Below are 72,089 nucleotides of genomic sequence, written 5' to 3' on the forward strand. Positions count from 1 at the left end.
TTGTTGCTGTCTTGTATTCTGATTTATTACTATTGTTGCTACTGCTTTATAATCTCGTCTTTTATTGAGTTTTATTGGATTTTCACCTTGTTCTTTGCCTTGAGTCTTTTGTTACAGAAGGGGTGAGGTGAGATACAAGTGTTTTAAAATAAAATTTAAAAACCTCAGATGGGGCTGATTTCTAACATTACATAGAGATGCCCAGGATCAGTGGCGTAGCTAGAGGGGATGCAAAGCACTAAGTTTTGCAGGGAGCCCCTCCCCTTTGGAGCCATTCCGGATAGTGGGGGCAAAATGCCTCCTCTTTCTAGTCCCTAAGCAAGTCTCCCCTTGTTGTGCCTGTGCTTCTGGTTTTCTGGCTTAAAAGGAATTACTTCTACTTGAAAGGACATTTGCTTATTTTGCCTGGGTTTTCTTGTTTGCTTTTTGTATCTGGAACCTTGAACACTGCTGGGCACATAGTGCCATGAAGCTCTGTAGTGTTTCAGAGCCCTCTAGGGAGTTTATTGGCCCAGAATTTACAATGCCAAAGCACGAACATTGAGCTCAGCCTAGAGGCATGACTATAGTTCACGCCTGATTTCATAGGCAGGTGGAGATAGTTTACAAAAACATAAGTGGGTGTAATAAGCTTTATGGATTCCAGTGAGGGTTTTTTTTTTCCCCTTGGGGGGGGGGGGTAACCTGTTACATCCAGTATGAGGAGAAAAGAGAAGGAACTTACCAAGACCAGCAGATCAACACCCTGGTTTGTTTCATAGCTTAAATACTCAGGTCAAGGTTGCATATAACATTAAGGCTGCAATCCTAACCACACTTTCCTGAGAGTAAGCCCCACTGAACAAAATAGGACTTACCTCTGAGTAGACCTGGCTAGGATTCTGCCCTAAATCAGTAGTTTGGTTCTACTTTTTTTTTTTTTAAAGGGCTCAATCCTATCTAACTTTCCAGCGCTGATGTAGCCGCAATGCAGCCCCAATGCAGTTCTCTTACCTTGAGGAGGCCTCCATGATTGCTCTCCCATAGAAGGATGCAGCGTACAGCCTATTGGCATGGCTGCATCAGCACTGGAAAGTTGGATAGGATTGGGCACTTAGTTAAATAGCAACTATGGTGGGGGGGATCAGGACTGTGAAGTGGTGCATGGGGAGGAGATATTTAACACTATCCTCTTGCACCAAAGCCCTGATGAAAATCCCACTTCTCCATCCCAAAGCTGTTCTTAGCTCAAGGAGGGAAACTTTCATTGGTGCCAATGGAAGCTTCCATACTGGGGACAAGAACAGCTTTGGAGGCATAGTGTTATTCGGGACTATATTGTGGAAAGAAAAACGTAAATAGCCTCTTCACACATGCCACAATCCTAATCCTGACTTTTTACGGGGCTCTTTAATTTAAAAACATAATTACAGTGTGTAGTCTAGCCCAGTAGTTCTCAATGTTTTAGTAACAGGACCCTCTTTTTAGAATGACAATCTGTCAGGCCACCACCCACCCACCCCCTGGAAGTGATGTCATTAACCTGAAAGTGATGTCATGGCCAGAAGTGACATAATCAATTTAGGCTTCAAACCTAAGCTGCGGGTCCCATTACACATCACACTCGTACTGTTATTTTGCATAGCTTAAAGTTCAAACATTCCAGTTTGGAAGTCAAAGCAGAATGTGTTCTGGACTTGAATCCTTCTTCAACCACACAACCACCCTCCCTTTCCAGCATCCTGTCTTAGAATCATAGAATCATAGAGTTGGAAGGTACCTAATAGGTCATCTAGTCCAACCCAGGAGGGCACCAGGGCACCAGGACGAGATCGCTTGTTATCTGGTGTGCTCCCTGGGGCATTTGGTGGGCTGCTGTGAGATACAGGAAGCTGGACTAGATGGGCCTATGGCCTGATCCAGTGGGGCTGTTCTTATGTTCTTAACCCCCAATACGCAGCTCCCAATACGATTCATGGCCAAATCTAATGGGGCCTGTTTGCTACATGTGAGTTGAAGAGCTCAGGACGTCCAAGGACAGTTGACCCACAACTTAAGTATGACAGACTTGACAAACCACCATGCCTTTCTCCCAGTAGGAGCCCACACTGCCCAGAAGCTCTGTACCCTGTATTTTCAGCTCTGTATTTTCAATAGCCCCTGAGCTAGGTGCTACGCAAACCACCTGAAATTGACTTGCAACCCAGCTAGTGGATCCTGACCCACAGTTTGAAAAACACTGGTCTAGACCAAAGAATGGGCTGGGAAAGCAGAAGGACATATGGTGTAGAATTTACTTATGATAGGTAGATATGCACTTGGGTCTTACAGTATAGATTTTTACACAATAGGTTTTTATCTGCATTAGTGACCATAGAGCAGGAGTTGGCTAGGTTGGGTACTGGCCATGCCCACCAGAGGGTCCTCCCGGCCAGGCCAACCTCTGAACCTTCTGTACATGTGATGGTGATAGCATCCAATGCACTATCAGGAGATAGATAAGGTATCATGGGCCTTGTCCCAGAGCACCCAGGAATGTGGTGATTTGCTGCATAAGTATATACAAAGAGAAGTACAAAGAGGAAAACTCTGTCAGTGTTGGCCAGAGGAAGGTTGTGGCATCAGGGAAGGAATTATGAGAACAGTATGCGCGGGGAAATTGATGAAGATGTCGAAGGAACCACCCTGAAAAGAAGCACATCATTTTGCAAATTACAGATAATTGCAAATTAAGGTGTGAAGAACTTGATTAGCTGGGTCCAGTTCAATGTTGTTTATGAGTTCCAAGTGAGAGAGCCACAAAGACTCTCCGTTAACCCATCCTTGACCACAAAAGGACCCTCTGTGCTTGTTTTCCTCGGTATGGATAGTTTTTATTTGTCGTACGCCACCTTGGAGACCTATATTTGGCAGAAAGACAGAGTATAAATGTTTTAAATAAAAATAAACAGATGCATCCACCTTACAATTGGAATGCTTAGAAACAGCGCCCAATACGATTCATGGCCAAATCTAACGGGGCCTGTTTGCTACATGTGATTTGAAGTGCTCAGGATGTCCAAGGACAGTTGACCCACAACTTAAGCATGACAAACTTGCACAAATTCCAGTATACACTCCAGTATATGCACACACACACCCAAAAAAACATAAAAGAACAGCAGTTTAAACACTGCTGCAGGTTCAACCCCATCTTACTCTGTTTATGCCCTGGAGTGAGCCTGAAATGAGAGAATGAAGCTGCTGTTCCCTTAATCAGCTCAGTTCCCATGTATCTCATACAGTGATTTTAGTTTTTAAAGAAACAGTGAGTATTTGTTGGATTTAAAGCAGTTTCTCCTGTATGCAACTTTGGCTTCACACCCCAAACTCAGAACGTAACGCTGGCATAAGATGCAGGCCGACTGTGCCACTAGAGTTGGACTGTGTGACAAAGATGGTGATGGAGGGCCATTACTCATTCCTGGCTCTTTCCTCCATCTACACCTGCTCCAGAGAACTAGTCCAATGGAGTGGCTGTGAAACTGAGTTGTAAGCTAAGAGGAAGACTCTGGTTTGACTCTCCCCTTGGCCATGAACTCACTACGTGGTTTGACGTAAGCTGCTATGTGTGTTCCCAGCTAAAAGTACAATCGTAATTGTTTAAAGGGCTGTTATAAGAATGATGGAGTGCCTTAAACACACTAAAGCTAGATATTATTAACTCCTTACATACCAGCATCTTTGTTTAGAAAAGTGGAGGCTTCTGAGTTGGAACAGAAAGCCTTCATTTAACCTTGTCTCCAGTTCATCAGTTCACTGTTTGCTTGAGGTGTCTATGAGGTCATAACGCAGCTGGACATCCTGTGGGACAAATCACAACGCTGTGTTGCTATTTAAACATTGTTATCATCCATCTGAGGTGTAAGATCCCAGGTTCAATTCAATCCCTGGCACTTCCAGTAAAATGATTTTCAGCCCAGTTCTAATAAACTTTTTGAGTGCTGATGCAGCCGTGCCAACAGGGCACAGGGTGCATTCTGTGGGGGGGGGGGGCAATGCATAAGGGAACTTGTGTTCCCTTTCCTCGAGGCTGCACTCTGGCTGCATTGGAGCTGGAAAGTTGGATAGGATTTGGGCCTTAATCACCAGGGATGGGAAGGTCCAGCACAGTTTGATTCAAGTCGAGTCTAGAGTCAACCCCCTCCTGCAACTTGATTCAGAAAAGAGCCATAAAGGGGGCAAGTTGCTGAGTTGCCTTTTTGCAACTTGATAGGACTTGAGTCACCTCACCCCCATTAAAAACCCAGCTGTGGAAAAGAACAGGACTGCTGCCAGGGGCGAGTGTGCATTGGAGTTCCATTTTAATACTCCCCTGCTGCCCCATCCCATCTGTAAACAGGACAGGAGTGGGGCAGACTGCGAGAGAGCAGGGACAGAAGTGGCAAGACGGAGGAGGGTCACAAGCAGCAGCTGGGAGGCTTACCAGGACAACCCAAGCTCTACGTAGAAGCAGTCCCACTGTGACCGGTCATTCAGTGGGGCTTCCTCCTCCCCACCAGCCATGCAGTGGAAAGCATGATCGCTATGAACTGCCTCCCCCCCTTCCCTGCCTCCTCCTCCTCCCTGGACTTCTGCAACCAATCACAAGACAAGAACCCCCTGAGCTACTTCTTCTGCCCTCCCTCAGCCAAAGAAAATACCAAACCTCCCATCCTTTGTCCAATGATCATTAGCTCCTTCCTTCCTATCAGAGACAGGCAAAAAGCCCACTCCTGCCTCCTGCCCTCCCACTCAGCTGCAAAAGGAAGCATTAACCTTTCTCTGCTCCCTGCTGGAACTTCCCTGCTGCTTGCCCGGTTTGAATGATGGCCCCAGGAGGCTTTTCACACCGCGAAAACAGTAAGTAACACCCCCAGATGCAGGCAGACTTGAGTCTGCATGCGTGGGGACCGAGTGCTGAGTCAGGGGCCCCTGGTGCAAGTGCTTTTCCGAGTCTTCCATGTGGGCGACTTGTGAGTCAACGAGTCAGCAAAAAACACGCATTTTCGTGACTCAAGTCCAAGTCATGTGTCCCAACCCTGTTAATCATATATCTTAATCCGGAGAAGGTTCCTGCACAATTGCCATTTTACTTAAACTTGAAAATTTTGGGGTTCTCAGCCCTGGGAGGGAGGGAGGTTTTTCACAAGTACCCTTTTTCTGTCTGTCTCCCCAGTTTGGGTAGTGACAGTGCTCTGCTTTTCCCAGTCATTCTCAGTTTGTCCCCCTTGAAAAGGTGGTACAGGAGCAGAGAGGTGGGTGGCAGGCCTAACTGCTAGTCATCGCACTTGGTCTACCCTCCATATTCCTTTGCACTTCCAAATTTCATTTTGTCCTTTCTGTTCCCCTCCTCTCTCCTCCCCCCCCGTATCAAGAGAACGGAGAGGTTCTCAGGGACTGATTGCTTGAAATGATAGGCTAGAGTTTTGCATGTTGTATTTTAAACCCTGTTGGAAGATTTTAGGTACTCTTGATACTGGATCTCACAATCTGCTAGGCCTCACTGACTTTAGACCATATTTGAATTGATTTTGGCACTGGAGCAGCACTTTGGAAAATATGGTGATATTAGACAAATATGACAAAAAAATGTGCGGAGGGGTATGCCAAGAGAAACAAATGCAGGGGGAGGGAGGGAAAATGAATGGGGAAAAGGAGTAATGTTACAAACAAGGCTGGATCCAGGCCCCGTCTTTATCACTCATGAGATAAATGCAGGGATAAATGCAAAGTTCTGCACTTGGGCAAAAACAACCAAAGATGCAGGTATAAAATGGGAGATACCTGACTTGGCAGCACTACATGTGAGTGGGACCCTGAGTTGCAGTGGATCACAGGATGAACATGAGTCAACATAACACACGGTAGCCCTTGTCCCCAAACTGTAGCCCATATCTGAAAGCCTGCACTGCTAAAGCATAGCAACACACAAATGTAAAAGCTGCTTGGCTTTAATAAAGAATCCTTTTTACTAGTCTGACTAAAGCTGCTTGAGCTTCAAAGGATGTGGCTCAAGAGATAGCAGGTATCAGTTTCGGGCAGCTACTGGAGAGATGGGCCTCATCTTGGCAGAGATACACGCGTCTTGGCAAGGACATTCACTGTGCCTGCCTGTATTCACTTGTAGCCTTTATATTCTGTACTTTCATGCTTTTAGAGCAAAAGCATACATATGTAATATGGAATCCAAGTGAGCCCTTGATGCCAAACTGTACCCAAGGTAAAAGGGTCACCATAGTTATATCAAATTAAGCCATAGAAACCAAAATGCTTGTTTTTAGTAAAGCTTTTAAAAACCGCTTTAATAAAAGGAACCAAAAGCTGCTTTGCTGTGTTACAGAAAACCTTGGCTTTGCAAACTGGGCCCCACGGTGTTTACGTTAAGCAACAGGTGTAAAGATAACACTAGGCGACTGTATCAGGCCACCCTAATTAGGATGAGTCTGAAGGGGATGCATGCCAAGAATGTATCTTGCTCTCTACCTAAGCTTAAATATTTTGTGTTATACTGCTCTCTGTTGGTTTTTGGAAATTGTGTACTTTTCTAGGTTTTAAGGTGAAACCCCACCTGTATGTAAATCAGAGCCAGTCAATTCTTTTGCCCACCTATTTCCCATCTTTTATGTAAATGGTACCTTATCTGTATCCTATTAGGAGTTAGCCCCATTTCTGATGTCAAATTTCAGCAAATGGGAAGTCTAGATTTTGGGAGAAAGGGCCAAAATTGTATAAAAAGTTGGAATCCATATTGGGAATTGCTCTCACGCTTTGGACGCTAGTCCCGTGAGATGCCCATTGCTTGCAATGAAATAAAAATGCCTGCAAACCTTCACTCTTGAGTACCGAGTTATTCTTGAGTTGCCTTATCAACCTCGCAACAAACAGTGCGATGCGGCTGCTAAGAAGGCGAATGCAATTTTAGCCTGCATTAACAGAACCGTGGCTTCCAAGTCACGAGAAGTTGTGGTTCCGTTTTAATACTGCACTGGAGTATTGTGTCCAATTCTGGGCACCCCACTTTAAGAAAGATGCAGCCAAACTGGAACAGGTTCAGAGGAGAGCGATGAGGATGATGAGGGGGCTGGAGGACAGGCCCTATGAGGAAAGGTTGAGGGAACTTGCCATGTTCAGCCTGGAGAAGAGAAGGCTGAGAGGGGATATGGCAGCTGTCTTCAAATACCTAAAGGGCTGCCATATGGAAGAAGGGAATAATTTTTTCTCAGCTGTCTCTGAAAGTAGAAGTAGACCAAATGGGTACAAACTGCAAGAGAGGAGATTTTGATTAGACATCAGGAAAAAATTCCTGATGGTCAGGGCAGTTCGGCGGTGGAACAGATTGCCGAGAGAGGTGGTGGACTCTCCCTCACTAGAGATATTCAAGTAGAGGCTTGACAAGCACCTGTTGGAGATGCTCTAAGAGGATTTCCTGCCTAAGGCAGGGGGTTGAACTAGATGACTTATTACGTCCCTTCCAACTCTATGATTCTATGAGTTGCTGTGCCCACTTTGAGTGGTGGGCTTCGGGGGGGGGGGGTCGGGACTGCACCACTGCCTTCTGCCTCCTCCAGCTGCTGCCCCCAGGACTGGTTGCTCACTCTGCTGCTGCCCCCAACATGCTCTTCCTGCTTTGCTCTCCTAGCTACAAGGAAAGGTAAGCAAGCAGGAAGTGAATCCTAGCATCATGGTTGGAAGAAGAGGTAGGTAATAGTTTTTACATGCTGGTATTTTAGCATTTAAAAAAACACACACCAGAGTTATAACATTGCTTCCAACATCATGCATGGTTTGACCCTGGGGCCAGGGAGATCTGGATTCAAATTCTCACCCAGTTATGGAGCTTATTTGATGATCCTGGGCTGATCACCCTAGCATCATTTGGACATTTTCTGAATGCATTTACCAGGCTGCTGCTTTGAAGTCCCTGTTCTTGGACCCATCCTATAAGAATTTCTGAAGGAGCCTTTTAGACAGTGAAGGCTCCAGGCATGCAGCTGGAGACCTTCCCTATGCAAATGTTTCTGAACATGCAGTTAGAGCTCTCACCTATGCGGGATATATTTCTGGGATATCAACTGGGGATTTGCAGTTCATAAACACATGCTCATCCTCTACACCAGCCATTCTCAACCTTTTTTTTTTTTTATTACAGCCCCTTAGGAACTCAGGTTCCAGGGTCCCCTGTCAAACAAGGATACACCACAAACAGATAAACATAAAATCCCCTTCTCACAGTTTTCAGCCTCCCCCCCCCTTTCAAATTTGCCAGGGCTCCCCAGGTGTCCATATGGCTATCTTGAGAATGGTTGCTCTCTACTACACCAGCTCCTCATGATTTTAGGAGAGGTCATCACCATATAGCCCAAAATCAAACAAGCTCAAACTTTCTCTGACCATGTGTCAAGTATATTTCTGACCAATAAACCATTAACTGAGTCTGGGGTGTACAGTCTGCTTCACTGTGCAGTAACCAAAACCAGTGCACATTAACTTGGGCAGAATACACGCCTGTTCAGGCATTCACTCTTCCAACACTAAACACATGAGGGACATCTCAGGAATGCACACCCTAGCCATGCCCACATCTTCTCTCCATTCAGTGTTTGTAGAAGAAAATGCCACCCTGGAACATTCTAGGACTAATGTCAGCTTCGGGTGGCAGTCTTCATTGGGACCATGGTACTAAAGGAAATGGTGGCTTACCCCCTGCCTGTACACCATGGTCACAATCCTGATCAGCCCTCCAGTGCTATTTTAGTTTAAAAAAACAAAAAACAAAAATGAAGTTGTAATAACACTTTCAGTGTCACAAGTGGTCTGACCCATTATCTAGGATTCCTTACATCCTACTGGCAATCTACTTCACAGTCTCACCCTAAAAGAAAATGTTTTGTGGGTTTGTGTAAGAGTGGGTTGCAAAAGTCCAGTTTCAATGCAGAAAAATAATGTTAACCCTGTTACTGGAAGTTTGATAAACTCTGCTCTAAGTTATCATTTAGCTGGAGAAAAACTTTGCTTTGCCTGAATCAAACCGACAGTCTAGTGCAGGGGTGTCAAACTCGTTTCATACAGAGGGCCCGAGTTAGCATTCAGGGCTCCTGCTGAGGGCCGGAAGTGATGTCATTAAGCAGAAAGTGACATCATTAAGCAGCTAATGGCCAGAAGCCAGACCTTGTTCTCATATAGAAACTCATTAGCTTCATATGATAGAAGAGAAAATACGCAAAACTTGATCATATTTCAAGATTTGGGAAAGCCCAATTTTCATGTGGGCTGCCATTTCAGTGGTAACACCTCAGCAGCTGAGAGCCTGAGGGCCGGATGAAAAGCTTCTGGGGGCCACATCCAGCCCCCAGGCCTTATGTTTCACACCCCTGGTCTAGTGCTTTGGGTGGACTTTAACCATTGTCCAGCATCCTTTGCTAAAAGGGGAGAAACTTTAGGTTTTTCTTGGCAGCGTCCAAGAAAATAATTTCTATATGACGCTGAGTGGCACCTCAAAGCAGAAAACAGCCATAAAGCAGTTGGATACGATAATTATTTAGAACATTGACAATGGATTGGGTAACATTTCATTCAAAAAGATTGCTCGGTGGGGGAGCGGGCAAGATTTATTTGCTGACTAGAACATAGCCCTAAATGCTACAAAGGAATAGTGATGTTTTAGATTGCCCTTTTAAGGCAATTTGTTGTTTAGTTCAAAATATTAAACTCCCCCCCCCCCCAAACAGCAGATACTGGAGATTCAGCGCACAATCCTATGCTTGTCTACTCAAAAGTAAGTCCCATTGCATTCAATAGAGCTTACTCCCAGGAGAGTGTGGATAGGATTAGGCTCGCAAGCTTTAGCAGATCCTCTTTCCCCTCCTACCCTGTTTCATGGTTTATCAAACTTTAATAGGGCCTCCTTCCTTACCATCCCACAGGTGATTTAGGTCAACCTCCCACACCGAACTCATTTCTGTTTCCTAGGTCCAAAATTGGATACCAGTGAGGACTTTTCCTGTGCACAAATGCCTGTATAGTTAAGGTGGAGAGGACAAATAAAATTCTGCTGATATACTCATGAACAATATCCAGACCAATATTAACACTGTTTGGGATGATATGGCATGGTCAGAAAGATCCTGCTCTACTTTTATTTTAATCCTTGATCCTATTTTTCTTTTCATATTTTCCTGATGTTTCTCCCACTACTGTGATGGGCAATTTCAAAGGCTGAAATAGAGCAAACAGCCCTCCTAGAGCAGGGGTCTCCAAACTTTTTGGCCGAAGGGCCACATCAAACATGTGGAGGGTCGGAAAAAAAATGTAAATATGAAATTTAAATAAATAAATTAGAGATGGAACTTAGGTGAGTGAATAAATGAATGAATGGGCTCATTCATTCAACCTCTCTGGCCCTCAGAACACCCTCCAGACACAATCAGAGCACAGTTCTGGTCATGTTCAGCTGAGTGGGCCAGAGGCTTTCAGGTGACAAGAGGTTGGCCACGGGTCAGAAAGAGGCTTGCTGCAGGCCGTATCTGGCCCCTGTGCCGGGGTTTGAAGACTGCTGTCCTAGAGCAGCGTTTCTCAACCAGTGGCACTCGTATCACTGGTCGTACTTGAGGTGGTGTCTGGTGGTACGTGCGGGAACCCCAGACCCCTGCCGCCTGGCAGCGAGACCAGCAATGCAACTCAACAAGCAGCAGTAGGAGGCTCAGCTCGGTGGGCAGAGCTCTTGTGTGCACTTTGTGCATGCTCAAGAAAGCCCTCCATCCTCCCTGACCTCTTACCAGTGTTTGTCACGTTGCATCTGGCCTCTTAATCTGGAAGTAACTGGTGATGATATTATCACCAGTTACTCCCAATGGTACTTCTAATAGGTGGACCATGTGATACGACATGGTACGACGGTGAACAAATGTTAAAAAATCACTGTCCTAGAGTAACCGGCAAACTGACCAAACTGCCAAGAAACTGAGCTAACAATTCCATATATATATAAGCTGGAAAGGAGAGAAGGAACTGCTCTCTGATTGGCTACATAGTGGTCGACTGCTGACCTCTGATTGGTTCAGAGCCTTAGATCTTCCTGTAATTGCATTCTTAAGGACTGGTTGACACGCATCATCTCTTTTTTCCTGTTCCTGTTGTTTTGGTGTTTGAAAATCTCAATGGCTGCTCTATTTAAACGTGTATAATAATGGACGGTAGAACCTAACATCTGTGTCAGCTTAAAGTCCACTTTATGCCCAATTGCCACTACACGTCCCACAATAGTTGACTTCATTGTTTGCGGTATATGAGAGTATCTCTTGTGTTCTGTTATTTGAGCACCATACTCTTAGTGGTGCCAATAGATTCTTGTCCATAGCTGCGTGGGATGCGATTTACACCTGCCATAGATAGAAGATGCCTTGTGTCCTTAGGTGATAATAGAATCTGCTGTAATTTCATCATTGGGTTTATAAATTGGCTTGATATTAACTTTCTCCAGTAACCTCCCAATAGGATCAGTGGCATTCCTGATGGAAGGGAGAAAGGCCTTGGCTCTTAGTGCATCTTGTTCCATATCTAGAGGTCTATCAATTTGTTGGGGCCTCCTAATTTTCTGAATAGAATATCTAATGGACAAAAAAACTTGCTCCAAATTGAGTAGCTCATCGTATAAGTCATTTGGCTCAGAAATCTGTCTAGCCTGGTCAATCAGTGTTTTGATTACTCCTGTCTCCGATGATGGTTAGACTCCTTATTGAGATATCTGTTCATATGAGTGGTCCTTCTCTCCTTTCGAGCTTATATATGAACTTGGTTGTTTCTTGGCAGTTTTGTCAGGACTGCATCCCCCCACTGCAGGTGGGAGCTGGTGTGCTCTATTCCAGCCTTTGAGAATGCCTACCCAGTAGTGGGTAAAATGTCAGGAAAAACATGAAAGGAAAAATAGGATCAAAAATCAAATAGAACTGGATCTTTCCCACCACGGCCTATATTCCCTCATAGTGTTAATCTTGCTATCGATGCTGGCCGTGAAAACATTAGTATATGCAATATCCAGATCCTTTTGTTCAAACGTTCTGAAATTTGACACGGAGCATCTACATCACATCTTCAGCACCATAATCTGGCCAAATTACAAACTGTTCAATTGAGAAGTGACTGAGATGCAGCTATTTAAACAATGTCTGCTTTGGTAAATGGGTGAAAATGAGCAACTGTTTTTACCCACCTATATTATAAAATGTGTCTCTCCACCCCCCCCCCACCCACATCTCATTAGTTTAAATGTGTAAAAAAAAAAATTCAAGGCCACATTGGCAGTGGCGAGCCTTCCCAGCCCAGGGCCCCGGGGCAAAGGTCCGCGATGACACCCCCCCATGGGATGTCACAGCCCCCTTCCGTGCAAACTGGGCCCCCCACCACTTACCTGGAGCGCGATGGAGCCTTGTGCGAGTCCAGGACACGTCGGGGAAGCCTCTCTGAGGTTCCCCAATGCTTTAAAATGTGCTTCCGGAAAAACTTCCATTTGCTCTTTTGGTTACAATCTCATGTGTATTTTTCAAGTTACTATACTTTTAAAAGTCATTGTAGGTAACAGCACAATCCTAATCAACTTTGCAGTGTTGATGCAGCCCCGAGGTAAGGGAACAAACGTTCCCTTACCTTGAAGAGGCCTCCTTGTCTGCCTTTCCCCCACTGCAGGATGTAGCGTATACCTCATTGGAAAGTTAGTTAGGATTAGGCTGTCGTTATTTTTAGCACTGGCAAGTAGTGAAACCCAAGCTTGGTATCTAATTTGGCTTTTCCTGGATGAAGTCCTTCCCCTAAACAAAGATGGCTGTTGCAAGACTGATGCGGAGGGCAGAGACTTGTAGCTGATAAGCAAATTGGGGAAGGTTTTTGGTGTGTGTGAGAGAGACGCATTTGTGGGTTTCTGAATGGGAATGAAAAGGCTGTGTTCTGATCACTCTGAACTTTATCTTCTCTGAATTGATCTTTTTGGCTGACCTACAAGCAAGCTAGGATTATAACTACACTTTGACAATCTGCTCACTTGGTGTGTTCTTATTGATTGATTTGTTGTTAAGAGGAGAGAAAAAAATTGTCCAGTATCTGATAAAAAGTCTGTTACCTGTTCCAGTGAGAGGTTTCAGCTGGCCAACCCAAAGCTGCAATGCTCCTCTGTATCGGTATAAATAGTGGAATCTTGCTGACATTCATCAGAAACATTGACAAACTTTTTATATCCAGTGGAACTTTGTGTTTTGAAGATATCTCTCAGTTTAAAATAATAATAGTAACTTTATTTTTATCCCGCCTTTCTCACCGAAGGGACTCAAGGCGGCTTACAACCGGTTAAAACAGATTAAAATCATAATTTAAAACAGATAAAAGCATATTAACACATATCATAAAAACAGCAGTCAGATAAAAAGTAGTCAAGTAAAAAGAGCATAGAGCAGCAAATCATAAAAGAATCAGGCCTGTAAAAAATATTAAAAGATGTTGAAAAGATGTTAAAAAGGCCGAGAACTCAGAAGGCTTGTTTAAACAGAAGCGTCTTCTGTTTAAGCGTCTTCAAGCCTCGCCGAAAGGTCTCAAGAGAGGGAGCCATTCTTAAGTCAAGGGGAAGGGAGTTCCACAGCGTTGGTGCCACTACTGAGAAGGCCCTATTTCTTGCCGCCGCCCCATGTACCTCCCTAGGCGGCAGCACTTGTAAAAAGGCCTTCTCTGATTACCTAAGAGGACGAGCCGGATTGTACGAAAGTAGGCGATCTCTAAGATACCCTGGCCCAGAGCAGTATAGGGCTTTAAAGGTCAAAACCAGCACCTTGAATTGGGCCCGGAAATGAATGGGCAACCAATGCAGCCGCTGGAGAAGCGAACTGACAGAGTCAAACCGCCTATCTCCAGTAACTACACAGGCCGCCGCATTCTGCACTAGTTGCAGTTTCCAAACCGTCTTCAAGGACAGCCCCACATAGAGCACATTACAATAATCTAACCTCGATGTCACCGTGGCATGGATCACCGTGGCCAGGTCTGCATGATCCAAGTACAGCCACAGCTGGCGCACCAGCCGAAGCTGAGCGAAGGCCCCCCTAGCCACAGCTGCCACCTGGGAAGCCAGGAGCAGCTGCGAGTCCAGGTGGACCCCCAAGCTGCGGACCTGCTCCTTCAGAGGGAGTGCAGCCCCATTCAGCGCAAGCCGATAGTCCAGCACCTGCATCGAGGATTTCCGAACCAGGAGAGCCTCTGTCTTATCCGGATTTAATTTCAGCTTGTTAGCCCCCATCCAGATCCTCACTGCCTCCAGACAGCGCTCCAGGCCCTCAACCGCCACCCTGGAGTCTGGAGGAAAGGAGAGATAGAGCTGGGTGTCATCAGCATATTGATGGCACCCCACTCCAAACCCCCGGATGATCTCTCCCAGCGGTTTCATGTAGATGTTAAATAGCATGGGGGACAGAATTGAGCCCTGTGGCACCCCGCACCTCAAGGGCCAGGGTGTCGAACAGGCATCCCCCAGCACCACCATCTGGGACTGACCCTCCAAGTAGGAGCGGAACCAACGCAAAACAGTGCCTCCAACTCCCAACTTGGCCAATCGGCCCAGAAGGATACCATGGTCAATGGTATCGAAAGCCGCTGAGAGCCGCTGAAAGCCGAAAGCCGCTGAGAGGTCCACACACCCCCGTCCAGTCCCCGGCATAGGTCATCCACCAAGGCGACCAAGGCAGTTTCCGTCCCAAAGCCCGGCCTGAAACCAGATTGAAAAGGATCCAGATAATCCGCTTCATCCAAGACCCTCTGGAGTTGAGACACCACCACCCGCTCAATTACCTTGCCCAGAAACTGGATGTTGGAGACTGGCCAGTAGTTGTCTAACACAGTGGAATCCAGGGAGGGCTTCTTCAGGAGGGGGCGAACCACCGCGCGTTTCAAAGCACATGGCAACATCCCCTCCGTCAAGGAAGAGTTGAACACCCTCCCTGTCCACTCAGCCAGTCCACCCCGGGCAGCTCTTATCAGCCAAGCTGGGCAAGGGTCAAGCAGGCAGGCAGATGGCCTCACACTCCAAAGGAGTCTGTCCACATCCTCAGGCTGTACAAGCTGAACAGAATCCCACAACACAGGACAAGCAGTTGCCAAGGGGACATCGTCAGACATTGTCAATGTGGCATCCAAGTCGTGACAAATACGATCGGTTTAATAAATGCAAGGCAATAAAGTAGTTAACTGTATTGTCACCTTCAAGTATTTCTGAAAGGATTAGCAGCAGACACCAGTAGACTATTCTGGGACTTAGAAATATTCAGGTTTAGAAATCCACCAAACTCATGGGTTGTTTTTTGTTTTGTTTTGTTTTTTGCTTTTCACATAATCTGAGCCTCATTTTTACAAAATGGTGATAATAGATTACTGTAATGGCATTGGTGAAGTGTTCAACCTCCATCTCTGAGTCCCTAACTGTCATTTTCACTTAGTCTGAGCCCCCATTTGAAAAACTGTAATAATAGTTGTGATCTACGTTGTAGGGTAACACCGCTCTCTTCAAATGTCCTCAGTCCCAGAATCTGATACTGAGAGGTCAATTGCTTCTGTTCAGCTCAATAGCTGTTGCTTGACCTATGTTCCATAAATTTCTCTTATCCATAAGAGAATCTGTGGTTTGACCTGCATTCTTCACTTGTTTTAAGCAGAAAATGACATTTTGTGTTCAGTGACGTGAGGCCCCATCAGCAATCTGAAATGGTACAGCTCAGTCCCTGATTTTCCACCTAGTGACAACCAAGGACCCATTTACGTGAGACGTAAGAGTCCTGTGATTAGTCTCCCAACACTGAAATATGTCAGCCAGTATTTAAGACCTGTGATTAGTCTCCCAACATCTCTCTCTCTCTCTCTCTCCCCCCTCTCTGACCCCCCCTCTGTGTGTGTGTGTGTGTGTGTGTGTGTGTGTGTGTGTGTGTGTGTGTGTAAATTTGAACGCCTCCTTACGAGCTGGTTTTCTGCATTCTCACCCCACAGGCAACTATGGACTCTTTTGCCCCACAATTGAGAAAACAGTTGTAGGGAGAGGGTGATTTTGATCTAAAAACAGCAAGCGGGGAAAGGATTAAGCATCCTGTCGCCCCACACCACCGCTCTCATCAGGTTCAAAGCTCCTAGCAGCTACATTTTAAAAAAGACTAGTCTCACACATTATGACCCAATCCTAACCAACTTTCCAGTGCTGATGCAGCCCCAAAATAAGGGGACAAATGTTCCCTTTCCATGAGGAAGTCTCCATGACTACCCCTCCCCCCACTGCAGGATGCAGCGCACGCCCCATTGGCATGGCTACATCAACGCCAGGTAGTTGGATAGGATTGAAAATTATATTTATTTTGGCTTTTAGCCATAAACTTTTGCCTTCCAGACTGTTAGGCGTAAAACAAACAATGTAGAGATGTTTCCGCCTCTCGTGTGGGTGCCAAACCCAGTTCTGGCATGACAAGCGCAAGCCAACTCACAAAGAAGTGCTTTTAACATACCCCTTCAGGTCTTTGTTTGCATAAGAGTTTTGCTTAAGGGTGCAGTAGTACCTGTTTGACAGGTGACAGCGAAGAGAGATTATCAGTAACAGAACATTTAAAAGGCTAAATTCCGCCTTCTACCTTATTTGCTTATTTAGTACCTGTGCACTGCACCCTTCAGAACAATGCTCCCAGGGTGGCATATGTACGAAAAACAAATACAATAAAATGCAATAAAACGTTGCAGAGAGCAATGGAAAATTGGGCAGAACAGCCAAACAGGTTAGACCAGGGGTGCCCAAACCCCGGCCCTGGGGCCACTTGCGGTCCTCGAGGACTCTCAATGCAGCCCTCAGGGACCCCCAATGAGCCTCTGGCCCTCTGGAGATTTGTTGGAGCCCCCACTAGCCCGACACAGCTGCTCTTAGCGTGAGGGCAACTGTTTGACCTCTTTCTTGAGCTGTGGGATGAGGGCTCCTGCCACTGCTTGCAGTTTCACGTCTGTGATGCAGCAGAGGCAGCAAAGGAAAGGCCGGCCTTGCTTTGTACAAGGCCTTTTATAGGCCTTGAGCTATTGCAAGAACTTCATTCATTCATATAAGTTCATCTCTGATATATTCATTCCTTGAAAGCTAAGTGAAATAGATGTGCTTATAAATTGAGTGGGATGAAGCTCACAGAAGTTAACTTTCCTGGCCCTCCTCATCACAGTACTCCTCTACATCACAGGACTCCAAGGACCTCCAGAAGAGAATGGGATGGGACGGAGGGGTCAGGGAGAATGGGGGATTGGCAAAAATAACTCATCATTTCTGCAGGCAATATCCATAAGAATATAGGAATTGCTATAATGGACCAGACCGAGGGCTATAATGCCCTCCTAATCTAAGAATCTGTTTGTCACGAGGCTAGCGAGATGCTTGATGCCCACAGCGAGGGCATGAAGGAGCAGGTGTCTCCTTCATGATGATGGCAAATGCCGGCATTTTTATTTATTTATTTATTTATTTATTTATTTATTTATTTATTTATGGTAAAGGCAAAAATATATGCTTTCTATAACTTTTTACTGTCATTCCAATGTTTTGTTTAACATTGGCCTTTTTGCTTTCAGTCGGTTGTCCAGTGAACTTTCTTTCCCTACGTTGGACCAAAAGGATGAGGCTGACAGGTAAGAAAAGAGGCCCTGATTAAAGAAGTCAAAAACTGCTTTTTCTTCATCCTGATTCCAGTCGCTTGTCCCCTACACTTGCTCAAAGATGAGAACTCAAAAACTCTGAAGTTCAAGCGTAGTGAGTTTTATTTATAAAAAGGGTTTCATACATAAGGCTTAAATCACCTTTGAGTCTTTCCGATGCTGTTTATGTTAGCAACTGATCTTTTCTTCTCGGCTGATGTAATACAAAGGAGCATTTGGGACACAGAAGGTTTTACGTTCACCTTATAAAACAATAGACCTAAGGGGCCACTTTAAGCCCCATGCGTGAAAATCCCCAAAAAGCGTTTCTAAGTCCTCGTCTTTGGCCTTTCGAGATGAGCAGATTATAACTTCCTTGAAGCAGCTGTTTTCAATTGTCTTTGAACATGCGATCAATAAGCAGAATAAGAGACCTGCTGCGGTGAGAAGCCCGTCTTGTCTCTCTTTCCAGCAGTGGGTGTTAGTTGGTTATGCATTACCGAGAAGTCACACATTAGTGGGGTTCCACTGCTGTAGGCTGTTTGGCAACTGAAGTCACTCTCCTTCATTTCCAATTTAGGAAGAGCAATGATGCCACAAGGTAGAGTGCATTAATTGCCAGGTGTCAGAAGAACCCCAACCTTTGGAGCAGCCAATCAACCAACAGGGAGCAAGACACAAAGGCAGTGGCATTTTCAAATGCAGGAAGCACCTGCTGCTTCTCTGTTTCCTCTCCTGCCATGGTTCATTTTGGGGCTTCTCACATTTAGGGGGGAAGCAGCCTTCTAGCTGCCTCGAGGAGGGATAACACATAGCCCAGGAACTGGCTCTAAGGAGCTCGGACTGGCCCAGCCAGCACTGATTCGGTAGAGACATCAGCCAATCTAATCTTATTAGCAATCATTCCTGTGAGGAACCATCACTTCATTTAAGAAAACATTGAATGCCTCAGCCCTTGCTAAAATAAAGCCTGAATTGGTTCTTGCAGATTAAGGATCCTAGGATATGAAAACTCACTGCATCAGCTCTCTCCCCATAGCCTGGCTGGTCCTCCCTTAGGCCTCCAAAAATCTTTGCTGAACTTTTTTTTTTTTTTCACATCTCCCCATATTTGTTGGGGGGAAAATTGTTGTTGGCAACCTTCAGTCTCGAAAGACTATGGTATCGCGCTCTGAAAGGTGGTTCTGGAACAGCGTCTAGTGTGGCTGAAAAGGCCAATTCGGGAGTGACAATCCCTTCTACACTGGGAGCAAGTGCAGTCTGTCCCTGGTCTGTCTCCCTGGCTATGGGCCTTCCTTCTTTGCCTCAGACTGTTGGCCAAATTTCTCTTCGAACTGGGAAAGGCCATGCTGCACAGCCTGCCTCCAAGCGGGCCACTCAGAGGCCAGGGTTTCCCACTTGTTGAGGTCCACTCCTAAGGCCTTCAGATTACTCTTGCAGATGTCCTTGTATCGCAGCTGTGGTCTAACCTGCTTAATGTGAGAACTACTGGTGGCATCACCATTTTTTGTTTCTGGCTTCTAAACAAAATGGGGAGGGTGGGTCCCCCTTTGCGGACTCACTGGCTAATTTATTTCAGAGATTTACATCTTGCTTTATCAAAATTGCTGACAAGAAAAACACATCAAAATAATAAACCATAACGAAACGGACCATTTTATGCTCCTTTATTTGGAGTAAGTCCCTCTGAGTTGAGTGGGGCTCTTCCCAAATAAATATGCATAGGTCTGCCATCTTAGCTTAAAAAGTGACTTCACCTTTTCATTTTGGGTTTGTTTTTTTTTTTAGCTTAAGGGTGATTTTTTTCCCTTTTCTTTTCTGCTTTGTCTGGCTACAGCTTTGTTTTCTTTAAAAAGCTGTTCTTGGCAGGGAGAATTCAAGGAGCTTTGGAAGTTCTCTCTGCAAGAAGAATCTTTCTCGGCCCACATACACACATTACCTTTTTGCCAGATTTCAACAGGCACGGCCAACACCCCAAGCAAAACTTTGCCGCCCTGAGAAACTTCATGCGTTTCACCAAGTTTCTTATGAAGCTGAATCCTGCACCAGTTGTGCACATTTTTGAAACCCCATGGAATCACAGTGCCCTGATCTCCTTCATCCATTCATATGATGTTCCCTTGTGTGGCAAATCATTATTTTGGTTCTGGGATGGATATAAATGCCCACTGTTTCCCAAGCTCCATTTTGACTGCCCCTGTTAATTCAAGAATGATGCCCTCATGCTCAGTGAATTGCTTCATGCTTAGATAGGGAGAGGTCCTTTTATGTTTCTACAATAAGTAGGCATAAATCTTTGTTTAAAGCAGACTGCCTTTAAGGAACAATGTGCCCAAACAAGCCCTGCTGCTTGAACTGGTAGCTTCTCCTCATTTGCTCATTCATTTGGATCAACTGACCGCACAGGGTTAGCTTTTGAGACCTACCCAGAGTGCGGGAACTAACTATTCAACAGGCAATAGCTTAGGAATTGTGATTATCAGATAGGGGCCTACTATTTAATTCCCCTTTACATGCAAATAAATACAAAGCAAACTTCTGTTGTTTATTTGGATCACATATTTTGTGCTTCGTAGCAGCATAGCTGACGGACCAAATTTAGGAAGAGACAGGTGGTGGTTTTATGCTGGAGTGAACTTTATTGTTAGATCATCTGCTGAATTAGGAGCTGAGTCAACTTCAGCTTCTCCCACCAATTTTTCCACTGCTCCCTTTACCTGTACACGCTTGGAATTGAACTGCCTCTAGTAGGTAGGGAAAGAGAACCAAAGGATTGTTAGAGAAATGGACAGGAGAAGCCACAGCTGCCTTATCTTGCCACGAGATTTAAGGTAAATGGAGTAATCTCATGTGTATTGCTAAAGAGGTGATTTGCCCCTAAAGCAGATATTTTACTTCTGGAGTAGGTTGCTATTTCTGGTTTAAAATATCTCATGGTGTCAGAATGAATTTTCCTCTCACCTTTTCCATACTCCTGTTATGCTTCACCTTTGAGAATGAAAAGATTCGGCCTACCACCAAGGCAAAAAGCTTTTCCATGCATTGCTAAGCATTGGAGACATCTCTTAGTTCTTGAATTATGGGAGTCAATGAAATCCACAAGCCCAGCTCTTAAGTGCCTTGACTTTTAACCATATCACAAGGGTAGTCTTGACATAGCAACTAAGCAGACTATTTCAGTTTGAGCTCTGACCTCTTCCATTCTCCAACTCATACAATGTTCAAATCTGCCCAGTGCACTTTGGTAGGGTTTGATTTCAACTAGATGAAGTTCGAGACCCTGTTTAAAATGTCACTGCCCAACTCAGGGATATGCCGAATCATGATGAAGACAGTGCTTTTGGAGAACTTTCCTCTCCTTGCTGTTAGAGCTAAGACAGCCAAAGAGAATACCCTTGATCATTTTTAATGTATATACCCTACACTTGGGGTTGGCAACCCACATAGGGGCTGGACATCAGGTCTGTCAATAGATGAGCATTTGATATGCATGTGTGACCATCCCAATTAGGCCAAAGGAAAAAAGAAATGGGCGTGGCATGCATGCCCAGACAGAGAAGGAAGCTTCTGCCCTTGGTCAGCTTAAGCCTTGCAGAGATAGAATTACAAACTTGAATTCTTTTTTGGGGCCACCGCGGACTGAATGGATAATATATTTTTTAGAAGGGGGGGCAAGATGGTTTTGGGTGGTTGGCTGGATCCGGCCTGCAGGCCGTAGGTTGCCTACGCCTGCCCTGGTTGGCAACCTTCAGTCTCAAAAGACTATGGTATAAGGCTACAGCACCCAGGATTCCCAGGCGGTCTCCCATCCAAGTACTAACCAGGCCTGATCCTGCTTAGCTTCCAAGATCAGATGAGATCTGGCATGCGCAGGGTAACAGTTGCTGTATGCCCCACACCTTTCAAAAAAAGATTTTTTTCTTTCTGATTGCTAATAGTAACATCAAGGTAATCCATATAATGGCTTTTTATTTGTTTTGGCATCCTCAAAATCTCATGCCAAATGTGTTCATCACCATTTTATCAATTACACTGTGGATGCCATTGTATAGCACAATTGTATAGCATAATCAAAAATAATTTGGTGGTTTCAAGTAAGTGATCAGCTGGCAAATGTTGTGTGCTGCACTGTGTGTTGTTATGGGTGCAACAGGAACACTGAACTGAGAAAAGGTAGGGCTCCTAAGCCTTCGCTCAGATTCTTTCCCTCACGTCTGAGTAACCACAGCAAATCTTCAGGCATATGCAAAGGTTTTGCTGGACTAACACCAAATTACACATGACACTTGATTACACATTACACGTGATGCCAAATTACACATGACACCAAATTACAAATGACACATGACACCAGAACAAGGGGACATCCACTAAAATTGAGTGTTGGGAGAGTTAGGAAAGACAAAATAAAATATTTCTTTACTCAGCATGTGGTTGGTCTGTGGAACTCCTTGCCACAGGATGTGGTGATGGCATCTGGCCTGGACGCCTTTAAAAGGTTTGGACAAATTTCTGGAGGAAAAATCCATTACGGGTTACAAGCCATAATGGGTATGTGCAACCTCCTGATTTTAGAAATGGGCTATGCTAGAATGCCAGATGCACGGGAGGGCACCAGGATGCAGGTCTGTTGTTATCAGGTGTGCTCCCTGGGGCATTTGGTGGGCCGCTGTGAGATACAGGAAGCTGAACTAGATGAACTATGGCCTGATCCAGCGGGGCTGTTCTTATGACACTAGAAATATTGGGGCATTTCTGTCTTCTTTTTTTAAGTCCTGCCTCTTCCCTTTCTACGCCAAAGCTGCATTTCTGAGCTATTTTTGTTGTAAGAAAAAAGGCTTTTAGAAAGAAAATAAAAGTTGAAAGGACAGTTATAGAGTTGCATGGCATGTAGTGCTAACAGAATGCATCTTAGCCCAAACCTTGGTTGCTGTTTGAGTCCAGAGCCAGGGTGGTAGTTATGGGCAATAGATGACCTTGTCTAGAGTGGTCAGATGCAAAGCATCTGTGTCTTGAACAGTTGGATGGAAGAGAACACTTCTGCAGATTCAGCTTGTCGTGGAGGAAGTAGGGGTGGCGAAAGAACTGCCACCACTGGAAAATCCTCTTTTAGGCAACTATTAAACTAAGGAACAGGGTCCCTTGTTCTTCTTCCCAACTGGTCTCCCTATATCTGTATCCCCTGAATGCGTAGTTTGCAGGCAGAGGAGAATTTAACAGTAAAATAAAATCCATCTCCTTCTTTCCCTACTAAGCTGATAATTCTAGGGGCTGTCCAACAATCAGTTCAGTTGTTGAGTCGGGTTGAGTCCTTGCTTCATTTTATAGAGTTGTGCACTCGGTGTTGTCCCACTGCATAGCTGTTTGCAATCATTTCCTCTCGCCCACTCTTGCCTCGAAGCTGACCCCTCCCCCCCACTGTCTCCCTTATGTCACAGGTGTGCTGCGGATCCTGGCTGTCGCATTCACTCTAGTCACAACTTGGCTTTTTGCCAATGCCTATTTCAACTATGCAACTGTGAGATCTGTTAACTTAAGGAGCTGGCTGGGTAAGTTGTGGTTCATTCTTTTTTTTCTTTTCTTTTTCTTTTTCTTTCTTCCATTTTCATTTGCCTCCTAGGCTTTCCTGGCTTGACACATGAAAAAAGTAAAGATCTCCCTCAGGTTCCTACACTCCCAGTGTAGAGCTATGCCTGGAAGCACAGAAAGTATGCTCAGGAGATACCTGCATAGGGTGCTTCCCTTGTAGCGTAGCTCACTCACAGTCTGGAGGACTGTCCTGTCTTTTTTATTAACAGCCGTAAAACAAAATTCAACTGAAGCTTCTCTCATTGCCCCCTTTTCTCCGCAACAAACTACACATGTGTCACTAGCCCTGCTGATGGACTTCAATTTTGGGTGGTTAATGGCAAGTAGCTCTCCACCCCTCCCCCCCACGCACACACATGCTCGCAGATTGGGACCTTTGGGAGTGGCATATGGAGATTGAATCCTACCCCGCTGCCATAGTCCTCATCCAAATCCCACCTGCTTCTGCCATGGTTGCCATTTGCCGAGGATAAAAAATAACCCGCAACAGGAAGTTTTATCCCTTAGGAAATAGTGCTGGAAGTTGGGAGAGCTGACTAGGACTATGCTAGAGAATGGGGTTAAAGCCTTCTGCCCACCCCATGGTCTCAGTCCATGATGGGGGTACAATCCCTCTCTGCTGTTTGCCAACGAAATTTGAAGCGCATCAAGGCCAGTAAAGTTCTCTAGTCAACCCCCCTGTGGAGCAAATGAGTCATCCCCGCAATGAAAAAGTAAGACAGGAGGACACATTCTCCAACAGGACTGGAGAACTGTTAAAGAAGCATGAGAAGCATCTGGGTTATGAACTGGCAACCTTGCCTTCTCTCCTTCACCTGCTGCATCCATGGAACGCTGGTGTCCCTGGAATCATCAGTCAACAATGCAGTGAGAGAAACACAGAGACACTGGCTGGCTTGGGTGTTGCAGCCCAAAACTCCCACTGGAGCCATTCCTCGTGCTCCAATACCCTTCTTCGCTTCCCGATCCATGATCATTGTGTTTGGCCATTACATCTGAACTGGGTAGGCTTGGGTTACAGCAAATCACACCTTGTCCCCAGATCAGAATTTGACCCCACAGTTTGAACAGTAGATTCCAGATCTTCTTTGGAAGCAAACAGTATTCTCCCTGCTCAGCCAGCCTCATATGATAAGAGAGGTGCAAGCTCACAGCCAGCATTTGTTCTGGACCCTCCTCTGTTTTCCGGGTGAGTCACGACCCATTTTCTTTACTGATAGGACGCATCCAATGGTTGTCCAAACCACCTCTCTTTCTAAAGTAGGCTTATCAGCGCACACAGAGGGGTGGTTCATTTGAACTCTTTCTCCCCCCCCCCCCCAATTTTAAGAGAAGGATCATAATTCATCCAGAAAACTAGGGAGGAGCCTTGGACACACAGATCCTTCTTATTATTATTGGCAACCTTTAGTCTCGAAAGACTATGGTATCGCGCTCTGAAAGGTGGTTCTGGCACAGCGTCTAGTGTGGCTGAAAAGGCCAATCCGGGAGTGATAATCCCTTCCACACCGGGAGCAAGTGCAGTCTGTCCCTGGTCTGTCTCCCTGGCTATGGGCCTTCCTTCTTTGCCTCTTTGCCTCAGACTGTTGGCCAAGTGTCTCTTCAAACTGGGAAAGGCCATGCTGCACAGCCTGCCTCCAAGCGGGCCGCTCAGAGGCCAGGGTTTCCCACCTGTTGAGGTCCACTCCTAAGGCCTTCAGATCCCTCTTGCAGATGTCCTTGTATCGCAGCTGTGGTCTACCTGTAGGGCGCTTTCCTTGCACGAGTTCTCCATAGAGGAGATCCTTTGGGATCCGGCCATCATCCATTCTCACGACATGACCAAGCCAACGCAGGCGTCTCTGTTTCAGCAGTGCATACATGCTAGGGATTCCAGCACGTTCCAGGACTGTGTTGTTAGGAACACAGATCCTTCTAATATTTTATAAATATAAAAGAATCACAACTGGTCACTTATTTCTGTTTTGTGTGTGTGTGTTTTTTCCACTTGTTGCCACACAGGGACTGAAAACAAGCAAACACGTGAGTATTTTGATTTTATAACTGATTTTCTTTTAGAACATGGAAAGCATTTGTAATTTATTTTGTTGTCTAACATGGCAAGCATTGAATTGTTATACCAGTCCTGCAGGGATCATCATGAAGGTGGGAACCCTTTTGCCCCAGCTCCAGCCAGCTTCCTTCTCCCAGCTTCAAATTCTAGGCGTTTGCCATCTCCCTTTCTCCGTACACTGGCATGTGTGGGAGGCAATAAGAGTTAAGAGCTGTTCAGCTGTACTTACTGTACTCTTTATTCGTAGGGGAGCACGTGGTTTTTTTCATGAGAAATCTGTGGTGCAATATTCAGGGATAGGCATATATCCCTGAATAGAATCCCACTATTGGGCTGTCTCAGGCATTTTCAGGAATTCTTGGTGCCTTGCATATGTTATTCCCTTAGACCTAGCACATTCTCTCTTTGCCTTCTTCCTTCTTTCCTGTCTCCTCCCTCTCCAGCTTCCTTCCTTCCTTTTCCTGCAATTTTTTCCGGGTGGGGGGCGGAGGGGGCAGTAGGACGACTGGCGTGCCCTGGAGAGGCAACCTGTCAGCTATGCTGCTGCTTTTCCTGCTGATTTCTGTAGATCAAGCTCCTGTATAAAGACCCAAAAGCAGGCCCGGGTTTCTCTTTTCTCCTTCTGGTTAGCTGGAAACCTTGCACACTTCAAGGCTTGCCCGTTGTTTTTTCTCCCAGCAGGTCATTTGGCAAGGCTTTGACTTGGGCACCAATAGGTATGGTCCAATTAGAGATGTGGGAGACAGAGAGCCTTCCAGGTTAAACCCTCTTCTCCCCCTCTGCCTCCCACCAACATCTTTGCACAGAGACCTATGAAACCCTTGAATGAGTCCCACAATGTACAGGGCCTGCGCCTTTAATGTGCTGCATATTCAACCCAAACCAACATGGGGGATGTGTTTCAGTTTTGCAATTTTGCAATCCTTTTTTTTTCTAGCAGAAGCGCTACCGGTGCAGAACAAGTGCCGCAACAAAAAAACCTGCCCTGACAATACCTTCAACTTCAGAATAACCAGTGGCGCAGCCAATGTCGTCGGACCTTCCATGTGCTTTGATAATGCCATGTAAGTTCTGTGCAAAATGCATAGCGCATTTCCTATGATGTGTAATCATCTGACACCAACAATGGCATTTTATATACCAGTCATTGCTAATAAATACCTCCTCTTTTTTTTGTCTTGCTTTGTTAGTTTGATGAGCAGCGTGAAAAATAACATTGGCCGGGGTCTAAACATTGCCCTTATCAATGGTAAGCTTTCGATGTATTAATAGCTTTCTCTTGTACACAGGTATTACTTGTTCTACCTCCTTACTCATGCTGAGAGCTCCACCTGTGTCAAGCATTCAACCATCTCCCTGCCATGTAGTTCCAGGGGTGCAGTGGCAGAAGAATGACATATTGGAGATGGTGATTTGCCCATCATCCCTGTCGTCAGAGATGCTCTGTGGTCATTGTACTCACTCAGAGCACACTGGTTGATGCTGCACACCTTCTCCACATACAGGTTCAGTGTTGTTGAAACACTAGTGCACATGTGCCCTTTCTTACCAGAGCCAGCCCCCTGTTACCAAGGAAACTTGAAGATGAGCACATTGACCTTGAGAAAACAGTTTGTCATTCAGCAGGCAGGCATAGTGGAAATTTGCCATCTCTGCACTTAGATAAACCTCATTCAGTGGTTAATCACTCTATTTAAACAGGCCATGGGAGGTGATTATAGGTTCAGTGAGTGAAAGATGAGGTTTCTGAACCCCAATTACTACCACACTGTTCCCTTGTATTATTATTAGTAATTATTATTTTTCCTTTCAACGCACACAAAGCAGATCAACGTTATTTTAAAAAAAATACTAACCTTTTCCTATAGGTTTGAACTGGTGCAAAGAGGGTGAACAATATAGATACTTAAGCCCCACTGTCTGGTTCAAAGCAGCTGTTCAATGGACCAACCACTACTGGGCAACCAGTTCTTACTGAGCTCCAGAAACCAATGCAGAATTTTGTCTAATAGCATTTTACAGACAAAAATGTATTGTAATTTTCATTAATTAAATGCCCCAATTCTATGGGTCTTAACAGTGGCGGATCTCATGACCTATTGGCCTATTCATGATCTCATGGTCTTTTGGCAGTCCTTCAAAATCTTTTTAAGCAGCAGCGGCAGTCAGACAAAGGACGTGAGTCTGTACCTCACAGGAATTAGTGCCTGCATCATAACCGCTTTGAATGCCCACTAGAGAGATAAGTTTAATAGGCACTCTGTTACCCTGCACATGCTTGATCTCGGAAGCTAAGCAGGATCAGGCCTGGTTAGTACTTGGATGGGAGACCACCTGGGAATACTGCGTTCTGTAGGCTTATACCATAGTCTTTCGAGACTGAAGGTTGCCAACCAGAGAGATAAAGCGAGATATAAATTGGTAAATAAAAAATAAAATAAATATGACTTTCAATGGTTTACAAACTTTTTTCTGCCTATGATAATTCTGAACCACAGAGTTCTGGAGCTTTGCAGCAAAATGGTTGAAATGTCACTTTCCCGACAATTGGAAAAGAAGTTATGAACAAAGTATATATCCATTTGTTTCCTTAAAAGTTATTATTATTATTATTGTGTTCAAACATTCAAATGTGTGTTGTGTTCAAAAGTTGTGTTCAAACATTCAAATGTTTGTCTTCAAACATTTAGGAACCAATGGACGACCCCAAAAAATGGCATCCTTTGATATGTATTCTGGAGGTAGGTCCATTTGTTTGTGCCATTTCACATGTAATTGTGCACGTAGGATAGAAAATGTGATACCATAAGCCTCGATTGTGTGCATGTTTGTGTATGTGTGTGTGGTGGGGGGGGTGCTCTTCAGTTTTGGCTTTGTCTTGTTCCAGGGTTTGTTGTTGTGTCTTTTGCTTACCCCCGCTGAATCCAGAATTCAGTAGTGTGCCACCAACTATGGGATCCCCAAGCCCCATTTTTGCCGTCTATCATAAATGTGGGGAGAGCATTTTGCAGGGAATAATAGTAGATAATTTAACACCTTCCCTCTCCCCCCATCCCTCCTTCAGACTATTTTTCCTCCCAGCCTACCGGCTTTCTGGACCCAGCTGGGAAACAAGCACAGGGAAAGAATGCAGTTGGGGAGGCTGTGTTGTTGGGAAGAAAGTAGTGAATGGGAAAGCATTAATCATTTACACCAGGGCCAGCCCATCCATGAGGCCAACTGAGGCAGACAACCTCAGGCAGCAGATTGGAAGGGGGCACCCCCACCTTTGTCCACCACTAATCTACATTACTCTTTCTCCTCCTCTCACTCCTTGTTTTGGAAGAGGGGGTAGAATGGAAGAGGAAGTGGAATAGAGGTGGTGGACTAGAGCTTCTGACAGGGCAGGAGGGGAGGAGGCAGCATGTGTCATCAGGAGTTCTTGGGTAAGCCATGATGTACACACACAAACACATGCAGATCACCAAGATATCTTTCCTCTACACCCTGCTTTTCTTGTTGGATGGCTAAATCAGGCTCTATGTTTGCTTAAGCTAAGGAGATTTGAGGCTTGGCCTGAGTTTCAACAAAGCAGTGTCATCGTGTTTATTTTATTATTATTCCAGTGAAAAAGTCCGTAATACAAAACTGGCATCAGTTGGTATTGGAAGGCAAGGCTGGTGGTGTTGTTATTGGGAAATTTGGCAGGGGGGAGCAGAGGAGCAGTCAGCTAAAGCACTCCCTTTCCTATGGTAAATGATACACCACCCAGCTAGCTGCTATCAATAAACATATACAGGAGCAGAGGCTATTCGTTTCAATCATAGTTCACTGTGACTACTTTACTCACAGTTCATAGTTGCTTACATAAATCTTCTGAAGTATCAGAGGCTTTGGGACAGAACACTCTAGAAGCTGTTCCCTTTGCGTAGGAGTCTGGTGAGGATGGCTTGGTGGGCACAGAGTCCTAGTAGAGCACATCCTCCTTCTTCAATAGTCTGAAAGGGAGATTGTGTGGAGAAAGGAAATACAGATAGAGCCTGTTTATCCACTGATTTTATATCCACGAATATATATATATATATGGCTCAATGCGGGTCCCCTGGATCCGCATTGAACCAGACTTGGCCCCACCTGAACTGTCCGAAGGTGACCGGAACTGTGCTCTGGTTGCCTCTGGAGGGCTTTCTGAAGTCCCCAGAGGCTGCACGTGTCCGCCTGATGCTTCTGTGGGTTCCAGAATTGTTAAAAAAAAATGCAATTTCTGGTTTCCAGAGGGAAACTGGAGGTGATGTTTTTAATGCCTTATAAGGCATTAGGAGGCCGGGGAAGCCCTTTGGGTCTTTGGGAAGCCCCAGGCATCCCAGTGTCATATAAAGCATTAAAAATATAAGGCATTAAAAATGTTTAAACCATAATTTAGCATTATGCTTGAGCCTTTAAGTCACAGATTAAAACATATTATAATCACTCCAGTTTCCCTCCAGAAACCGGAAATTGTGTTTTTTTTGGCCATTCTGAAGTACACAGAAGGAGTGGGCAAACACGTGACCTCTGTAGGCTTCAGATATCCTCCAGAGGTGACCAGAGCACAGCCTGGTCATCTTTAGAGGCTTTAAAGGGGCCGAAACATTAGATTTTTATATCCATGGGGGTTTGAGAACGGATCCCTCTTGGATACCAAGTCCCCACCTGTAGAAACTAAGAACCATAGAGGGGCAGATAAAGATGTTCAGGTGTCTGGACAGTACACTGTTCTCCAGAGTCCTGCAGGCAGTGTTGCATCCAAGTTCCAACAGTTGTCTGGAGGGAAGATTTTTATTGTCCATTATTACAGTGTAAACTGGCATGGTATAAAGAGAACTTAAGAGAAAATATTAAAAGAAAGATATGATTCTTAACACCAGAGCCTGAATGGGCCACCCTCTGGGGACTCCTTGGTCACTCCTTGAGTTCCAGGGACAGCTTAGAAAGAAAGTGGGGGGAGGAGAGTTGTCTCTTCTTTTCTTTTGAACTGATGATGTGCCACAACTGAACAGATGGGCTTTAAACCACTTTATATTGTTGCACTCTCCCCACTCCCCTGAGCAGTGAAAAGTTCAGGACCATTGCAAACTGGGTTTTTGCCTCCTTTGGAATTGCTGGAGACAGCCGGTGCCCTTCTCATGTTTGCTTTATGTCCAAACGTGGTAGCTGAGCATTGGGTGGAGGTGAAGACCACATGTGCTCCTGCAAGACAACAAGTCCACCACCTCATCTCACACCCCAAAGAGATACCTCTTCACCCAGAAATGTGCCTTCTAGTCCACTCTTTGTTCTTTTTCTGCAATCACCGGCATGACCACTAGATGGCAGGATAAGAAGGAAAATAGCAAATCTCATGTTTTTCCTTTATTATTTAGATGTTAAAAGTTTATTGGAATTTCTGAAAGGAATTGAGAGGGGTACCCTAGTGCTTATAGCCTCCTATGATGACCCAGCAACAAAGTAAGTGAACTTCTAAAGCATATTGTTCAGCTTTCTCAAACCTGTGGCATGACATGTGAACTGTTAATCATCTGGTCCCCAAATTACGTATCTCCTGCTGCCATGAATTCATTAGCAGCCCAGTCCTAACCAACATTCCAGCACTTGTGCAGCCACAATACAGCCCCAAGATAAGGTAACAAGCTTCTCTTACTTTGAGGAGGCCTCTGTGACTGCCCCCTCCCACTGCAAAATGCAGTGCGCACACCGCTGTCATGGCTCCATCAGTGCTGGAAAGTTGATAATAATTGGGCAATAGGGGGCCTTAGGAAGTCACTGCCCCCAGGTCTCTGTCCCTGGTCTGTAAGGGGGAGTTTTTTTTTAATTGTTCATGTTAGCTGCCCTAAAAGCTTTACTAAAAGGACAGGCTATACATTTTTTTAACTAAACAAAAAATTATGGATACAGAATGTTTTGCAGAAGATAGAGAATGAGTAATGTCTAAATTCCAAGCATTGTTACTTGAAAGAAATACAGTAGATAGAAATTATTTCTATTTGTTATCACATTGGTCCTTCACTCTCCCCTGCCCCAGACCCTATTTGAAATATTTTGCAAACATGAAAATTGAAACTATCGGGTTCAAGCTGAAGCAATTTATATGTCAAAGGAAAATCCAAACAGTCCCTTAGTGATTTAGCAGGGGTTTTACTGACTGAGGGCCCAGTCCTATCCAACTTTCCAGTATCAATGCAGGCACAATGCAGACCCAAGGTAAGGGAACAAATGTTCCCTTATCTTGAGGGGGCATCCATGATTCCCCCCCCCCCCAGTATGCAGTGCATGCCCCATTGGCATCAACACTGCATCAACACTGGAAAATTAGATACAATTGAGCCCTGAGACAACACATTTTGAGGATGGAAGTTATCTTTATTTTATTTACTTAGCATATTTTATGTACCTCTTTTTTAAACAACTAAAATGCCCTCAAAGCCATTGGTGTTAGGAAAAGAACTGAAAATTAATTTGCTACTTGAAATTGAGGAAGAATAAAGGCTAGAACTAACACCATTTCTGTCCCCATAAGACACTAGAATGATGCTATATGATGATGTCGTATTGCTCTGATTGGTTATTCTGGGAAAAGACCTGCCTGCATGGTGGTCATTTTGTTTTCCAAAAGCCCTCATCAGAACAACAATATGTCACCATGTAGTGTCATTGTTTTAGGGGGCTTTGGAGAGGGAAATAGAAGCCGTTAGAACAGGGGTGCTCAATAGGTGGATCGTGATCTACCGGTAGATCGCGAGGCAAAATGAGTAGATCGCGGAGTGCCGACCGCCCCCTTCAGGTGCCTCTGGGAGGAAACGCTGGGAGTAAGGCCCATTGTACTCAATGGGGCTTACTCTCAGGTAAGTGTGGCTAGGATTGCAGCCTCACAGCCTAATCCTAGGCATGTCTACTCAGGAGTAAGTCCTGTTATACTCAGTGGGGCTCAAGGTACACCAACATACATTGTACACATAAATGTTATATGTTATGATGGCGCGAACATTGTCAAAAAAACTCTGGTAGATCTCCGGGCCTTGCTGGGTTTCAAAGTAGCTCTCGAGCCAAAAAAGTGTGAGCACCCCTACATTAGAAGAAGGACTGCTGCTGGTGAGTCTGACCATCAGTTTGCATGGAAAATCCCCCAAATTAGGCCTTTTGGACTCAGAACTAATTTAAGACCCTAGCAGCTGAAACCCACCAGGAAGGAACCCCTGGTACAAACTCCTAGCAAAGTATTACCCTGGTGTGTTTTAGTTGCTTTTCCCTATTTTAACATTTGTGTTTTTGTACACTGCTTTGGAAGTATTCATGAGAAACAGTACAGAGATCTCAAGCATTATGAATAATAATCCAGAGCTTTTCTTTCTCTCAGACTGAATGATGAAGCACGGGCATTGCTCACTGAGCTAGGAAGCAGCTACGCTACCAAACTGGGTTTTCGAGACAACTGGATATTTCTTGGCGGGAAGGGGCTCACAGCGAAAAGCCCGTTCGAAGAGGTATCTCTTGGCAAACAGTAACTGCAATCCTAAGGAACCGATGTGCACACTCTTTGCATGAGCATCCACCTGTTTTGCAGTCTTTCCCCCTCAGCAGTTGCCCCTGCAGAACTCCCACATGTGAACACACTCCTAACCCCTTTGTAAACTCTGTCCAAGTTCAAGAAAAGTTTGCAGTATTGGCACAAGAGCAGTGTGAGGTTCTGTATAAAACACCAAACTGTAACCTTCTGGTATCTAGCCTCCTTTTCCACTTGCTATCAAGTTTACAGGTAGGTGAAACACTTCTCTAAGGTGCACCTGTCTGTAACCAGGAATCCAGAGGGAGAGAGGAGGCCAATTTATACTGCCATTTTCTATACAGTAAAATTGCCACAAGGTATTTTTTTTTTCTTCTCCTGGAAGATTTTCACAAATGGAAGCAGACTTTCTTGTAGTGACCTCACATACTAAGACTATGGCTCTGAGGCCGCAATCCTAGACACACTTTCCCACTTAGTGGGAGATACACAAGTCTGGCCCGTACCATGCAGCAGGGTGAAGCAAATTATTTCAGACTGCACACTTAGGGGGCTGCAGATTTTGACCCATGCCTCCCTCCCGCTTACTCACTTCAGTGGCCTTAAAACACCCTGAAAGGAAGGGGAGGGGCTAAAAGTGATAGTCATATATTTTCCATGCAGAAGGTCCCAGGTTCAGCTCCTGGCATCTCCAGATGAACGATTTCAGAGTACAGAGTTCAGTCTTTGCTGATCAAAGTCAGTGGCGTCACTAGGCTTGGTGTCAGCTAGAGTGCCAATGGGGTCAGCCCTATGACCCAGTCTTGCTTCAACCCCATCCTCTTGGGAGAACGGGACTGGCGTTGCAGACCAGCCAGTTGTCATGGCACTCCTGGGCCAGCCATCTGCTGTGGTACCTCTGGACCAGCTAGCTCACTGCAGACCAGCCCGCTCTCTGCAGGACTCCCAGACCAGTCGCCTGCTGCAGCACCTCCTATGTCACTCCCTCTGCACCCAGCTAGTGATGCCACTGATCAAAGTAAACCAGTACTGAGCTAGATGGACCAAAACAGCTTTGTCAGTTTGGGTGTCCAGCATTTGGCAAAGCTGTGTAAAATGCCTGAAGATGCAAGGGAGTTCCTCCCCATTCTGCGAGTCACATGGTTAACTGTCTCCTTTTTTGTTTCCACAGTACTTGAAAAACAATAAGGATACAAACAAATATGACGGCTGGCCTGAAGTTCTCGAAATGGAAGGCTGTGTACCTAGGAAGATGGACTAGTAATGTGCTGGGTCTGGAGCAATAGTCCCCTGTGGCCTTAAGCAACAAACTCTTCTCTGTGGGCAAGGGGGGGTGGTGGGATCAGTTCCAGCAGATTCAGCCCTCGTTCCTGTCTACTGCAAGCTGCCATCCTGCTTTAAAAAAAGAAGTGTCGGCAGCAGAATCAGGCTAGTAGGATTTCAGTGTGCTGTTCTGTCATCATGCTTTCAGTTTGCCTTGCCTCTTCACGTGGAAGACGTGACGGTGGAAGACCTGTGATCAGGTGGGGAGCCCAGACCTCCGGACAAATGTCTTGACAGAGTTGCTCGCACTGAGGCCTTGCACAGCGGAAAGAGAGAACCTGTTTCAACTGTGCTGCGTGCTCCCTTTTTATATCTATGTCTGCCTCTAGCACACCAGTGAATCAAGCACTGATAGTCAACGTTTCCATTCCCTCCTCGGTTGCTACTTTAGTACTACTGCCACCTCAGCCATTTCCTTTCCCAGCTGGAAAACCAATTGCTATGCAGCCCAGTGCCAGAGATGGGAGGATGTTGCATCATTTCCATCCCAACCCTGGTGTATTCTGAATCAAGTGATACAATCCTCAGGTGACAGAATTCCAGTCTCTAACTTGGGGGACATTTTTGAATGCTCTTTTATGTTGAACACTCGCAGCAAACAAAACCAGCGCAGGTGGTGAAGGGCTGGGCTAGAACCTGTATGCCTTGTGAACTAAATATTGGCATAGGGAACTGTTGTCCGGGTGCCTCCTGAGCCCAAAGTGGTACATGCTACTCAAACACCTCAGCATTCCACCACCTCTGGGCCCAGCCTCGGTCACTTGGCTGTTTTTGTTTCAATGCTGCAAGAAGAATTCAGTGGCAGTAGTCACTATGGCGGCAAGCAAGATGGAAGGGGGAAGACTGACACATCAGCATTCAGTTCACTGGTGTGCTAGAGAGATGTTAATATGGAAACAGATCACAAGCTGTTCATAGCACAGTAAGCTCTTAATACAGTATATTATGTGTGTCTTCAGTCTTAATGTGGTTCTTGTATAGTTAAAACACCCTGGCTGTTTTTTAAAGTCTGCCTTCTTAATTGAATTTTATCAATGTTTAAATTTTCCTCAGATGCTGTTTCTTATCCTAGCTTCCTAGCTAGAATAATTTTTCCACTAAGCTTCATTTTCTCCTTTTCCTGTACATTTATTGACCATGAGCCTGCACAGTGCAGCCCATCACCTGAGCTCAGTAAGGGCTCGATAAACCTTCTGGGTTTGCTGCCAGCCTGGGACTGCAAAAACGGGGGAGGTCAGCTGGAAGGTTTACTCACCTGGTGGGCTGTACTGAGGACGCACGACTATTATCTGCACCCGGGCTAGGGGCACTCAAGGGGAAAAAAAGTTTCTCAATTTGTTTTCGTTATTAAAAGTTTGCTTCGTTTTACTACCGGTTTGGAACTTGTCCATTCATTTTCATCTGTCACTGATTTAAGGACGAGTTCCAGCTGCTTTTCTGTGGCTCGAGTCGTAACTTTTGCATTGGCCATTCTCCGGGCATAACATTTTCAGACATTCTAAGGGCCAAACTACACATTACACTTCAAATCATTAATGTCTGAGTTATTGTATATAGTACAGGTGTGCCCTGGTATCTTCAGGGGTTCTGTTCCAGAACCCCCAACAGTTAACTGAAATCGCAAATACTAGAGAACGCCCCCCCCCCGGAGGATCCTCTGAGCCCAACAGTGAAAAAAACACTACTTTTTACACTACTGCCTCCATGAAACAAGAAGTGACGTTTTTAATGCATTATAAGCCATTAGGAGGTCTGGGAAAGCCCTTCAGGGCTTCCCCAGTACTCCCAATATAGAGTTCAGTATACAGACAGGTGTTCATTTCTAGGAGTGTTCCTTGTACCTGCAACATCAGGCAAGACTCTGGATGTACACACTTTTCTACCTTGCATGCATGATGTTACTTCTTTGGAAATCGCATAAGAAGCATTGGAATTAATTGAATTTTCAGTGACAAACATTCCCCAATGTTCTACAATGCATCTAAAAATTCTTGTGGTACAAGAAAAATTAGGCATGTTTACTTTCTAACCAGCAGATGGAAATCTTTCCTTAAAACACAGGAAAAACAGTGAATGTTAGACCTATGTGTCACCACTGAACAAAAAAAAAAACCCAAATCTTTTTAAAGCCTGGGCATTTTATTCAGTGGGTAAAAGGATATTGGTCATTCAGAGGCAAGCATTAACGTACCATGTATTTAAATGAGAAAGAGCTAAACACATGCTTAATTTTCCTATTTAAATCAATTAGATTTAAAAGTACTTAATTGTAGTGATGCAGTGGCTCTAGAATCCATAAAAGGAAGGGGAAGCTGAACTTAGGGAAGAAAGATTACCAAAAAATGAAAACAAAGCAGACATTGGAACTCAAGGAAGTGTTGAAGAGCAAGAGGTCTGGTCTAGAGGGTAGCGCCTCCGTTAGCCATAAGAACATAAGAACAACCCCACTGGATCAGGCCATAGGCCCATCTAGTCCTCCAGAAACTTGTCCAATCCCCTTTTAAAGGCGTCCAGGCCAGTCGCCATCACCACATCCTGTGGCAAAGAGTTCCACAGACCAATCACACGCTGAGTAAAGAAATATTTTCTTTTGTCCTAACTCTCCCAACACTCAATTTTAGTGGATGTCCCCTGGTTCTGGTGTTATGTTAAGAGTGTAAAGAGCATCTCCTATCCACTCTGTCCATCCCCTGCATAATTTTGTATGTCTCAAATGTCCCCCCTCAGGCGTCTCTTTTCTAGGCTGAAGAGGCCCAAACGCCGTAGCCTTTCCTCGTAAGGAAGGTGCCCCAGCCCCATAATCATCTTAGTCGCTCTCTTTTGCACCTTTTCCATTTCCACTATGCCCGAAGATAACATCAGAAGGTCACCAGTTCGAGAACAGCGGCAGCTCCCTGAACGGCGAGACCTTGAAGCAGCTGACAAGCTGAGCCGAGTTATTCCATCTGCTCTACTGTCTGTGAGCAAAGAAGCGTCTTGGCTGCCCTCCATGTGAGAGATGAAGGAGCTGCTTGTCAGCCTGCATGGGAAGCACTGGAGGCCAGAAGTGAGATCAGACCCAGAAGATCCATCTGAAATGTTGTGTGGTTCTTGAAATATAGAACCATTTATTATTGTAAAAATCCCCTTGAGGAGTTTAGAAATGCCTGACTATGTAAACCGCCTTGAATAAAGTCAGAGAAGTAATCCGATGACCAAAAAGGCGGTATATAAATACCGAGTTATTATTATTGAACTGGATGTACTGTTTGAGAAGTATAAGCCACACAAACATCAGGGAGATGGGAGAGCTAGAAGTGTGACATCAGGATGCTTGGTCCTTTGGGAAAGTAGGCCACAGATATGGAAAGAGTGTGTTATAAGAAGGTTAGAAAGATCAGCATAATGTGAAGTGCCCCCCCTTAGCTGACCTCAAGGGGGTCACCATGGGTCTGTTGTCCAACTATTGGGTCACTCAGACAATGCCAGTAATTCAATTCATCATCACTTTATTCAGCTTGTGCACAAGCAGATAAGTGAAACAGCAAATTGTCAAGCAGAGGAACACCTCTGAGTCATTCAGGGGTTGGGCTTTTATACCTTGTAAATATCCCCCTTTATACTCCCGTTCAAGCTCCTATATATGGACTTATTTTGTACGCTTAGCAAAACCACACCTTCGCTCAAGTTGGCTCCATCACCATTTTTATTCTTCAGGCTTCCTGACCTCAGAACAGCACTGCCAAGCCAAAATGTGGAGGCTTTCAGTAGGGGAAAAAATACCACCAAATAGAAGGGGAGTCTAGGGGGTAGAGACCCTCAAAATGCACAGCAGGATGGGCACCTTGGCAAATGACAAGATGAAGAGAAAAGGCCAGCAACAAGGATACTTTCCCAAGAAAAGTGACCTCGAATGGAGGACGTTTCTCCTTGGAAAGAGAGCTCAGAATATGCAGCATGGACATCTCCAGAGAGTTTAGAAGTTCTGCTTCCAGAGCAGAGGCAGTTATAGGACTTTGCACAAAGGAAACAAAAGTATTTCTGGGTGGACAAAGCTTTGGAGCTTCTGTTTGGGTATCCAGCAGAGTTTCCTGGATTGGACTGGGCTTGAGTGTGTCCTTCCAGAAGTACACAAAAGGCTTGATTGCGCCCCAAATTGAAGACGTTCCCAAGAGACAAAGGGAATGGCAGGGTGCATGCTGCACTGAGACTCCGGTCGTTGTTAGGAGAGTTTGTCCAGGTGACAGCCCATGGCAGCTAGAATTCAATTCATTATGCAGTAGGACTTGTGCTTGCAGCAAGAATCTACTAGGATGGGCAGGGCCAGCCTTAGGAACTGCAGGGTCCAATGCAAGAACATTTTTGCAGGGGGGGGGCACCCCCATACCTCCCCAACTCATCAGTATGAGCAGCAGTGGCAAGGCACCCAGCAGTGGTGTCACTGCCAACTGCTTCTGGGGAGGGGGGGAGGAATTAAGGCCAATTGGACCCAGGAGTGAACAGGCCAGTAGCAGTGCTCCACTTGCCATGCTCTCCTTGCAACACCGCAGCATGGAAGATTCCATGCTGGAGCATCGGCTATAGAGCGAGGTGCCAGCTGCAGATGCTCCACTCACCACCCTCCAGGCATGGGGCCCAATGTGGCCAAATTGCCCTAAGGACAGCTCTGAGAATAGGACACCACAGATCTACCTTAGAGAAAAGGAGGCATACAGACCTCCTACAGGTTCCTTCCCCTTAATGGCCCTTAATTAGCATGGCCTCTCCTAAGAGTTTGGCCTGATCTCACCCCTTGTAGTGTGAAGTTCTGCCTAGCTCCCAGGATTGCCAGCCAGAAACCAAAATTGGGTTAGGTTAGACTGCACACATATTGGGGGAAAGAGGACACCGATAGCACCATAGCCACAGTTCCAGAGGTACAAAAATATTCCAGTAGATACCCGTGTCGATCCACTCAGGCTCTTTTGTTCCATGGCAGTGGCTTGCTGCCTTCCCGTTATGCAACTCTGTTGTTCAAGCTACTCAATAGGCAGCAGCAAGAATTTGGGGGGAAAAGTTCAAGAACTGCCTGGTTGGCGGTGAACTTATATGCCAGGCAGTGGATCCAGCTTGCTTGGCAGGACCCCGCTGCAACGCTTCTCCAGAACTGGGCTTCAGTGTGTTTCAGTCCCAGGTTCTTTTGCTGATGCCTCATCGAAGTGACGAGCAAATGGAGAGAGAAGCTGGCACAAATCCCCCAGCGAGGAAGGCGCTCACCCAGCTGGGGCCCAACCATGCTGCGCAGGTTTTATTCCTGCTTCGATCAGCTCTGTGTTCGGTGACATCTTGCTGTGTCAAGTCTGATTACTCTAATCTTCAACAGGCTTTCACAATCAGGAACTCTGCTTAGAAGCTGGGCATCAACAGCATGAAAGCTGCCTTTGTGTGTCGCCCCTGGCAGTGTGCAAGCCAGTCGTTTGATATATAAAAAATGAATTCTTGATGCACCAGGTTAAGCCATCTGAGGAGACCTTCTTTGCACATCACCTTGAACATCCTGCTGCTACTGTTTTGCTGCCACTCTGTGAGGAACGTGGAGTGCACGGAGCTGCGTTCTGGCACCCTCCCTATCTCTGGATGCAGTTTGTAGCTCTTCACAAAGAGTGGCACAATAAGGATGACAGCACAATAAGGAACACCAAAGGGCCAGTACTGTATGTGTTTGCGTCTCTCTCTTACACACACGCATACAACAAAGCCCAGGAGGGTAATTCAAAATTGCTACTGGAGGCCATACCAAACTCCTGAAATCATGGGAGCGGCACATGGGAAAAAGGTAACTATTTTATTCTTTGTATTTGTGGTCTGGGTGAGATGGCACTGCTAAGGAACTGTAGCCAGTGATGTAGCTAGGGGGGTGTGGACCAAACTGGGTGATGTGCCGGGGGGGGTTACACTACTAACCAACATTTTAAAAATCTTGGTATTTTCAAATACCATCACATTATATATCAATCAATGCATAATTTCTTGCAAAAGCAAGGAAAAAAACAGCATTGAAATATCTCTATTCAATCAAAAGTTATAGCCAAAAAAACCAGCAGGGGTGATAGTACATCACCATGCCCACTGCCAGGGGCATTGGCCCACCCACCTCATGGGTGGAGGTCCATCATAGGGATGACGCACTGGCCTCCCGCACCGGGTGACACCAACCCTAGTGAAGCCACTGACTGTAGCTCCTCATAAGTGGAACTGAGATGGATCTGTTGGTTATAGCAGAGCCATTTGACTCACTCAGGCCACTGCTTTAGCAGCTACACTGGCTGCCAGTTTGTTTCTGGACCAAATTCAAAGTGCTAGTTTTTGACTTTTAAAGCCCGATACGGCTCGGGTCCAGGGTATTTGAGGGACTGCCTCCTTCCATACAATCCAACCAGTCCTCTCAGGTCGTCAGAGGGGGGCCCTTCTAACTGTGCTGCCCCCAGCAGAGGTGAGCGGTATGGTGGCAAGAAAGAGGGCCTTCTTCGTGGTGGCTCCCCATCTGTGGAATTCCCTCCCCCTGGAATTGAGAACAGCTCCCTCTTCAGAGTCCTTTCGGCAGGGTCTTAAGACCTTTTTATTCAGGGAAGCCTTTTTATGCTGACACTGGGGGGCATGGTGCTTTTTTATGAACGTATTTTAATCAGGATCCAGATGCTTGTAGTATTGTTTTATTTGTAAGCCGCCTTGAGTGCCCTTTGCAGAACAGAAAGGCAGGATATAAATTCTATGAATCAATTAAAGAATGAATGTATGAATGAATGAATATAGCAGAACAGCCCAATCCTAAACTGGCTCCCACAAGTGGGACAGACACATAGTTGGCAACCTTCAGTCTGAAAAGACTCTGGTATCGCGCTCTGAATGGTGGTTCTGGAACAGCGTCTAGTGTGGCTGAAAAGGCCAATTCAGGAGTGACAATCCCTTCCACACAAGTGCAGTCTGTCCCTTGTCTGTCTCCCTGGCTATGGGCCTTCCTTCTTTGCCTCTTAGCCTCAGGCTGTTGGCCAAGTGTCTCTTCAAACTGGGAAAGGCCATGCTGCACAGCCTGCCTCCATGCGGGCCGTTCAGAGGCCAGGGTTTCCCACCTGTTGAGGTCCACTCCTAAGGCCTTCAGATCCCTCTTGTAGATGTCCTTTTATCGCAAGGACAGACACACACACTGTAGCAAATGTACCATAAGGCATGTTTCGAATGCGTGAAGACCAGTGTCACTGACAGAGAGCCCTGCGCCAGCAGGCCTCCACCGGCATTGAAGCAGCACCCACCAACCAGGGTAACTCCTACCTAGGTGGGAGGAGGGTAGAAGGGGGCAGGGAAGGGCAGTTTAGGCCCAGTAGCAGGCGGGGACAACGGAGGAGGCCTCTGCAGCATCCTAACCCCCATCCTGGGCCTGAAAGTTAGTCACGGGTCTACTCAGTTCTGCACCAGTGATTTAGCTGGCACAGCCCTAAGTAGACCCATAGAGGCTTCTGGGGCTCAACACATGGTAAGGGAATGTTTGGACCTTTACCTTGGGGCTGCATTGTGGCTGCACCAGCACTGAAAAATTGGTTAGGGTTGGACTGTAAGTCAGTCAGATAGTGTTCCCACAGGTGATTTCATGAATTTGCAGTTCTCCAGTCCTTCAACTGTTGCTACTTTCTTTGGCTGCATTGTGGGGATTGACCTATTCTGGTCAAACAGGGATGAATTTGGGGCTGGGGGGATTCTCAAGAGCAAACTTGCTTCCTAAAATTGTAACGGCCACTCACCTACCAACACTGCCAATTATTATTTCTATTATTTATTGATTTCAAACATCTACTGCCTTTCTGCCAGTGCACTCATGGCTGTTCAGTGTGAGGAACACTCAAAAAGACACCAAATGAAAGGCAAGGAGGGTGAAGACAGAAGAGGAACACAAGCAACATTCAGATTCTGTGGCCGTTGGAGGAGACAGTACTGGGAAGGGAAGAGCTGAAGGCTGACCCTGTGGAGGGGTGTGTTGTGCTCGGAAGCAGCCAGATGGGATGGGTGTTGATGGAGACAGTTTTCATTAAAGAGGCTCCAAATGGCAGTTCACCGCAGTCAGGCGAATGGAGTGGGCTTGCTATCGTAAGTCCTGGAGACAACTTACAGGCCGATACTTAGATGCCCCCCCTTCAGATTCAGCAACGCCAAATTGGTTGCTGCTACATCCTCCGTGGTGGGGGGGGGAGTTGTGGAGGTCTTCTCTGGCTGGCTAAGGGAGCATTTGTTTCTTACCAGGGGGTAAACCTCCCCAGCATGGGGGTGTCTATTTGGGCCTTCACCAGTAAATTTACGGGCACTGCTAACTGGTTAGGATTTTATGGCTGCCACTGCTGCCAAACCCACCCCCTGTGCAGACTCAGTTCACCCTTCTGCTGCTATGTCAATCACAAGGTAACTGCAATGATCACAAGGCTGGCAAAGACACATTCAGGTATTACTGAACCTCCTTGCAGACTGTTCTGTATTTCCTTCCTCACTGTTGTGTCCTCAGTGCTGCCTCCCCCCCTCGCTTGCTATGCCTCTCTGGATCCTATTGGCTCCTCTGCTCTGATGTCACAGTAGGCCTGCATTGGTAGGAGCTGCAGTCCTGTAAACACTTACCTCAAAGTAAGTTCCACTGATAGACGTGTTTGTTTCCATGGAGTAAGATGAGAGTCAGTAGTGTGACTAGAGTTGGCATCAACCAGTGTGGGAGGCCACCCCCATGATGGACCTCCTCCCATGCAATGGGTGGGGCAATGCTCCAAGCATTGGGTGTGGTTATGCGCCATTATCCCACCACTTGTTTTTTGGCTATTACCTTTTATGGAATAAAGATATTTCAACATGGTTTGTTTCATTGCATTCTGCATGAAATTACACATCCAATGACATATAACATGATGGTATTGTTTGAAAATACCAAGATTTAAAAATTTTGGCCAGTAGTTGTGTCACCCCCCCACCACCGTGTGCATCAGCCAGTGTGGCCCGCACCCCCCCACACACGCCCCTAATGATGCCACCAATGGAATAGAGTGACCAGATTCAATGAAGGACAGAGTCCCTATACCTTTAACCATTGTAGTGAAGAGGTAATTTTGGCAGGTGCAGCTCAACATGGAAGGGTTTAAGAAGCTGCAGCTGCCAAAATTCCCTCTTCTATGCAATGGTTAAAAGTATAGGCACTCTGACCTCTATTTTATCTGGTCACCCTGTGATGTAAGTGCAGCCTTAAGTCAGTGGTTCCCAAACAAGGTGGCTCTCTTGATCTACTGGCCATTGGCTGTGTCTCTCCATTAGGGCTACAATCCTATACATTGTATAAGGTGGTGGGTCTTTCACAAGGACTCCACCACTCCCCTGGCTGGTTTCCTCAGCTTCCCAGGGAGCCACAGTTCACACTTTGGGCACACTGGCCTTAATCTTACTGAACCCAATGGGCTTACTTCTGAGTAAAATAAATGACCCTGTTTTCAAACACTTCTCTCCATTGAATTTAATAGGGCTTACTAATGCATAGGATTGCATTTATACCTCTTCCAATATACTGTTAATTGAGGGGCTCCGCTGCCAGAGAGCAGCATGCCTGCCTTGGCCCTGGAAGCTGAGAACTGGGGGGTGTGTGTCAATCATTTTTTGACCTGAGACTCTGCATTTGGAGGTCCTTGAGCTTCCTTCATAAAGATGTCCTCATTATTGCTGGATCACACCTTTCACACCATGCACTGCGGCTGCTTAGGGGTAATAAACTGTCTTTGGTCTAGAAAACTGGGAGTTGTAAAGATTGAAATGTAGTTATAATAATTAACCTGTTGTTGGCAACCTTCAGTCTCAAAAGACTCTGGTATCGTGCTCTGAATGGTGGTTCTGGAACAGCGTCTAGTGTGGCTGAAAAGGCCAATCCGGGAGTGACAATCCCTTCCACACTGGGAGCAAGTGCAGTCTGTCCCTGGTCTGTCTCCCTGGCTATAGGCCTTCCTTCTTTGCCTCTTTAACTCAGTCTGTTGGCCAAGTGTCTCTTCAAACTGGGAAAGGCCATGCTGCATAGCCTGCCTCCAAGCGGGCCACTCAGAGGCCAAGGTTTCCCACTTGTGGTCTACCTGTAGGGCGCTTTCTTTGCACGAGTTCTCCATAGAGGAGATCCTTTGGGATCTGGCCATCATCCATTCTCACGACATGACCTTGCCAACGCAGGCGTCTCTGTTTCAGCAGTGTGCCTTACTTAGTTTCTGTGTGCCTGGTTAATTATTATATATGCACTTATATATATATATATATATATATATATATATATATATATATATATATATATATATATATATAATTAACCAGGCACACAGAAACTAAGTGTTTCTGTAGCAGTGCATATATAATAATTAACCAGGCACACAGAAACTAAGTGCTTCTGAAGCCACTGTTTTCCTAACCATGGTATGATGCCCTGTACACTGTCATGTTTTAAAATGGCTTAAGTGTGCCTTCTCTCCTTCAAAGACTCTGGTGGTACCTTATAGGCAAACAGATTTAGTGTCTCATAAGCCTGAAGTGAGCTGTTGTCTATAATAATTTCTGTTGTGATAAACCTGTTAATTGAAGGTGCCACAGGACTCTCGGTTCAACAAATTCTTGAAGACTCTCTCTTCAACAAACTGAGAGGGAAATTTGGGATATTCTTCCATATCTAATCTCTGCCTTAAAATCCCATTCCTGCTCCCTTTTCCTTCGCTCACCCTCCCTCCTTTTTTATTTGCAGGAGAGAGTTATTTTAAACAAAGCCTATTAGCTGGGCCTGCCATCTTGATCTGATCTAATCCCATTGTCTGGTGTCTTACTTTGTTAATTTGGTTACCTTTTGGGGCGGTGGCAAGGGGAGGCCCTTTACTTACAATTGCATTCATCCCTGTGTGATTCTCCTTCAAGTCCTCTGTCAATTACAATTCCCCCGTAAAAGACATCTGGGAGAGCAGAGAGAACAACTTTGCTATATATAGTAGTTATATTTCTAGTCACCCTCTGGTGGTTTGTCTGGTTTTCAATGGGTAGGTGTGCATTTTTGCCCCAAAAGAGAGGGAGTGGATATAGTCTCCCAAAAACTGAAAACTCCTCTAGAAAGTATTTACAAAGTGGGCCATTGCTGCAGAAGGAGAATGGTGTGCAAAACTGTGATGATTGAGCTTGCCTTGTTCTCTTCTTTTCCCACCCACCTCCCACATGTATCTTAAGGAAAGTCTCAACAGTTCAGGTTCAACAGGAAAGATGCTTTCATCAGACACTTTGAACATAGAGCCATTGCAGAAGATGGCATGACCAAGCAAAAAGATCATTTTGTGGACTTGTTATCATCAGTGGTGTAGCTAGAGGGGGTGCAAAGCACAAAGTTTTTCAAGGAGCCTCACCATGGCATGCAAGCTGCCCCTCCCCTTTCATTTTAGGCAGGGAGAGCAAAATGGAGGCATTCAAAGGGCTCCAAAGGGGAAGGGGAGGGGCTGCTTGCATGTTTCGGTGAGGCCCCCTGCAAGACTTAGTGCTTTGCACCCGCTCTAGTTATGCCACTGGCTATCATCTTTATCTGGATCCAGCAAGGACAATTTCTCTAGCCAGCCCATCTGCTGGGATTGCTTACTCCAAGCCTCCAAGTCCACTTGAATGGACAGGGATGTGCAGGTGGTTATAAAATATCCAATCAGATGGACCAGTGACATCAACACTAGGTTCCTTAAGGGCCGGTGCAAGAAGGCTTAGGTGTCTCAGCTTAGATTCTTCAGAGATTGCATCTGTATATGGCCAAGCTCTCAGCGTCTCCCTAAGGATCAGAGAGCTGTGATGGACTCTTCAAGCTGACTTGGGAGCAGTGTCAAATAAAGAACAATGAGATTCAGGCTGAAATCTTATGCACACTGAGAGTAAGTTCCACTGAATGCAGCAGGATGTACTTCTGCATAAATGTGCATAGGATTGTGCTGTTGGATGCTTTGCAAGCAGGTGATTCTAGAAAAACTTAAAAGCAAAATAGATAACTATCTTTTTTTCAATGTTTTCCCAGAATCACCTGCTTGTAATTTTTTTTAAGGGCTGCACCTGGACACTGGCAACACCTCAGTTGTTTCCTGGGCTTGCTTGTTTCATACTTTCCTCCTTTCATTATCTTGCCTGCCCAACCTCCATACTTTAAATAAACCTTTTTTGTGCTTTAACTCTTTACCTGCCTGTGAGTGGTTTACCACAGCAAAACGAGTGCAACTCCTTTGCTTTAATCTGGCAAGCTGTGCTCTTGGACATGGATCACTGCTGAAGAACCTGAGCAATTGGCACAGCAGACCTGTCTGCAGGAGCTTTGCAAATCATAAAGATAAATGTTATGCTGGGGTTGTGAGATGACCCAGGTCTAGGAGCTCAGACCATGATTTGCAAGCAGAGTAGAAAATTGGCCTCTGATTTTTTTGGCTATCTGTGGCCTGAATAACAGGGACAGGAGAGGAACCAAAGCATTGCCCTTTTGTTTTTTAAGGGTTGGCATTTTCCTCATGCCCAGTGTAGATCCACTTTGTTGCACCCTGAAACCACTGTTGTTGCTGCAGTTGCTGTTAATTATATGGCACCATCAAAGTGCCTGGTGCTTTACAGAATAATGACAAGAAGACAAGTCCCTGCCCCAAAGGAGCTTACAATTTAAAATATGCCAGAGAGGAAGCAACAGGTGGTGGCGATGGGGGAAGAACATCCCATTCGTGGGAATTTCGGTTATGTATACTTAAGCTTAGTTTCAACTGGGGAGGAGGATTAAGGGTTCTATCAAAGGCTTTTTAGAGAATGTGGATTTTGAGAGAGAATCAGCATCACAAAGTGTTCATGGAAGCCATTCTTGGCCTTTCTTCAATAGTTTTGGCCTTCAGGTTAGATAGGAGGCTGCCTTATTCTGAGTCAGACCCTTAATCCACCCAGACTAGTATTGTCCACACTGACTGGCAGTAGCTTTCCAAGGTTTGAAGAAGGGTCTTTCCAAGCCCAACCTGGTGATGCTTCCACATCTGCAAAGCCCTCACTCTGCTTCTGATCTGCAGCTTCTCCCTAAGACCTAACCAAGGCACAGCCATAACTAGGGCAGAGACTGAGGGGCACTAGCACCAAGCAGAGGCTCATGACTACCCCTCAAGCTCCACCATAGTTAGGGAGGAGATGCTGGTGGCTTTGCGCCCTTGTCCCTTCTCCTGTGGAGGTCCTTCCAAAGCCTCCAGTGCCCCCTACACTGGGGAGAACCCAGAAGTGACATCATGATGTCAGGTGACTTCATGATGTCACTGCCCCAGGTGCTGGGGAAGTGTATTATGCCTCTAACCAAGGAATGGCCAACCATTTCCAAAAATGATCACAGCAGTATGTTGTCGTCAACAACAAAACCCAACACTTTGTCAGCAACATCCCAAACCCACACAACAGCAGCAGCATTAATATCAGCTTATTATCCTTACACCTTACAGTATATTATTATCCTCACACCTTATCTTTACACCTTGCCTTACATCCTTACAGTCAGATTTGCACCATCTGCCCCCCCCCCCAAAAAAAACCCAAGCTGGGATTGTACTAGGCAGATTTTCCTCAGATGGGCGTTCCAGGGTCGTGGCACCTGCACCATGACCCCAAAGACCATGCCATGTGCGTTTAGCCACCCCACCCTGATGGCAGAGGAACAGGGCCTCAGATGTGGACACATGAGCATAGAGGGAGGCACATATGGGACAAGCAGATCGCTCCAGTACCCTTGTCCCAGATTCCTGAGGGGAGGATGTTAAAGGACAAAACTGGTGCTTTCAATGAGGCCCAGAAACAAACTGGTAAGCACTGCAAATGTTATATGCTCCTCTGCAGCGAGCCTGAGTTTAAAGTCCGTTTGCTGCACTTTCAGCTAATGTCATTTCTAAGCACTCTTCAAAGGCAGCCTTACAGAGAGCACATTTCACTAGCTCAACATTCCATCACTAATGGGCCAGGAATGACTGTGACCAAGTCCGCTTTCTCTTTAGAGGCATGAAAATGCTTATGGTTTCCACCACCGCAGTAGTGGAAAAACAACTGCAGTGTTATTTTTGGACTTTGGCCAGGGAGACTCCTAAAGTCGAGGCACTTGCATTAAGCCTAACCTACCTTACAGGGTGGTTGTGAGGATAAAAGCAGAGAGCGAACCCATTTACACTACCCTCTGCTTCTTGGAGGAAGAAAAATATATACATCTGAAAAATAAAGAAATAATTTCTGCATCCTCCTCCCATCTGTATTCCATCCCTCTCACCACCACGTTTTGTTTTTTTTTTTGTTCACTTTTCAAAACTTGGTCCCTGTTACTAAATAGAGTGAAGGAGAAATAAGCCCCCATTTTCCAAGAGACAAACACTTTCTCATCCCAGTGACAAGAATGCATGTTCCTCCTTATTTTGGAAAAACTGGAGTAAAAAAGCAGACAAGAGAGCAGTGTTTGTGGCTGACATAACAGAGGACAGCTTTATAGCCACACTACAGGGAAGGGCCTCTTTCATTCAAAGAGCAGGCAAAGGAGAACACTGAATGTTTCCAGGGGATTAGCATGTAATGCCAGCCACTTTGAGAGCTTGGTCGTGTTTCTGCCAGAGCTTTAGGACCTGGGACAACATTACTCTCAAGAGAAAGGAAAGCGATGCCTTTATTAAAAGGCTGAGCCATTCACATGCTCTCCATTCAACCTGCTTTATGTCTTTCTCCTCTGGAAGGCCAGGACTGGCAAGGAAAAGACCTTCGCAAGTGGGATGGAAAAGTGGGCTCATAACTGATTTTCAGCTTGTGTAAATCGGTTGGCCTCCTGCTGAGCATTTGACATAAGGGAAATATTATTCTGTGGCCTGGCAACAGGTAGGACCAGCACCAGCAGCTGGGCAAGTGCCCAGAAGCACTGGACTGTGAAGGAGCCCACTCCAGCCTCATCACTGCCAGCCAAAGGAGAGCGCCAGTTTCTTCCCTTTACTTCGAATCTTAATTACAGGAGATAGGCATTCATGGCCAGCCACTTGGAACTTGGGATGTCTTGTACTGCCTCAGACCATTGGTCCATACTGTTTGTGTTGACTGGCAGTGACATCTCAAGGTTCAGACCGGGGACTTTTCCAGTCCTATCTGGAGATGCTGGGGGTGGAACGTGGAACTTTCTGCCTACAAAGCACACACCCTACCAGGACAGGGTCTGGGCAGGAGGTCTGGTCTAGAGGGTAGAGCCTCCGTCTGCCTGAAGATAACATCCACAAGGTCGCCAGTTCGAGGCCACCGGCACCGTGCGACCTTGGAGCAGCTGACAAGCTGAAGCCGAGCAATTCCATCTGCTCTGAGCGTGGGAGGATGGAGGCCAGAATGTGAAGCCTGATCGGAACGAAACACCTTGAATGTAGTCGTTCTTGAAAGAAAGAACCTTCTTTGAAATTGTAAAAATCCCTATTTAATAAGGGATTTAATAAAGCCTGCCTATGTAAACCGCCTTGAATAAAGTCTTGAATAAAGACCAAGAAAGGCAGTATATAAATACATGTTGTTATTATTATTATTATTATTACCACTGAGCTCAGTCTCTCTCCTTGTAATAAAACTAATAAGCACTGGTGATTGGATGTTGGAGTAGGTGACCAACCCTCTAGGATTGACCTGAAGTCTTCAGGAATCATCATCCAGCTCCAGGTGATGACAGAGAGCAGTCTTGGGGATTTTAATGAGGTGTCCAGGCATTTCCAATATCACTTCCTGCTAGGGGGAAAAATACTTCCTCAGAAATATCTTCAGTCAGAGTTAAGGGCACAAGAGCCCTGCTGAATCAGGCCAAGGGCCCATCTGGTCTAGTTTCCTGTATCTCACAGTGGCCCACCACATGCCTCTGAAACACAAGACAACAAGATACCCTGTTGGCACTCTCTTGCATCTGGCATTCAGGAAAGGCTACTAGTAAAACCCTGGAGTTGCATACAGTCATCATGACTTGTAACCTGCGATGAACTTTTCCTCCATTGATCTGTTCAATTCCCTTTTAAAGGTATATATTTAGGCCAGGGTCATCACTAGATCCTGTGGCAAGGAGTTCCACAGATTAATTGCATGCTTGATAAGTAAATAATTCCTCCTGTTTGTTCTAACTCTCCTAGCAGCAGTGAGTAGCAACCTAATGTTCCAGAGCTCCTTCTCTGCTGAGCATTTAGCATCATGCTTAACCCATTTCCACCCAGCCCACAGGTGTACACATTTGATCCCTGTTGCATATATGCAGCGTTGGGCAGAAATGGCTTAATCTGGGCCAGCTAAGAAACTAGCATGAAGTCCTAGCTAGGAAGTTCAAAGTTGAAATCTCTAGCACCATCTCAGGAAAGAGATGAGTTGGTCAGTGCATGATAGACCAGCACAATCATGTGAATACAGGCTGAATGAACTATTTAATACTTCACGGTGCTGCTACTCTAGCCCATGTTGATGTGAGCCGAACCAGCTATGGTTAAGTGAATTCCACAGAACATTGCCCCTCACAGAGGAAGAACTTTACGGTTTTTAATTGTGGATTCTGCTTGTGATTCTCTGGATCCTGCTCATAATCACCACTAATGAGCAATGATCAATTAAACACGAATTTTTTTTTCCATAGCAATCATAGAATAAAAACACCAAGATAAATTGTTCCTGAAGACCTGCTGCCTGTGTAGCCAGCAGGTGGCAGTGCAAGAATCAGACTCTTTTTGTGAGTTGGCTAGCATGTTCAAAATTGCATCCCATTGTCCACAGTAAAAAAGATGTCCGTCTACTCAGGTCTTCTCTCCAGAAACAAACAAAAGTGGGCCCTGTTGAGGTTTGTGCTGGAGACATAATGTGTCTTGTGGGGTGCCCATAATCCAAACAAGTGTTGCCAATTCACACACACACTTACTTTGTGTTGCTGTCATCTGGAGCTATTGCTCTGAGGACACCACCGTTGGAATGTAACTGATCTCTGCCTGTGGCACATGGAAGTCTATTTTGCATGGGTTGATTGGGGTAGCAGGCATTTGGGTGGTTTTGTCTCGTGTCATAGGATTGGCCAGACCAAGCTTTTGTTACTTTCCAGCTCTATAATGCTACAGACCATGAGGGATCTTTTATGCCAATAAAGATTCCAATAAATAAGTAAATGAGAGATCTTCCCAGTGGCGTCACTAGGATTCGCGTCACCCCATGCAGTGGGCGGGGCAATGCCCCAGGTGGTGGATTGTGGTGATGTACCATCACCCCTCCCCCACTGGTTTTTTGGCTGTACCCTTTGTTAGAACACAGATGTTTCAATGTGGTTTGTTTCATTGCATTCTGCATGAAATTATGCATTGATTGATATATAACATGATGGTATTATTCCTACAAATTCTGATTTTAGTGATTTTGAAAACTTGTAGAGTCTCTCTCTCACTCTCACACACACACACACACACACACACACACACACACACACATCCGTGTCAACTTACTAACATCTTATTGCAGCAGTTCTCAAACTTTTAGCACTGGCACCCACTTTTTAGAATGACAATCTGTCCAGGACCCATTGGAAGTGATGTCATGGCCAGAAGTGACATTGTCAAGCAAATTAAAATAATTATAAATAATTAAATTAAAATAAAAGAAATAATTAAATAAGGGGGAGCCTGTCCTGTTCCACCAAGTGAATCTACTCTGAAGTAAGTGCTATTGTGGTCAATGGGGCTTACTCTCAGGAAAGTATGGGTAGGATTGCAGCCTGTGAGCTCAAGCCTATGCATGTCTACTCAGAAGTAAGTCTGCCTGCAATATTACCCCCCAAAAAGAATCAGAGAGATTTTCAACCCTTCCCAGTGCCCAGTTTAAAGTTCTTCTATTTCAAGCATATCAATACAAAGACCCACCTGGCTTTGCAAGTGCAAAATAGAAAACTTTCCCCTTACCAGTTGAAGCCTCTTTTTTTGTCCTTTTTAGGGGGGGGGGGCAGAGAGAGAGGTTGCCTTCTGGAGCATTTGCTGTGCTCCAGTTCGATCGGATTGGGACCATTCAGGTGTCCTCACATTCCCCTTTGTCTGGCCTGACCATCAGCCAAGGCACGTCTGCCTACTCGTGAGTAAATGCAACCGTGAGGCTGCTTGCTTTCCATAGGGCTCAATAGACTGCAGCTGGGAGGAAGGGAGGGACCTCCTTCTCCCTTTTGTGTTTTTGGGGACTGCATTCATTGGATCACGACCATTCTGGTGTCGTTGGATTCCTCTCAGCCTGCCCTTTCCGATGGACTATGGCAAGTACACCTACTCGTGATTAATCATGCGATACGGCTCACTTTCATTTTCCATAGGGCTCCATGCATTTTTTTCCTTCTGGTTTTTTGGTCATAACCTTTGAAGGAACGGAGCTATTTCAATTCTGTTTTTTTTTGCATTGCACTCTGCTGGACATTCCACATCCAACAGTGTATGGCATGATGGGCTAGCTCCTGAAGCCACGATGTTGGCGCATCATCCCCCCAGGCCGCATATCCCTGGTGCATCACCTGTTGCAGCCCACACCCCCCTAGTGATGCCACTGGATCTTCCTTTGGCCCATAGATGAATTAATTCAGCAAAGTCTCCCCCAGTATTCCTCCCCCTGCAGAGGCACCTGGATCGGGTCAAACTGGAAGTTGCCTTCACAACCCAGGAGCTTCTGGATGCTTCTGCAGGCCATTCTGAGGCCCGCGAGGCCAGTAGAGTGGATCACCAGTCCAGTGTGACCCAGAAGAGGCCTCTGGAGGTTCCCAAGAAGAGACTGGAGTGCTCTGCAAAACAATTAAGAATGAGTGCAGGGAGAAGGTGGAGTACTGGATCCGTGGATACCTGTATAGCAGGGGTGCCCAAACCCTGGCCCTGGGGCCACTTGCGGCCCTTGAGGACTCCCAATGCGGCCCTCAGGGAGCCCCCAGTCTCCAATTAGCCTCTGGCCCTCCAGAGACTTGCTGGAGCCCGCACTGGCCTGACACAACTGTTCGCAGCGTGAGGGCAACTGTTTGACCTCTTGGGTGAGCTGTGGAATGAAAGCTCCCTCCACTGCTTGCTGTTTCACATCTGTGATGCAGCAGAGGCAGCAAAGGAAAGGCTGACCTTGCTTTGTGCAAGGCCTTTCATAGGCCTTGAGCTATTGCAAGACCTTCATTCATTCATATAAGTTTATCTTTAATATATTCATTTATGTAAATTTATTCAAATTTGAAATGTAAATTAATTATTTTCTTCCCCGGCCCCCCGACACAGTGTCAGAGAGATGATGTGGCCCTCCTGCCAAAAACTTTGGACACCCCTGCTGTATAGGGTATAGCATGTACCTGTGGATACCTGTATAGGGTTCCTGTATAGCATGCCTGTATAGGGAATTGCTAAACTAGTTTCCCTCTAGTTTCTCTCCACTTTTTAATACTTCCTTTTTGGTGGGTCCTATCTTCATAGCCCCACTACTTTATTTTCAAAACCCCATTCTGGGTCCTGGCCCACACATGATGAAATGTTTGAAACTGACTTTAATATATAAATCATAGTGTTGGCACAAGGTTGCAGAGGTCTGCACTGGCACCTTGCATTGGCATTTTGGACACTATTACTGAAGGTTTAGGGATCAGCTGAGCAAGGAGTGCCCTCTGATGGAAATGAGCTCTCAGCCAGTGCCTGACACCTGACCCCACATGTGACCTATGACAGCATCACAGATTAATATTCTCATCTTCCATAACTCAATATTCTTTACTCAGTTTACATCACGAAGATGATCACATGAAACAAGAAACTGGCCAAGTTTCCACTGGCAAATAAATTATTTACCCTCATGGGGTGGTTACCATAGGACACATTATGACATCAACTTAACAGAATACTGCGATAATGGCCTATTAAGGAGGCATTGAGACTGCTGTCAATAATAAATTTCGAAAATCCATCTACTGTGGTTTGTTTTGCTAAACCCAGCCAGAAAATAATTTCACATAAATGTTACCTTTCTCAAGCTCTCCTTCCTCTATCCCACCATGGAAATTTAGGGGCTCCCTCCCACCTCCTCCCACCCTCTTCGCCGAGGTAAGAAGATCAGTAGGGCAATATGGCTGCAAACACACTATATGCTGAAGAGGATTGTGCAATGTGATACATACTGAAATCTACTGTATTGAAGTCAGGGAAGAAAGGTAGTATAATCTTTGTATGTCACTTAAAAAAATAATCAGACACTTCACCTATACATCTGTGCATGCAAGTAGGGGGCAGGAAGGAGAAACCGGAGAGGCTCTGGGGTGCTAACAAAGAAAATAGCAGAAGATGCTGTGAAGCTTGAGCTTAAAATCAGTGCGAAGACTACCAACTCAATATGTTTGAACACCAAGAACAGCACCTGCAGTTGTGTTGCTAAAGGGGGCCAGGGGGGCAGTGGTGTAGCTAGCAGGGGCGGGGGGTGGTCCGCCCCGGGTACTACCCTTGGGGGGTATAACACCACAAATTCCCCAACATCACTAACATCGCAAAGGTTCGGAGTAACCCCATCATGCCATATACCATTGGATGCGGAATTTCCAGCAAAATGCAATGCCAGAAAACAGATTGAAATATCTCCTTTCCATCAAAAGTTATGGCCAAAAAAACCAGAAACCAAAAACTGCATTGAACCCTATGGAAAATGGAAAGGAGACATATCGCACATTTACTCGCAAGTAGGCGAACATGCCATAGTTCATTGGAAAGGGCAGGCTGAGAGGAATCCAATGACACCATAATGGTTCCTATCCAATGAAAGCAACCCCAAAAAAACACCCAAGGAAGAAGTCCCTCCCTCCAAGCAGACAAATGTATTGAGCCCTATGGAAAGCAAAAGTAAGCCACAGGGTCGCATTTACTCGCAAGTAAGCAAATGTGCCTTGGCTCCTGGTCAAGTCAGGCAAAGAGGAATGCAAGGCTAGCTGCATAGTCCCCATCTAATGAAAGTGGAGCTCAACAAATGATCCAGAAGGCAGCCCCCCTCTCAAAGAATAAACCAGAGGCTTGAGCTGGTAAGGAGGGCACTGGGGAGGGCTGAGAATCTCACTGCTTTATTTGTGGGGGGGGGGGGTGTTATTGCAGGCAGGCTACAGAGAAAATTCACTTGGTGAAACAGGGCTGGCTTCCCCTTATTTGTTTTTTTTTTAATTTAATTATTTATAATTATTTTATTTTGCTTGATGATGTCACTTCCAGCCATGACATCACTTCCGGTGGGTCCTGGACAGATTGTCATTCTAAAAAGTGGGTCCTAGTGTTAAAAGTTTGAGAACCACTGCCTTAACTCAAAACAGACCAATGAGACATCTTAGTGACCAAAATTCTGGAAATTGTGGCTTTTAGGAATAATACCACAATGTTATATACCATTTGATGCAGAATTTCATCCATTGCTTGTGGGGAAATATTCACTGCATTTATTTTCTGGCCATTATTATTATTCCTTCCATGTCATGACTATTACTATCTCTGTCTCACCTACCTCACAGGGTTGTTGTGAAGACAAATAAAAAGAGGAACCATGTACACCACCCTGAGCTGCTTAGAGGAAGGGTGGTATAAAAAGTGAATTAATTAACTAAACAATATAATTTTTAATTAATTGATAAATAATTAATTAACCAATTAATAACCAATTAATTAATTAAGTCGTATGGGGTGACAAAAATTTATGGGCCCCAGGTTTCAAATGACCTAGCTACGCCTCTGCTGGGGGATGTGGACTGCACTGGGTGATACATTGGGGGAGATGACACCATTACTGACCAAAATTGTGAAAATCTTGGTACAGGTCCAGCCTACTTATACACGGAATTTTTATACACGGATGTGACTCAACACGAATGGCCCCTGCAAATGAGAATGAATGTGCTGATCCCTGGAGAAGGGGAAAAATGCATCCCTTTAAAATCAGTTTGAAAAACTGAACAGTCCTTTAACAATACCTTCCTTAATGAGAGAGAGGGCAGCTGGCTGACAATCCATCAATCCTTCTCACTCCAGCGGAACCCTCCCTTCCCCCTGATCACATGAAAGAAAAGTGATCATTTTGCATTGCTGAAGGGAGGGGCTGAGTGAAGCGCTGATGGATTGTCTTCTTAATGACTCTTATCTTACATCACAAAGGTCATCAAGGCTGTTTTTAAATCACTGGAGCAAAGAAATTTTGTTTTGTAAATTGATTTGCTGTAGTGTGTTTTTCGCCATCCATGTGAGTGCTTGGAACGGAACCCTCGCGAATAATTAGTCTCAACCTGTATTTTCAAATAATACCATCACCTTCCATATCATTCAATGCATACCTTAACGCAATGAAACAAACCATATTGAAATACGTTTATTCTATCAAACGTTGTAGCCAAATAACTAGAAAAGGAAAACACAATTACCTTATGTAACAAAAAGTGGATTTCCTGACCTCAAAACTGACCAATGAGACTGATTGTTCCGAAAGCCAACAAGGTGTTATTGCAGGGAACCAATAAAATGTTAGAAAGGGTCTGTACTTGTGGGGCAAGCTGGCAGCTCCTGTGTATAGCTGCCATCTCTGGTTGGTGCACCTCTCAAAGGTGGTGTCTGGGAAAATGGTAACTTGTGAGCTTTTTTGTTGAAAAGTGGTTTTAACAACAACACCACTTGCAAAAATTTGAAAAGCCCCAGTTTGAGGCACTTCCTGAAATTTGTAAATATAATATAAATTAATCAGAAGTTCACTTGAGAGTCAACAACTGCTGGCAGTTGGGCTTGCCTTTAAAATCAGTCGTTCCTCTCCAATGCCTTAATTTCCTTTTCTTTGACTAACGGCCCAGTGCTGTTGGGCCTTGCTACCAGTGAAACAATACATGTTCCACTGCTGGTGACTGCTGAAAAAGTGCCATAAATGCTTTCCAGCAGCGCCCTGAGTAGTGCACTGCTGGGACACTGGAGGGAAGGCTGGAGCACATTGTCAACTCTCCTGCTGCCTGCTCAAGTAGGTAAGCCAGTGGAAGAGGCAGGAGGAGTGGGGGAAGATAGAACGGAGTGGGGAGAGGTGAAACTGGGTGGGGAGGGGGTGTGATGGGGCAAGGAGGCTGCAGGAAGGGGTGGATCCAGGGGTGATGGCATACTCTGGATCCTATCCCCTCCAGCAGCAGCCTCTATGCCCCCTTTCTCCCTTGGACTTGCATTAGCAAAGTCACTAGTGCAGGTCTGAGGAGATCCGTTGCAGAGTAGGAGGCTTACACAAGGGTAAGGGGATTTAACTTCCCTTTCCCTGCTGAAGCTTCCCAATCCACTCCCTTTGCTAGGTACAGCACACCTTTTTTTGGTACAAGTGCACCAGCCAGGGGAAGGATGCGATTGGGCTGCCTTTTCTGTGACATACACCTGCCATTCTGTATAAAGCTGGAGGGAGATGAAGGAACTGGGTGTGAGTGAGCACTCAATGATTTGGCTGTTCTTATAAGCTGGGGGGAGGGCCTTCCAGGTGGATGCCAAGTCACAGATCTCTCTGCCAAATGCTGATGGCTCCTTTCACTAGAAATAAAAAATGACCGCCTTTGAAGCAGTGCCACAGCACTGACAGTCAGCATAATAGCTCTTGTGTCTTGGAGTGCTTCAAAACCTCTTGCCAACTGTGGTTTGGGATATCCACGTTATGTCCTTCACCAGTTCTCAGCCTGACACCCAAGAGACGCTTCTCTGCAGTCCTGGAGTACTCTCTAGTAGTGCATTCTGGGAAATTACCCAGGACCTCACAATTATCCTTGATATCAGATAACCACATTTGTTGTACGCCACCTGTCGTAAGAGGCGACTAAACAGCCACTGGGTAGATGGGGCTCGTTAGCCGGGGAAGGCAGCTCATCTGAGAGAAGGAAAACTCTGATCCCAAACCTCCACTGCCTTGTGGCTGCATCCAGTTATGGAAAAGGCTTCAGGAGTCAACCTCGAGGCAAAATCTGGAGCCGGAGTCCCTGAGGCAGTTCATGGCTGAACACAGTCATGTTCTGGCAACTCCTGCGACGCCGCTTGAACCAACTGTATTGGCCTCTGCCTTTCCATTGGACCATTTCAGCGACGTGGAGAGGGGGGATTTGCTGCATGGGTAACAGCCTATCCTCCATACCTACATACTTTACCCAGGCTTCGCGCACTGGAGAGGACACTCTGTTCCAGAACCATCATTCAGAACGTGACACCATAGTCTTCCGAGACTGAAGGATGCCAACTCTATTTTGTATTATTGTTACATTTAAAAGAAAGATACAGGAAGGATCGCAAATAAATGTGCAATGTCACTGTGACACAAGACACAAAACAGTAATGACGATTGGAAAGAATCGTGTTTTCAAATGACTGAGCATGGCACGACCCTTCATAGATAACAACAGGCTTCATCAGATGGAAGAAGACAGTTCAGCGGTATATTTAAGTGTATACAGACGTAAAAGAGTTCAATAGTCATTCTCTCTCATCAGAACTATAGTTCTCTGAAGAGGCCAAGACTCTCTAATGAAGGATTTGCAGTATCTTGGCTAAACCCTAAGAATTCCTAAGGCAAAACCCTTTCCATGCAGTCATCCATGTAGAACTCAACATGTGGGGTTGGGGGAGGAGAACTGCACCCACTGCCATGCCCCTAGAATAGGCCCTGGTGAAAAGAGCCTATTCACAACCAGGCTGTACGTATGTGCAGGCTATCTGTACAATGACATAAGAACAGGGCGACCACAAAAGAGGACAAGGCACCCCAAAATGTAGGACAGTCACACATGTACCACATGTGGTATACACAGAAACAGCTGCTTGATCCAGTTAATTAGTTAGTTAGTTAATTAGTTAGATCAAGTGCTCAAAATGTTCCCCATTGGCACCTTTATACCACTGACATTGTTGCCTAAGGGATCTGCAGACATTCACCATGTGCTGGGCTGGTCCCACACATCAGTTGTTTCCCTTAGATCAGTTATTTTCAGTCACTGTGTTGCAGCACACTGGTGTGCCGTGAATGATCTGAAGGTGTGCCGTGGGAGTTTGGGAAGAGTTGTTTATGAATAGGGCCATTGGGGGATGTGGGCACCCCGCCAGCAGTGCAACAGGCCTTGTCAATTGTCCAAAAGTTGATGGTGTGCCCTGAAAATTTTAGTGCCTTGTCACTGGGCCATGAGATGAAAAAGATTGAAAATTCGTGCCTTAGATATTCAAGTGTTTAAGTAACTCTTCTGTGCATGCAGGGGGTGTGCCTGAACCCTCACCTGAATAATTGTCTATTCAGATTATCTGGGATCCAGGCCATGATGGGCATCTATCTATCTATCTATCTATCTATCTATCTATCTATCTATCTATCTATCTATCTATCTATCTATCTATCTATCTATCTACACACAAGCACACACAGACACATTTTTCATAGATTAGATCAGATTGATAGGTTAGCTAGCTAGATATTATTATTATTATTATTATTATTCCAAACTACATGAAACACAGTTGTTCACTGGTGTTGAGCAACTGATACAACTTTCAGCCTGAGATCAACTAGGTATTGGCACAGTATGTACACATTATGTTTCTAAAAGTGCTGAATTTTTTTTTATTTTTTTTGCAGATCTGATATGTTATTTCAGTAAGCTGCAGTTGTTTAAAGTAATTCACAAAACTTTTCAAGATTGTTCCAAGTACCCCGATGACGATGGGGACCACTTTAGTATGTTTTGTTGATAGGCATGTGATTGCAGTCCAAGTCTCTGTATTTTGTCATTTTTTCTAGTTCTTTTTCAGTGACTTTGGCATCTCTAGGAATGGCAGTATCAATTAGCCAGACATTTTGATTTTCTATGATTGTTATATCAGGTGTATTATGTTTGTGGTGTTGATTTGTTGGAATTTTAAAGTCCCCCAGGATCTGGACTTGTTCATTCTCATAAGAGCGTAAGAACAGCCCCAATGGATCAGGCCATAGGCCCATCTAATCCTGTATCTCACAGCAGCCCACCAAATGCCCCAGGGAGCACACCAGATAACAATCCTGGTGCCCTCCCTTGCATTGGCATTCTGACATAGTCCATTTCAAAAATAAGGAGGTTGCATATACACATCATGGCTTGTAACCCGTAATGGATTTTTCCTCCAAAAACTTGTCCAATCCCTTTTAAAGGCATCCAGGCCAGATGCCGTCACCACATCCTGCAGCAAGGAGTTCCACAGACTGACCACACGCTGAGTAAAGAAATATTTTCTTTTGTCTGTCCTAACCCTCCCAACACTCAATTTTAGTGGATGTCCCCTGGTTCTGGGGTTATGTGATAGTGTAAAGAGCATCTCTCTATCTACTTTATCCTTCCCATGCATAATTTTGTATGTCTCAATCATGTCCCCCCTCAGGCATCTCTTTTCTGCACTGAAGAGGCCCAAACGCCATAGCCTTTCCTCATAAGGAAGGTGCCCCAGCCCAGCAATCATCTTAGTTGCTCTCTTTTGCACCTTTTCCACTATGTCCTTTTTGAGATGTGGCAACCAGAACTGGACACAATACTCCAGGTGTGGCCTTACCATAGATTTGTACAACGGCATTATAATATTAGCCATTTTGTTCTCAATACCTTTTCTAATGATCCCAAGCATAGAATTGGCCTTCTTTACTGCCGCCGCACATTGGGTCGACACTTTCATCGACCTGTCCACCACCACCCCAAGAGCTCTCTCCTGATCTGTCACAGACAGCTCAGAACCCATTAGCCTATATGTGAAGTTTGGTTTTTTGCCCCAATGTGCATGACTTTACACTTACTTACATTGAAACGCATCTGCCCTTTTGCTGCCCATTCTGCCAGTTTGGAGAGATCCTTCTGGAGCGCCTCACAATCACGTCTGGTCTTCACCACTTGGAAACGTTTGGTGTCATCTGCAAACTTTGCCACCTCACTGCTCACCCCTATCTCCAGGTCATTTATGAAGAGGTGGAAAAGAGGTGGAAAAGAGGTGGACAGATCCTTGGGGCACACCGCTTTTCACCTCTCTCCATTGTGAAAATTGCCCATTGACACCCACTCTCTGCTTCCTGGCCTCCAACCAGTTCTCAATCCACAAGAGGACCTGTCCTCTAATTCCCTGACTGTGGAGTTTTTTCAGTAGCCTTTGGTGAGGGACCGTGTCGAACGCCTTCTGAAAGTCCAGATATATAATGTCCACGGGTTCTCCCACATCCACATGCCTGTTGACCTTTTCAAAGAATTCTATAAGGTTTGTGAGGCAAGACTTACCCTTACAGAAGCCATGCTGACTCTCCCTCAGCAAGGCCTGTTCGTCTATGTGTTTTGAGATTCTATCTTTGATGAGGCATTCCACCATCTTACCCGGTATAGATGTTAGGCTGACCGGCCTATAGTTTCCCGCCCCCCCCCCCGTCTTTCCCTTTTTAACGATTGGTATGATTCTCCAGTGCCTTCTCAACCTGATATTCCCAAATGTTTTTGGCATTTGGCAAATTATACTGTATACATAATGACCAGTGGATTAATTTTACAACTCTGTTGTGTCTGACTTTATAATCTCCCTGTGCAATTTTACTACATTCACATATCAGATGAGATACAGACTCATCAAGGTTCCCATACCCTGAGGAGGCCTCTGTGACTGCCTCTCCACCACAGGATGTGGTGCATGCCCCACTGGCACAGCTGCACCGGCACTGGAAAATTGGATAGCATTGGGCCCTAAGTGGCGGGCGGGCGGGCGGATGGATGGATGGATGGATGGATTCTCAATATGTGAAATGTTATGTTTCTTTCAGTTACTACAGGAGTCCAGGAATGGAGGGGCACCTTGGATTGGACAGATTTATGTAGGAAAAGTCCATCATACAGTACAAGCCATAATAGGTATATGCAACCTCCTGGTTTTAGAAGTAGGCTAACTCAGAATGCTGGATATAAAGGAGGGGCAACAGGAAGCAGTTATCTTGCTGTCTTGTGTGCTCTCTGAGGCATCTGGTGGGCCACTGTGAGATACAGGAAGCTGGACTAGATGGACCTTTGGCCTGATCCAGCTCTTGGGGCTCTTCTTACGTGCGTATTTGGCACTGCCTGTATGGGAATAAGGGTGAGGGTCAGTGGCTGCTGTGCCATTCTCCATACCACATGTTGACTACTACAAAGATTTACATGTGTGAACCCCATCTATGGGTATATATTGGAAGCTGGTCTCATACAAATCATGAAATGGCCTTGGTGTACTGTATATGGGACCTGACAGTTTCTAAAGGCTTAAGTCCCTTCTGTACAGTAATTTATACACCATCTACCTCCAGTTCCTTTACCCAGTTAATGACAGCATTGCCTCCTGTGATGGCAACATAACAGCACAAGGGTTTCTCCTTCAAGTCTAAATCCATCCAGCGTCACTCTTGCCATGGAGCAATTAAATCTGCATTATTGCCACTTAGAATGGAGCAGGTTGACAGCTGGCTTTATTGAAGCAGCCTCAATCAAAGCGAGGACACAAGCAGAGAGTGCCAACAGCATTCATTTCAGTGAAAGGTGCCTGAGTGCTATATGGGTGTAGGACAATTATCATATGATTAATACTTTTGTGTTGAAGAATGGACAAAAAGCTTTGGCGTTTTTTGAGAGAGCCATTAGGCGAGCAATGAGCACTCCTCGCTGCCCTGGCCAGAAATGAGGGAACACAGGAAGCTGCTGCCTATGTACTGAGCATTGTACAGTGGAGCCCTATCAGAACCATTCCCAGCGGTGAGAGCAAAGCAGAGGAGACACCTCCACTTTGCTCTTGCTGCTGAGTATGGCTCCAACGGTAAAGTGCTGTGCAAAACTTAGTGCTGTGCCCCCCCATAGCTACCCTGCTGACTGGAAGGGCCTTCCACTTGTGTCCAGGAGGTGTTCCGAGGTGCAGGGAGGCTTTATGTGGCTTCCCTATGCCTCAGAAGGCCTCCAGACACAACTGGAAGTCTCCAGCACAAAACCAGAAGTGCCTTCCAGACTCATCCAGGAGATCCTCTGAGGTCCTTCTGCCATAGACCCAACATTTGCAGATACTGAAATCTACAGATGCTGAGTCTGCCTGAGGGCACCAGGATGAGGTCTCTTGTTATCTGGTGTTTGCAGATACTGATACTGGTGTTTGCAGATACTACAGATACTGAAATCTACAGATGCTAAGTCTGCCTGAGGGCACCAGGATGAGGTCTCTTGTTATCTGGTGTGCTCCCTGGGGCATTTGGTGGGCCGCTGTGAGATACAGGAAGCTGGACAAGATGGGCCTATGGTCTGATCCAGTGGGGCTGTTCTTATGTTCTTATGAGTCCATGAATAAGGAGGGCCCACTGTGATGGCCTCCAAAATTTCCCAGACCTCAGATAGGACCTTCTGCATGCAAAGCCAATGCTCTTCCACTGAACTACCACACTTCCCTATAAAGAGGGGAAGAAAGGAGGTCATTTGAAAAATATTTCTGCAAGTCCAATGCTGAAACAGAATTGAAATTTGTGATAGACTTTGGGATTTCAAAGGATCTTTAAAAACTAGATTCATTTCTGATTTTTTTGAGTGCTCAGATTAGCTTCTTGTACTCAAACTTTTATAGTCCTCAACTGAAACATCAGCCCTAACTTTGCTGCCCTCTTTAATGGACAGCTGCTTCATGCCTCCCATTCCTTCTGCTGTGGAGGTTCCCCCCTCATTACAGCTCTGCCTATCACAACTAGTTTGGTACTCACAGGAAGAAGCTGCTCAAGAACATCACGTAACATATGATACTCTTCTTACTGCCCATGCTTCTGCTTCCACCTCTCACGGGAAACCACCTGGAGCCAGTCCAGCTTTCCTGTCTAACATTTAAAGAGGGCTGAAGCCAGAGCAAAAGCTGAATGGTGCTCAAATTAATAGGGCAAGCAGGGTGGGTTGCCAATGTATACTGGTCCTGCTCCTGTGCCTTTAAGAGTAGCTTGACATGTAGAAACAGGAAGAGTTTCCAAGAATGGAAATAGTTGTACAAAAAACTGCACTTACAGAATTTTTGAATGTCACGTTGCTCTTAAAGTCAAAGGAGCAAGACCAACTAAAAAGTTTGCAACCCTGATTATAGAGGCCAAGGAGAAAGGAAAAGAAAAGCAACAGGCACTGCCTGCCTATAGGCCTGGCATTCCTCACCCAGGACACTCCTGGTTTGTGGATCCACTTACTATGAAAGAATATATAGAAATTCAGGGACACAGTTGTGGGACTACAGCTTCTGCAGAAGTCTGTTTTGATGCACACAGGACACTTTCCATTGTAGCCTGAGCCTAAATACAATGATGCTAATTTTCTGCAATTATTTTTTTTATATTGTGAGGCCTCCCTGCGGGGGGGGGGGGGGGGCCAAGGAGAAAAGAGAAGAAAAGCACCAGGCACTGCCTGCCTATAGGCCTGGCATTCCTCACCCAGGACACTCTATCAGCTCCAGTATGTATGCATTTTTATGTATGAAATAAACTCCATGGTCAGGTGCAAATACTGGAGTCTAAACTCACATGCAGAGTTTAAAAACTCACATCATGATCATCTCGCCAGGGCCCATGAGAGGAGGGCACAGGGGGTAATTTTTACCCTGGCCTAGGTCAAAAATGGGAATCAGGAGCCAAAGAAGAGGCCCAGAAATTTCCTGGAAGCTTAAATTTTCCTATCTCACTTGGGACTTGCTGCCTGCGTGGAAGGCCAGGAGCACAACCTCCAGTGCACTGTGGCACAGCTGCTTCCACAAGCCATGTGCACCGGGTCGAGGAATGCATTCATGACACTCCTTAACACAGTGTCAGATCTAGAAGGAAACTGGCCTGCTAGAGTAGTCCTTTGGTTTGGGGATCCACTTACTATGAAGGAATATATAGAAGTTCGGGGACACAGTTGCGGGACTACAGCTGCTACAGAAGTCTGTTTTGATGCACACAGGACACTTTCCATTGTAGTCTGAGCCTAAATGCAATGATGCTTATTTTCTGCAATGATTTTTTTATATTGTGAGGCCTCCCTGTTGGGGGAGGGGAGGGGAGGGCCCGCCCAGCCTTTCCGACAGGGACCCCCTTGTGGAGGCCTCAGACTAGTTCACCAGAAGAAAGGGGGGGTTGTGTCACCCGGATCCCCCTCTTTGGGTTGGCAGCATTTGCCAGAGTCAGGAGCAGGGGCTGCTGTCAGCAGATCCTCCTGCCTGCTCTTCTAACTCCCAACTGCCTTGTCCTCCCTGGCCCCCTGGTTTATGTAGGGCAGACCCCTCCCCTTCGGCCCCACCCCTTCCCTTACAGGGATGGTACAAAAAGGGCGTGTCTCTGGGTCTGCCCTCCCCTGGGATGACTACAACTCCTCCCCTTCCTCTCTCTGTTTCCCTCCCACCTCCGCTCACCTGGAGCTGCCAGGGTTGTTCCTGAGATGGCTGGGAAGGCTGCTGCCTCTGCTCTGGTCTCTGCCTTTGGGGGGTGGACTGGCCCTGCCTACCTGGATCCTGTAGCTCTGCAGACGACATCAGGAGGTCCAGCTGTGGGCTCCCGATGTCACAGCCAGGTGCCCTGCCCGGCAAGGCAGGTCCCGGCTGGCTGGGCGAGGGAGTGCTCCCCTTCTCTTCCAAGGTGGGGGAGGGGCGGCTGCCCAGCAGCCGAATGGCCTGCGTCCTGTCTCCCCCTCCCTCCTCCAAGGTGGAGGAAGGAGCAGGGGGTTCGGCGCGCAGTGCTCCTCTGCTGCGCTTTGCCGCCCACAGGAGTGTCCAGGCAGCATATGGGGAGGTAGCCCCATTTTCCACCTGCTTCCTCCCTGATCCTCTGGCCCAGAAGCCTTCTGCCTGGGTAAGTTGGGGACCTGTGGAAGGAGGGGAACCCTGACATATATTTAAAAGATTTGGAGAAAGGTAGGTGTGTGTTTGGTTTTCTAGCTGCCAAGACTGCAAGGGTGGGCTGACCTGGGTTCCACATTGGGAAACCCAGTAGACGTGGACTCTAAAGACTTTTCTGACCACCCTTCCCCTGCCCTGTTTCACCCCCTACCCACACCTGTTCTGCCCACCCCTTTTGCCAACCTCCTCCACTCTGTTACATTGCTGTCCTCCCTCTTTGGGGCCCAAAAGAAACTTTGTACCCTCTGATCAAACTCCACTCGGAGGACCTGCATCTCGCCTCGGCATCCATACAGGAAATGCTCTCAAGAAATCACACACAGACATCCTAGAAGTATATTTTCTTATTTTCAGTGCAATATCCTGATTTTAAGCAAGTTAATTTGCTTGTTCCTGAGAGACAGAGATGGGTATCATTTGGTGCAACCGTTTTCGCCGAATGAGTCATTGTTGTCATGCCACCTCGTGTCATGCTGTGTCCTTCTAGCCAGGAAATTTGAAATGTCAATTTTCTCAGCAAAACAAGTTACAAGGTTGAGACAGAAGAGAATAATAACATGGTCGGATGTTTTCCTCTACCCCATCCCCCGCTCCACAAAAACCTACTTTCCTTGCATTTTTTATTAACCTTGTCATAGGTCGGCTCTCTTTGGTAATATGTGCATCCAGGGGCTGTAACAGTTGATCAGTTTGATTAGCATTGTTGGTTAATAAGTGCCTTAGAGCCCAATCCTGAGCTCGGCGCTCTGGCTCTCCGCCGGAGTGCATTGTTGCAAATGTGCCATAAGGAATTTCTGTGAGGCTTACCACCAGGCCAGTACCCGTACTAGCCCAGCGCTGGCCGGCGCCAGGCGGGCACCCGTCCTCCGCTGCTCAGCGGTCTCACGGACCACCGAGCCGCGGCACGGTAAGCAGGGGCGGGGAAGGGGCGGGGAGGAGGCGTTCTGGGAAGGCAAGAGGCGTGGGGAGGGTGGAGAGAGGGCTGGCGGGAGGCAGAGAGAGGGTGGGCGGGAAGTGTGCCAGGGGGAGGGAGGCAGGAGGCTGACCGTTCGTGTAAGGCTCAGCACCCTACACAAAAGCCTTTACGTTACCGCCGACCTTTTGGTCGGCAGTAAAGTGAGTAACCCCATTGCGGGGCTGCTTCCCTTACCCAGGGGAAGGGGACAAAAGTCCCCTTCTCCTGAGGCGCTGCCTGCGGCAGGCTGAGGCACACAGGATGCGGCAGCAGCCGTTCTCAGCACCGCTGCAGCCGCGCACCCCGGGCAGCACTAGATTGGGCTGCTAATCATAGATCAGTAATGAAGGTGACTAGATGCAAAGGAGGTCAAGGATTCTCAAACCCGTAATATCTGTGAAAGAGATGGAAATTAACTGAAACCCCTAAGAGTGAAACAGACAACAGCCAACAGAATTAAGTGTTTAAGGGTCCAATCCTATCCTCTGCCAGTCCTATCCTATCCTCTGCCAGCATGCGGTCCATTGATGGAGTGCATATTGCATGCTAAGAGGGGTGTCCAGGTGGCCTAGGAGAGGTAAGTAAAAATATTTTCTACTTACCTCTCCATAGGATGCCAAGACGTCAATACCTTGGGCCTACGCCAGCTATTTTCCAAGGAGAGGCAGGTGATGTTTTGGAGTGACGAAAGGTGGGGATAGGATCTTCGCGCACCAAGATCCACCACTCTCCATTACTCCCTCTCCTCTGCCCAGCCCATTCCCTGCCCTGAAACACCCACAAAATGCCTACGACCTCCCCACAATCTGCTCCTGCCACCACTGTACCTGCTCCGGTGCTGCCTGGGTCGACCGTTGGCAGGTACATGAAACCTCTGGCTGTTCACATTAGTGTCTCCAAAGCAAGCAATGGCAGTGTGGCTTTTGAGCTGCCACAATGGGGTCTATGGCAAGATAGCGAGATCCACTGCAGTAGGCCCTTGATAGGATTGAGCCTTAAGGCTGCAATCCTCTTGCATGGGAGTAAACCTATTGAAGACAACAGGACTTTCTTCTAAGTGAGCATGCATAGATTTGTGCTGTCAATGAGGTACAAGACCAGAAACATCAAGCATTTTTTGCTAATCCTTATTGTTTCATCTCTAAGAATTACTATTGTCCCAACGTTTCCATCTGAAAAGCCCTGGGTAATTTGATTGTTGCCAGATTTGATTTGGACATCCACAAAATTCAATGAAGATCAAATTCAATGATGGTTGATGGGTAGGCAGATCAAGAAACCTATTTTCGCAGAAATCTTCATCAGGAGCCATGAAATTCAGCTGTCTGTAAGAGTCCACCATATATCGGGATGTGGGTCAAACACGCAGCAATAACTACCATGATAATCCCTCGGTTTCACAGTGCGGCCAGTGTCATCAAGCTCTTCAGATATCCAAGATCTGTAATATATTCAGAGCCCTATCATAAGAACATAAGAACAGCCCCACTGGATCAGGCCATAGGCCCACCTAGTCCAGCTTCCTGTATCTCACAGCGGCCCACCAAATGCCCCAGGGAGCACACCTGATAACAAGAGACCTGCATCCTGGTGCCCTCCCTTGCACTGGTGTTCTGACATAGCCCATTTCTACAATCAGGAGGTTGCACATACACATCATGGCTTGTAACCCATTAATGGTTATTTCCTCCAGAAACTGGTCCAATCCCCTTTTAAAGGCATCTAGGCTAGATGCCATCACCACATCCTGTGGCACCAACCACACACTGAGAAAAGAAATATTTATAAATATTCATATAATCATATTATATTCATATAATCATATTAAATGATTAATTTAATCATTTGGGGCATTTGTGGCATTTGGTGGGCCGCTGTGAGATACAGGAAGCTGGACTAGATGGGCCTATGGCCTGATCCAGTGGGGCTGTTCTTACGTTCTTAAGTTCTTATAAATATTCAAATAATCATAAGTCAATTCAAAAATTAAAATAATTGTAAATCTATAAATTACCAATCATTTGGGGAGGGGAAAAACCCTATAAATGAGTAAGAATATAAGACTTTCCCAAGAAGAAATCTTCAAAGTTCAAAGAAATCCACACTCAATTGTATGACACTGCCTTGTACTTAATGCATGTGATCCTTCACACGCTCTTCTCTGATTGGCTGCATCTCTCAGGTACAAAGAGATCATTCCTAGCCCTGCAACCTGAAATCCTGTAACTGGAGATGCCAGGGACTGAACCTTGAACTTTCTGCATGCAAGGCATAGGAGGTATGATAGAGTAATGTGTTGGACAAAATTAAAAGTAGTTTCCTCTTTGGGGGGGAAGCAGAGTAGCTTAAGCAGCAGACCCCCCCTTTTGGGTATTACCCCAGGGAACCTCCCTCACCTGGCTGACTGCTATTCAGTAAAAAGACAAAGACACAATGGCTTGTTAAAGTTGCAAAAAAGAAGTTATTTACTTACAGTTCCATTGAGTGTATATTTACAGCATCTGATTAGGATCAGAAGTTCAGCTAACGCTTAGATAGCAAGGCTCTGGAGCTGCCTCGCCCTGCATGCCTTGTGCTCAAGATGGCCTGGGCATCAGAGCCCTGGCATGCCCATCTTAACAGGTCAGTGGTCAGAGAACAAGAAGAAGTGCTCAGAGGAGAAGGGAAGGATAAAGGGTTAGGGCCACACCCCACAAGGATCACAGAGAGAACAGGTAGAAAGGTTCAGCGTCACTGGGTCATAGCTTGACCCCTTCTGGACAGCATCCTGCCCCCTCTGGACAGCAGATGGAGTTGCACCAACACAATGGGCCCCTCCAGCTAAACAACATTGTGTTAGAAGTGGAATTCATCAGCTGTTCCTACCCCTGCAGTCTTACACTGTGCTTGCTAAAATTCTCTCTTGAACGCACACATTTGTGAACTAGGAGCCCTGTCATTCTATTACATCCAGTCACCAGCCTCGTCCTAAAGAGAATTATCATTTTAATTGCTTGTGTCTCATATCCTCATTCACGTACAGCCATGTCCCTGTATCCTCGGGGGTTCCATTTCAGAACCCCCTGTGGACAGCTGAATCCACAGATATTGGGGGACACCCCGCACCCTCCAGAGGGGGTACATGTGGGGATGCCGCAGATCCGATCTGTGGTCAAATGAAACCGCGGATACAGGATCTGCTGATACAGGGATACCTGTATTTTCCTTCAGGTTTGGCAAGTTGCAAGACATGCTGTCAGCTTTTTCCTATCATCCAAGGTGGCCCATCCATGAGGCAGTCACCTTAGGAAACAGATTGGCAGGGGCACCCACCCTAGTCCATGCACTAACCTCCCCACTGCTCCTCCTCTCTACCCCACTCTTGGGACTCGTGTCTTGCTGGTGTACTTACCAGTATCTGATGGGCACTGTTAAAATTCAGCACTGGGCTGAATGGATGTTTCATCTGATCCAGCATGGCTCCTCTTCAGGGCTGGCCCACTCATGAGGTCAACTGCTTTGGGAGACAGGCTGGGGGGAGCAGTGGGCTATTAGTAGTGTCTACACACATATATACACACACTCCACCACCTTTTCTGGGTGGCCACCAGGTGCTTTCACTCAGCCACTTGCTTTCTTGGTCAGTGATGTGAATCACGTTGGACATAGCAGGGTTTACAGTTGAGTAAACCTGCTTGGGATCCTGCTGTCGCTGTGCTTTCCCAGAGTCACCCTTGTCACTCATAAGAACATAAGAACAACCCCACTGGATCAGGCCATAGGCCCATCTAGTCCAGCTTCCTGTATCTCACAGCGGCCCACCAAATGCCCCAGGGAGCACACCAGATAACAAGAGACCTCATCCTGGTGCCCTCCCTTGCATCTGACATTCTGACATAACCCATTTCTAAAATCAGGAGGTTGCGCATACACATCATGGCTTGTACCCCGTAATGGATTTTTCCTCCAGAAACTCCTGCTTCTCCCTTTGTCCTCAACCCTCTTCTTCTTCTTTGTATTCCCCTCCAATTGAAATTGAGACTGTAATTTCCTTAGGCAAGCACTGAAACAATTATGGTGCTATAAGTACAACAACAAAGTACACAGTTTACTTCACATGGACACAACAAGTTCAGATTTTCTTATGTTGCAAAAAGGAAATGTTTGGCACATCTTTGAAGGCAAAGTGTATTTACTTCCTTCCAATATGAGAGCGGTGATGTGATAAAAAATGGTATGCCCTCCTTCACAGAAACATCCGTTCTCATTGTGCTGAGATATTTAATAAAGATACAGACAGGGCCATGAGCTTTATACAAAGTGTCTTTCAGCCAGCAGCATCATTTGCCAATGCTTTTCTACAACACAATTTTGTTTTTTTCAAGTCACATATATCCATGCTTAGCAACTGGCAACCCCTGGACCAAATCAGGCCCACAGAGGAGAGCTGGAGGGATTCCAATTGTCAACCTAAAAGCAAGAGGTATGTGGAAGGAAAAACGGTGCAAAAACGGACTTCCGTGGCAGATTTGTGACGTAAGGCCTTTACCCATCAGCTTTTATCCCAGTCTCAAAGTGACAAAAAGAACCTTACTGTAGTTACCAACTTACAGCCCAATCCTATCCACAGTTTCCTGGGAGCAAGCCCCATTGACTCTAATGGGACTTACTTCTATATGCATACGATTGGGCTGTTAGTTCTCAGAACTAAAAAAGCCCACTGTGTCTTTTTGACTCTGTCTCCACCCCAAAACCTATGCCTTTTCTCCTCCTATTGCCATGTTGGCACTACAACTTTCTCTTTTGCTCTTGAGGGTTGCTGATACCCCAGCCTTGGCTCTTATGATTCCATTTTGATACTGCTCATGCACAAACAAGCAGATAAGGAATCATCACTAGAACTAGGACTCGGCCAGAACCAGCACGCGAAGGAGACAGTTGTTGGGTCTTAATCAGCAAGCCAGAGATTAAAGTTGGCTGACCCCAAAATATATGAATAATGATACCTTGAACTCATAAGGACACAAGAGCCCTCCTGGATCAGGCCAAGGGCCCATCTAGTCCATCTTTCTGTATTCACAGTGGCCCACCAAATGC

General features: G+C 45.9%; 1 protein-coding gene across 1 annotated transcript; it reads left to right on the forward strand.

Annotated features, from left to right (window-relative positions):
* Positions 1 to 4,899: 4,899 nt before the first annotated feature.
* FAM3D (FAM3 metabolism regulating signaling molecule D) lies at positions 4,900 to 34,098 on the forward strand. The gene is made up of 10 exons (XM_066612991.1): positions 4,900 to 4,973; positions 17,614 to 17,670; positions 23,005 to 23,229; positions 25,438 to 25,454; positions 26,256 to 26,382; positions 26,509 to 26,567; positions 28,009 to 28,059; positions 30,700 to 30,784; positions 32,691 to 32,817; positions 34,009 to 34,098. The coding sequence occupies exons 1-10, from the start codon at positions 4,900 to 4,902 to the stop codon at positions 34,096 to 34,098; spliced, it is 912 nt and encodes a 303-aa protein (XP_066469088.1).
* The last annotated feature ends 37,991 nt before the right edge of the window (positions 34,099 to 72,089 follow it).

Source organism: Tiliqua scincoides, chromosome 2 (assembly GCF_035046505.1).
Source record: "Tiliqua scincoides isolate rTilSci1 chromosome 2, rTilSci1.hap2, whole genome shotgun sequence".
In the NCBI taxonomy this organism is placed as follows: Eukaryota; Metazoa; Chordata; class Lepidosauria; order Squamata; family Scincidae; genus Tiliqua; species Tiliqua scincoides.

Excerpts from the sequence above, each read along its gene's own strand:
- FAM3D (XM_066612991.1), top strand. The coding sequence starts at position 4,900 with ATGCGTGGGGACCGAGTGCTGAGTCAGGGGCCCCTGGTGCAAGTGCTT. Across the intron at positions 26,568-28,008 it reads AAACATTGCCCTTATCAATG|GAACCAATGGACGACCCCAA; the intron begins GTAAGCTTTCGA and ends TCAAACATTTAG. Across the intron at positions 30,785-32,690 it reads TATGATGACCCAGCAACAAA|ACTGAATGATGAAGCACGGG; the intron begins GTAAGTGAACTT and ends TCTTTCTCTCAG.